Source organism: Manis javanica, chromosome 11 (assembly GCF_040802235.1).
Source record: "Manis javanica isolate MJ-LG chromosome 11, MJ_LKY, whole genome shotgun sequence".
Classification (NCBI taxonomy): Eukaryota; Metazoa; Chordata; class Mammalia; order Pholidota; family Manidae; genus Manis; species Manis javanica.
Genome location: NC_133166.1, coordinates 3,378,167 through 3,450,255, shown reverse-complemented (window position 1 = coordinate 3,450,255; position 72,089 = coordinate 3,378,167). Strand labels below are relative to the sequence as shown.

At 35.7% G+C, this 72,089-nt stretch overlaps 4 protein-coding genes across 4 annotated transcripts; 2 read left to right on the top strand and 2 right to left on the bottom strand.

The window, feature by feature from the left end:
• Positions 1 to 8,761: 8,761 nt before the first annotated feature.
• Positions 8,762 to 9,718, bottom strand: LOC108401856 (olfactory receptor 10AG1-like). The gene has a single exon (XM_017668050.3). It carries the CDS (start codon positions 9,701 to 9,703, stop codon positions 8,762 to 8,764), a length of 942 nt encoding a protein of 313 aa, XP_017523539.3. The 5' UTR covers positions 9,704 to 9,718.
• Positions 9,719 to 23,061: 13,343 nt separating this feature from the next.
• Positions 23,062 to 24,054, top strand: LOC118971095 (olfactory receptor 5T17-like). Its single transcript, XM_037011066.2, has one exon. It carries the CDS (start codon positions 23,062 to 23,064, stop codon positions 24,052 to 24,054), a length of 993 nt encoding a protein of 330 aa, XP_036866961.2.
• Positions 24,055 to 51,176: 27,122 nt separating this feature from the next.
• Positions 51,177 to 52,121, bottom strand: LOC140844156 (olfactory receptor 5F1-like). Its single transcript, XM_073215639.1, has one exon. The coding sequence runs from the start codon at positions 52,119 to 52,121 to the stop codon at positions 51,177 to 51,179; it is 945 nt and encodes a 314-aa protein (XP_073071740.1).
• A 15,688-nt stretch (positions 52,122 to 67,809) lies between these two features.
• Positions 67,810 to 68,748, top strand: LOC108398651 (olfactory receptor 5AS1-like). The gene has a single exon (XM_017662789.3). The coding sequence runs from the start codon at positions 67,810 to 67,812 to the stop codon at positions 68,746 to 68,748; it is 939 nt and encodes a 312-aa protein (XP_017518278.3).
• Positions 68,749 to 72,089: the final 3,341 nt, after the last annotated feature.

Genomic DNA, 72,089 nt, shown 5'->3' with positions numbered 1-72,089 from the left:
CATTTGTCTTTCTCTGCCTGGCTTTTTTCAGTTAGCCTAATACCCTCTAGCTCCATCCATATTGTCACAAATAGCAGGATTTCTTTCTTTTTGTGGCTGAATAATACTACATTGTGTATATATATCATATCTTCATTATCCATTCATCTATTGATGGACACTTTGGTTGCTATTACAATAGCATCGTATCTTGACTATTGTAAGTAATACAGCAATAAACATAGGGGTACATATATCTTTTGGAATCAGGTATTTTGTTTTCTTTGGGTAAATTCCTAGAAGTGGAATTACTGGGTCATATGGTATTTCTATTTTTAGAGTTTTGAGTAACCTCCATACCACTTTCCGCAGTGGCTCCACCAATTTACGTTCCCACCAACAGTGTAGGAGGGTGATAGTGTGTTTCTAAGACTGCATTTCTTCTTTTTTTTGTGTTTTAAGCCTGCTTCTCTTTACTACAGTGTGTCTCTCACACATTGGCCCACTGTACTCACTACTGATTTGGTATTTGTGTCACCTTTCTACATGTTTCTGTACAAATAAGAAATGCACTCATGATTTGCATCAAATGAGTGTGTCAGTCACTTACAGGTGGGGACAAACTGAATGTCCATCCCCCACTGGAGTAGACTGTTCTAATCCATATTCTATCATCATCAAGGGGGTGAATTGGATATTTCTTTATTCAATTAAGTAACACCTGAAATGAAATCTAAAAACTGAACAGCTAGGATAGATCAATGGCTAACTAAAATAAAGTAGCAATTTACACTCGTATCATACATAGTATACAGTCCTGCGGTCAGTCATTCTGATACTCTAGTTCCTTTTGCCTAAGAATCCCACTGTTCTCCAGTTTGCTCTTCTCCGTAGTTCCCCATTGAACCTTCAGCATTAGAGAGCTGAGAATAAAATACAGGCAGGAAATATGGGAACAAATACAGTTGACTCTTGGACAAAGTGTGGGTTAGTGGCACCAACCCCGCTGAGTCAAGAATCCGTGTACAACTTATGGCTCCCCAAAACTTCACTAACAGCCTACTGTTGACCAGAAGCCTTATTGGGAGTCTACATGATTGATCAGAACATATTTTATATGTGATATGTATTGTATACTGTATTCTTGTAAGAAAGTAAGCTAGAGAAAAAAAGCTTTTCAAATTGTCATGACTTCAAAAATTTTTCTAATATATTTATTGAAAAAAATCCTCACATTAAAGGACCCTCATCTAAGAGGACTTAGGACGTTCAAACCCGTGTTGTTTATGGGTCAACTGTCTAGTCTTAAGAGCCTCAACACAGAATAGACACATCATTCTCGTGTACCATTGTAGAAACTAGTCACACTGTCTTGTACAGATAAGAGAGGGCTAGGGGAAGGTTGCTTACTGTACGTCATAGAAACAGAAATATATCTGGAGAGCATCAAGCCAGACTGCCAGAGAGCTCTGTTGTGGTCATTGTGTTCAGCATGCTGTAGCATATAGACCTTTAGATTTCAATTTTAGCAAGACATTTACATAATATAAATTATGTGTGGTATTTATCTACATATTTCAGGTGTTTTTAAAGATATATTTGTGCCTAATGCAATGTCATTCTTATTTTTAATCTCAAATTAGCAACATTATTAAGGCCTAATTTGCATGCAATAAAGCACAACCTTTAAAATACATTCTCTGAGATTTAAGATTCTATATGAAATCTGACAAATATATAGACTTGAGAAGCCATCACCACAATCACGGTATAGAATATTCACACTATCCACAAAAATTTCCTCGCTCAGCTTCATAGTCCATCCTCCCTCCACTACCAGCCCCAGGGAATCACTGATCAAATTTCTGTAGCTACAGGTCATTCATAACCTATTAGAATGGTTTCTCTCTTTTATCCTGGAGTTTTTGATCAGCGTAAGAATTTTAAGATTCATGTGTGTTGTATACATCCATATTTCATTCATTATAATTTCTTTTTATTCATTTTTGAAGATAGGAATATTCTTCTGGTATGTTATTTTGTTTTCCTTTGGTATTGCACATCTTCTATTAACAGATTCTCTTGGCTTACACTGAGTTATTTTCTATCTTTTTTTAATAATTGAAATTATCTTCATTGATGTAAACATAAAAAAGAACACCTATTTAAACTTTGTAACTTGATACATTTTTCATATGTACATACCAGTGAAGCCATCACAAAATCAGGATTGAGAACTAGTCCATCACACCCAGAAATAATCTCATACACAACACACATACCAAACACAACTGCAACACACATGCCAAAACACCAGCCGCAACACACATGCCAAAAAAACCAAAATAAAGAAACTGAAATCTAATTGCATTGCAGTCAGAAAACATATCCTGTATTTGTTTCCTAAGTACCAAAACCTTTCATGATTCAGCTGTTAGTCTCCTGTGGTGAATATTTTCCTTAAAAAAGATGCACATTCTATCTTTGTGTATCACAGTTCAAAAAAAATGTTAGGTTATGCATTTTTATTCACAATTTCAGTATCTTCTTTTTTTAAAATTGAGATATAATTGACATACATTCTGTTAGTTTCAGGTTTAACATAATGATTTGGTATTTGTGTATATTGCAAAACAATCACTACAATAAATCTAGTTAATATCCATGGCCATAGAGTTATCCAATTTTTTCCTGTTGCTAAAACTTTAAAGATCTTTCTGAGTAACTTTCAAATATATGATACAGTATTATTAACTATAGCCAGCCACTCTGCTTTGCATTAATCAGATTGCTATGTACTTTTCATTTTGTTATATACTTTTAATAGTATAATTATAAATATGGTTGGTTTTAAATTTACTGCTTCACTATTTGTGCTTTATTTCTCTGCTATATGTTTTTTTGTTTGTTGTTTTCCCTTCATTTTCTGCCTTTTGGTGGCTTGCATATGCTTTTAGTATTTACATATGTCTACCTTTTTAAATCTGATCTTCCTTGTTAAGTTTTTTAGCTGTGGCTGTAGACTTAGCAATATGAATATCTGCCTACTGCAGTATACCATTAAATAAATTATACCATATTATGTAAAATGTGAGACCCTGACAAGAAAATACTTGTCAAGTACCTTCTTTTGTTCTGTATTGTTGCTACAATACACTGATATTTTTTTGTTTCCAATTGCTATATATCTTTTAAAGAACACTCAAAAATATGAAAAATGTGCATATTTTCAATTTTGAGATCTATTCATTTTTTGGTAGATCCAAATGTCCATCTTATTATTTTTCTTCCCTTTAAAGAACTTCTTTTAATATTTCTCATTTGTAAATCTGCTGGTGATGCATTTTTCCCTTTTGTTTGAATTAAAAATACTTTAAAATTTCACTTTCTGGTTTGCAGAATAATTTCACTACTTAAATCATTCTAATCTGACAGTTGTTTTTTAGCCCTTTAAAGATGGAATACCATTCTTACTGTCCTCAACAGCTTCCACCCTGAAATCTTCATTTTCCTCTTGTAAAGTTAGTGTTTTAAGTTTCTTGTCAATTTTTTTTCTGAGTTTTCTCTTTTTTATTTAGAGCACATTAATATCCTGTGTATATAAATATTTCTTGTTGAAAACTTTCACTCTGAATGGCTTTTTTTGGGTGGTGAGTACTTCCCAATCAATATAGTCCAACTATCAGTGTTTTCCACTATAGCTAATAATTTATTAAAAAATACTTTCTTATACTAAGGTGAGGAAGATAATCTATATTATCCCTTAAAGCTCTGTTATATTGCATTTCATATTTAGGTTTACAAACTATGTAGAATTTTATTCATAAATAATGTGAAGTATGATTTAACTTTTTAACAGTCACTTCTAATTCAATTGATATGATTTACTAGATCACTTTTCCACACTCTTCTGAGATGCTACCTTTTATATATTCAGCTGTGTCCATGGGCCGAGTGTGTGTTGGACTCTCTATTATGTGTCATTGGTCTTTGTATCTGTTGTGGAATGATTTCCCACTGTCTGAATTCTATAGTTTATAGTGAGGCATCATGTCCAAAAGAGTTGGTTCTCCCATTTTACTCTTCTTATGAGTGACTTGGCTATTATCAACTGTCTTCATTTCCATAATTTTGGAATTAGCCTGGTTAGCTATACACACACACACCTCACAAACACACAGATGAGATTTTATTCTGTTTCCTTGAATTTGTGGTTCATATGGTGTAAAATTGACATCTTTTCGATACTAAATTTTCTAATCCGTGAACATGTCACAGCAACCCATTTACTTACTTTTCTTAAGTTTTCCTCAATCATCTAAAGTTTACTGGCTGGACCTCCTGAATGTATCTTAGTAGAATTACCCTTAAGCATTTGACATATTTGATCTTATTTACATAGTGTATTTTTAATGTTAATGTATGTTTGCTTCTTTTATAAGGAAATAAATTGATTTTTGTTTACTGACTGAATTCAGTAAACGTGTTAAAGTCATTTATACAGTCTAATAATTTCCTTGTACATTCTGGAATATTGTCTGTGTATACATTTATATCATCTAATAATAATAGTCAGTGGAGGAATTTTCATTCTCTCCCTCCCTTCCTACCTCTCGCTTCAGTCTAATTATCCTTATTTTTTCATTCTTTTCTTTCAGTTTAATCATATCTGAACTTCTGTTCTTTGGCTAAGAACCTTACTGGTGAGATAAATGAGGTGTATGTAGTGCTAGTTATGATAGAAAAATATCTTTTAATCCCTGATTACCCAAACTAAATTGAACACCACCCAAATTGTGAAAATACAATCTCATTCATGTGGTTCTATTTGATTCTTTATTTTATATTAAATTATCATAGTAATGTATTTTTCTAGCTCTAACCATTTTCCCCAACAGAATAAAAGTTACACAAAACTGGGTTTTACTCTTGCTAACACACCGTTGTAACCGCATTATATAGAAATATTAAGATATTTTATACATTCCAAATTAAACCAGTCACCATCTGAATACCCCTGAGTGACCAGTCAAAGCCACGTGAAGCAGGATAATCACCCCGCATCCCTTCCTGAATTCCTGACCTTTTCATTTATGAGATACAACGAAGGGATGTTATTCTAAGATGAACAGTTGTGGTGTACTTTTTACTCAGTAATGGAAAACTGGACAGAGGCATTCCATGATTGTTAGGAAACCAACTTTCTTCATAGCTTTTCTTCCATATTCCTCTAGATCAGCACCATGTATAGTCATTGGATCATCAGTTACTATCATTTAACATTCTGTCCTTTGAAATTATTGTCTCCATTAATTTTTCTATTTGTTTTTTAGATGACCTTACTGATGTCATGATATCTACTTAGATAACAAAATAATTACCTGGATAAACTAAGGCAATATCGGAAGTAAATAGTTGTTAACAAGTATGATCTTAAAGGAGAGAGATTTAAAAAACATAATAATAATAAAGGCTTACTCATTGTCTATCAATCTAGTTTGATAGAAAATGGATCCAAATGAGTTACCAGTATTTTAATGTGAAACATTTGAAGGAAAATAAACCTTGATTTTCTTTATGTTAACTTTTTTCTATTTGCTTGTTTAGACACTAGACTGATTCTTTTCAGATGTTAACTCTCTCACCCAGGAAGTCTAGGAAAAATAAAACAATGAATATCTGTAGCAATTTGGTTTTAATTTCTACTAGTATTCTGGATCAAAATAATTAATAATTAAGTCAAGAAACCTGGGAGAATAGGTGATTCCATCTTAGGGCCATATAGTTAAGTCCACATATTATTTCTTTGAAATAGGATGCAGTCATATTTTTTACATTAGTAAAGAACCAGGTATAAGAAATGTGATGTCACTATTACGATTCTGCCATATAGTCAAAGGATTTCTGCAAACAGACTAAGAGGTAAAGAAGAACAGAGAGATGACAAAAAAAAATCCTCAACTTGTTCAAATAACTGGTTCCAATTTCTCCTAAGTGCCATCTCCATCTCTGCTAGTTTGAATTTTAGTGGGTGGAAACACTTAAAAGACTCAATACCACACCCAAGAGGTTCTGTTGTTAATCTGTTCTTAGATTAATCATAGGTTAATTTTTAAACCAGAATGAGGCAACATCAATGTGCTGGATAAACTTCTAAAAATATAAACCAGAATTATTCAGAAGTTATTTTCCATAGGTTTACCATACAGTCCTCTTACATAGCTGTCTTTTGGGAAAGAAAACAGGACACAATAGCTAATTAAATGGGGAAGGGAACAAGGATATTCACAGTGATTTTTATGGAAATACTATGGGGACATCAATTATTAAAAAAGAGAGACTTCATTTTTCAGTAAAACAGTCCCTAATCACCAGTGAATTGGTTGAGGGTAGTCTGTTGAATATGAACTTTGAAGAAAAATGTGTTTCTTATTGGCAGTGCAAACATTGTGGATGTATCAGAGTGTCCAGCATTAAACAACAAGCTCAGGAATGAGTAAAATTAATGTACTTACGTACAGTTAGTTTATCGATTCACTACCTTTTGGCTGCTTGGGGTATTTCCAGTATTGAAATACAATAAGTAAAGATGTTGTAAATATGGCCATAAGGATTTGTGTTTTTTCCATATCTTGGATGAATAACAAAGGGTGAGAATTCTGGGTCACAGAGTAAGTGTATGTTTCACTTCACTGGAAACTATCGGATTGTTTTCTGAAGTGGCTTCATCATTTTGCTTCTTACTGACCATGGATGAGAGCTTCAGTTCTCTGTATCGTTGTGAGCACTTTGCATTGTCATTTATTGTTTTGCTTGTAAAATTCTAGTCATTCTGATGTTTGGGGACATTGTAGTTCAAAATTGTATTTCCCTAATTGCAAATGGCATTGGCCTTTTTTTTTTATGTGCTTAGTTGTCATCTGTGATGGTTATTCAAGTTATGCCTAATTTTTATAGTTTATTTTTTCCTTTTTATGTCGTATTATTGTCTTTGGAGTTCTTTACATATTCTGGATATGTGTTCTTTATTGGACAGTGGTTTAGGGAAGATTTTGTACAAGTCTGTGACTGATTCGTACATTCCCTCAGCAGTGATTTTCATAAGGCAGAAGATTTAATTGTGTTCAAGAACAATTTATCATTTTTTCTCCTATGTTTCATGTATTTTACATTTTATATAAAAATTTCTGACTAATCCAGTCATATAGAAGTTGTCCTTCTATAAAAAGAGTTAGATTAGTTCTTATGTATTGACATTATTAATATTTTTAAAATGTTTTCCCCTTGTTAGTTATCTCTTTTATATCACTGTTTGTTTTTTTCTATGTTAGGCAGGAGGGACAGTGAACATGAAAGTCTTCTCAATATCTGTCTCATTCCATTCCACCTCTAATCAGTTCAGGTGTTACCTGAGTTCTGCTTGAAAATGTTCCCAGAATTTTTATTGCTGTTATTATGTTTCCCTTTCTTTAATCCCTTTCCTATATCCAATCATTTCAGCTATAATTTCATGGTTTCCGATAGGCATGTTCATACAAATGTGAGTAGATGACTTTTTCATGTACGGGTTAAGCCTTTAAAACAGATGCCTCACCACATTCTTTTTTCACCTTAAGAACTGATGACAGGTCCTAGTTCCTTGAAGATCTTCTATTTGCGTGCACTAATAATTTATTAGGAAAGCAGAAATATTAAAAATAAGGTTAATTGTATCAATATAAATAGAGAACACAAACAACTGATCCTAATTGTTTTGATACACCATGAATACAGATTTATTGTTTGCTTTTCATGATTACATGGATAGCAAAGACATTGCGAAGACATAAATATCAGTAAAATGAAAGGGAAAATAACTGAAAGTTTTACTCTCAGATATTCACAATTAACATGGATTAACATTTTTATTGATCATTTTCAAAGTGTATATATATGGTGTACATGGGTGATATCTGTGTCTTTATACCAGATGTGTTTTATAAAACTTTGTTTCCTTTGCCCTAATTTTTCAATCACTACTATTATCTCCAGGAAAATGTATGAAAAATATGCCCATGACTTTCTCCTCTCTTTTTATTACATGCAAATGTTTTAATGCTATTCATTTTTATCAAAGCATTGGACTCTGTGTGACTCATAGAAATATTAATATAAATCATGCTTTGTATTTACTGATACTGATGTATCAAAACCATTTATGAAACTACATTCCCAAGAAGGTTTTTTTTTTTAAATTTTGTTATCATTAATCTACAATTACATGAAGAACATTATGTTTACTAGGGTCCCCCCTTCACTAAGTCCCCAGAGAGGGTGCTTTTTTATCTAAGAAATTATTTCTTACAGAATCAATATTAGACCAAAACAAATTATATACATATTTTAAATATACACTAAAACTTAAGATATTTAAAATTCATTGCTAATATGTTTCCTAAAATGACAGTTAAAATTCTATAAAAATATAAAGACATACTTTCCAATAAGTGATAGAGTATTTATTGCAATTAAGTTCATTACCCCAATCCTTATCAAAAGTTCTCACTGAGAGAAAATATTGCATGCTAAAATTATAAAATTACCATTAAAATGATTTGTTATTTGATGGAATGCCCATAAATGTAAATATTAAGATATTACAACATTACAGAAATAAATAATTTGGAAAAATCTACAAGTGTATAGGCAGAAAAAGAGAGTTTAAAGTAAATATTGATTGAAATTTTATTTTCAGTAGGAAGGAATCAATTCCTGCAAGTAATTCATTTTGTAAAGAAGTTAATTATTTCCATAACAATTTTCTCAGAGCCATGGTGACATCCTTGTTCCTTAGACTGTGTATCATGGGGTTAAACATGGGAGTCACAATGGTATAGAAGAGAGAAAGCACTTTACCAGTTCCGGCTGAGTGGCTGGTCTTGGGTCGTAAATAGGTAATAGTGGCTGATCCATAGAACAACGCTACAACCATGAGATGAGATGAACAGGTGGAGAAGGCTTTGGCCCGACTTGTGGCTGATGGCAGTTTAAGGATTGTGGAGATGATTTTGGTATAGGAGATAAGGATCAACAGAAATGGAACCATAACAAATAATACAGCAACTATGTATACCATCATTTCATTCAAAAAGATGTCCCCACAGGCCAGGCTGAGTACTGGGGGGATGTCACAGAAAAAGTGGTTGATTAAATGAGACCCACAAAAGGGAAGAGAGAAAATCTGGCATGTCTGCCCTATCTGGACTGGGATTAAACTGGTCCAGGAGCCAACCACCAACTGGACACACATTTTGTGGTTCATGACTAGAGAATAGTGCAAAGGGTTACAAATGGCCGCATAGTGGTCATAGGCCATCACAGTCAGGAGGAGACACTCTGTGGCTCCCAGCATATGCATAAAGCACATTTGGGTAGCACAGACAACTAAAGAAATTGTTCTCCTCTGGGTCCAAAGATTCATGAGCATTCTGGGGAGAGTAACTGATACATAGCAGATTCCCAAAAAAGAAAAATTTCCCAGGAAAAAGTACATGGGGGTGTGGAGAGCAGGGTCTAGGTTTGTTACTAGGAGTATGATGCCATTGCTCATCAAGGTAATGATATAGATGACTAAAAACAAGCCAAACAGAAATGACTGGAGATAGGGAACATCCGCAAAGCCCAACAGAACAAATCCCATCAATTCAGTTAGATTTCCTTCTGCTGGTTTTTCTTGGTGTTTCATCTATGGAAATGGGAAATTGAGCGTGTGATTTTCATTTTTCCCCCATGGATCAGTGCTGTTGCCTTAACTGTATCAGGATATCAAGACTAGTTTTCATAAACACTGAAATTGTTTCTAATTTAATAATGTCACTAGTTACATGTTTCCCACTCTCTCAGGTTATACCTTAAAGATTATCACACTACACATTCTTCTGAAATTTCTTTTAAGATATTATTTTTGAACACAATGCAGTATAAAACCAAACTATGCTTAACTAAGCCCAGACTCTGGAAAAAATTGGCAGTCACTGAAAATAGACCCACAGCTTTGCCATGTCATCTCACTTTGAATTAATTGCACTTATTAACAATGCTATTGTACTTTCCAATTTTTCTCTATCACACTTCAGTAGAATAATAGGAGACAGTACTTTGCTCATTCATTTTCAACTGTCTTGTTTAAACCCTTCATTTCCTTCCCATCACTTGATGATCTTGATCATCAATGTCATTATTATACAGTTCGTATTACTCGGCACTTTACCAAATGAAATGAGAGAATTTTTTATTCCACATAGGGAAATGAAACAAGTATTTTTTGTAGGGTGTACTAAGTGGGGAATATTAGAGGGCTTTAATCAGGAAAAATTGCCTGGAAACATGGATACAGATAAATAAGATCAATAAAGAGGGTTACCCTGTGTAAACAGGAACAGCCTGCAGTGTGTCCCTTCCCCCTGTGCATGTGTGAGAGCAGGGGGACAGATGTACTGACTGCCGTGTCCCTTTGTGCTGTTTGCACCTCCACCAGCTTTGTTGTGCCTTGAAAGCACACTTCAGGTAAGTTTCTAAACTCACTTTTCTTCAGGTAATGATATTGAGACTTACCAGTGATAGGTAATTTGATCATATGTACACAGATTTTGTGATTGAATGTTGTGTCTGTATTTTTATTGGAACTGAGTTCGAATCTTGACTCCATAACTTATTACCTGAGTGGTATTAAACCGTTGTTTAGATTTTCTGATCGTGTATTCCATATTCCTGATAATTAAATGAGATAATAAGAGTAAAATTACCTATTCATTTTAATTGATTAAATATGGTATGTACTTGATAAAAATACGATATTACATTCTTAAACTTAAAATCTTAAGGTTGTGACATATTTTCTAGCAGAATTTCATTTAATAGAATTCTTGACTGGATTCTTGGTCATTACTTTTTTCCATTCTCTCCTTTCACTAGGGCCAGGATTGGTGAAGGTGAATGAGAACCCCATAGGTACCAAACTTAAAAGGCACTCTTTTCAGAGCTGATTCTGCATTGCACACTCCTGAAAGGCAGAGCCTCCTTAAATGTTGTTCCCTGGGCACCTGGACCCAAGATCTGTCTCAGCCCTGCCTTTCATTTCTCTATTCTGTGGGTTTGCACTTTGTCCACCAAGCACAGCATAAATACAGTGTCAGGAAGAAGGAATACAGTTCTACCGAGATGGACTGGGTTTGAATTATGACTCCACCACCTCTTAGCTGTGTGGCCTCCTGCAAGTTCTTAATCTTCTTGTGCCAAGGCTCACTTGACTATAAAACTGGCCAACAGTTGTACCAACCCCGAGGATTATTATAAGAGTAAATCCATTTGATATATGCAAAACAACTTGAAGAAGTCCTGGCATTTATAAAAGTCTCTATAAAGGTAGTTGTTATTGTTGCTATTAAAAAGGAAACTATTATTCTATATTTTACCCTCCATTCTAAGCAGTAGGAAACACATACACACTCATTTACTTTTCTTTGTATCACATGGTTGACGTGGAAATGGAGAGAGATCTTAAAGCTGTCATCAGTGTTATAAAAATACTTTACACTTAAGCTAAGAGTTCTTCATGACTTCTCTGGCAATTTTTTTTTTATCTTTGTAACTACTCTGCAATCCAAGAGCACACAGCACTATTTCAGGCCGTCATGTTTCAATGTGGGCAATTCTGTTTGTATGTCCTTCCTGTCACTCACATTAAGGGATCTGGGAGGTAAGGACTGTGACTATCTTCCTACTTGAGATCAATATAGATCTTAGAAAATGCTGTACATCTAATATGGTGCTGAGTAATTGATTCTGAATTTACCTAAAACAAAAGATATGTTTTGAATGAAATCAACATTCTTAAAAGGGAGAAAATGATGAATATGCAAGAAAATAAAATTCTAATCATTAAGCATCACTTTAATGAATGGCAATTTTTAAAATAAATGATTTCACCTTATTACTTGAATAAAATTACTTTCAGTACTAAAGAAAATTTCTAATATACAAATTCAACTTTCTGGTGATGACATCATCAATGTGTAACATGATAGAGAGAAGATTTGTATATTTTCCATGAGCAGAATAAGGTAGAGCAGAGAACTACTCTATTTACTCTCATAAAATTACATGTCTTTTTTTTTAAATGTTTGAGTTCTTATCAATCAAATCAAGTAAAATTTTGTTTTCTAATCATTTAATGCCAATCCTTCATTCCTGGAGAAACCCAAATAATGAAGCAATGTTTAACAATATTCTCAGTTTGAAATGTTGCAAGCTACCCATCTCTCAGCTGTATTTTTTATATCTGATATAAATTCGCAACTAAAACTTAAAAACAATATTGAATTTAACATTGTTTTTCATTATTTTGTAAGTCCTTAGATCTATCATTTTGTTTTCTAAAATTAATTTTCTTTGGATTCCCCAATGTTTGTAATCTTATTTAATGGATCGTTTTTATTATAAATCTCCCATTGCAATATCCAGAAGGATACATAAATATAACATTTGTTTATTACATTATGTTGGCTCAAAATGAAGTTCCCTATAATATCTATGCCTAGAAAACATATTTGTTATTAGTTTTCAGGATTTTGAAGAGATTCAATATCACTACATATTATTACTATTTCATTGTAAATTTTAATAGCTTCAGAAATAATAGGAGTTACTTTAAGAAGGTGACACATTGCTACTTATGTTAAATGCTAATTTTAAATTTAACAATAAGATCTTCTGCCTACTGTCAGTTTAAAGAGGTTCGTATTTACCTTATTTGGGATGTTGCTGATGTTTCTCACATACTGGATTTAATACTTAAATCTCTGTATGTGAAATCACTTGTTTTGTCAAAGGTATTCAAGCCAGCTTTAAAATATTGTTCCTTCTAAACATAAAGTGCTCTTTAAATGAAATTAGTTCTCTCTACCCAGGGATCTCCTCCACGTGACGCATTTAGGTTTTTAATTAAAAGCCTGTTTTTGGCACTCTCCTCTTTTTTGTTCCTTAAATTTTTTACTACCTGGAATACTTTCTCTTCATGCTCTCCATGGAATAGAATGCACAGCACATCTCATTTCTTGAGTCACGGATAAGGGGCTGAACAACATCATTTCAGACCATCCAAAATTAAAACACAGCCCAATTCTCACCTTATCTATTGTGAGTACTCCATGAAGAGCCTCTGTTCCTAGTGGACTGAGATCTTGGACTTGTTTCTGTGATACTCTCCTCTCCCCTAATAGGTTCCTTGATAACTAGTTAAAAACCATCATGTGAAACAGTTGAATAAATGTTCAGATGACAAATGTTTTATTTTTATATACAAATTGATATGTTGCTTTCTTTGTGCCCACCTCAGCAATCTGAGATGTGGCTGTTGAATGTATTAAAATAGTTTCCCAAATTAAAATTTTCATAAAAGTTAAAAAGAACATTTTAATAGGGAGAAAGTTTTCCTGCCCTTTGCAGCGTATCACCATCTTTTCCCATTTTACATCTTTTTAAGATTTGAATGTTTTCAGGCTTTACTTATGATAAGATGAGAATCTGAAATACATCCAGCAGAGATCATGGGAAGGACACAAACCAAACCTGTGTGGATTCCAGGCTTCAATTCTAGGAAAGACCATTTTTTTCCTACATTTGGATTACTTAAGAATCCTGGCTTGGAATCAATTTCTCACGAAAAAAAAATAGGATGTTGATTCCTGTTATTTAGAAAGTAATGGTCTCTAAAGTTTTATGAATATGAAGATAAAAATATTTATGTGAGAGGGAGCTCCTGTGGTCATGTGGTGACAGAGTGACTGGGGAAGTTACCTGCACAGGAGCAGGACCCCTGCGTCAGAGATTGGGGACGCCAGCGAGGAGCGCGTGGTGACAGAGGCCTCGCGGGATACAGGGGTGACAGAGCACAGCAGGGGGATGAGCGGCCGGCCGGGCCTGAGCTGCTGGGGCGCACATCCCAGAAACAGCTGTGCCGGAAGGGGCTCTGGCGCCTGGTGACAGCACCTTGCGGTGCTGGGCATGGATGGGTATCTCCAGGCTCCTCCGCGGAGTAGGAGTAGAGTATATGTGCGTATACACACATACAGAGAGAGAGAGAGAGTAGAAAAATGAGTAGAAATTTGTATTTACGACAAAAAAATGGTCCAGTACCAATGAGAATTTGTCATGTAATATAAGTAGCCTACCTAACTGGTGAAATATGGACATATAAATAAATGTTTTGGAGACAATTGGACAGCCTTAATAGTAAAAATGATAAGCTATTCTTAATACCTTATATTCTAGCAAGAAAAACTTAAATGAGACAGAGATTTAAATATTTTAGAGAGTGAAATGATGAAAGCATTTTAAGAACAGGTGTTTTCCAATTTTGGAGTAAGGAAAGTCTAATTATGATTCAAAATACAGAGTGTGCGATGCAATAATTGAAAAGAAAACTGTAAAAATTAATAATTCTGCATGATAAAAAATAATTCCCCAAATTAGAGTCAAATAAAATTGATATAATGGGAAAAATAATTTCAAATGATATCTCAAATAAAATTCTCTTGGCTTGTTCTTATGTATTGTAGAAAGTCCAACATATAAATAGAAAAATGGACTGTACAGATATGACATTTCACAGAAATGAGAGAAAAATGATTCCTGAAACAGGGACAGATATTCAGCTTCATTTATAAAACAAAAATTAAATTTTAATCTGAAAATGATTTAGTTTAGAAGAAATCCTGATATTAATCCATCCACCACTGACCAAGCACAACTGGGTTTACTCTTTGAATCAATCAGTAAAACGTGCACAGATAAGAAGTTATGTAGTAACATAATAATGAAAAAAATGTGTACGTAGAACACACTGTGCACCAAGTAAGGGTGAATAATCGTGTGGGCTAACTCTCTCTGACTTAATGAGCCTTAATTTGGATATTGTCATCTATTCTTTTATTCCACAACTATATGGTGCCTCTAAAACATGAGTTTTATAATTTATCCAGTTATAAAGTGTTTACAAAAGAAGCTGTGACCAAGTGCATCTTAAACAAATTGAAGTTATTTTTTATTTGTTTTAAGTGTTGGAAATGATATTCTTATTTACAAGTATATCCATTTATAGACGGTTCCATCATTTATCCAAAATGATTCAGTAGTACCACCAGTCTTGAATCATTTTTTGTTGTCAATGATTATTTTCTTTGACATAAAAGGCAGTTCAGTTCTCTGAATTAGATTCAGGAAGAAATAGAAGCATGGCAAAAAAATAACAAATAATATTGCATTTTTCTTTTCATTGTAAACATATGTTCATTTAAAAAATGTAGGTATACATATTACATCCTAAATGCTACATATTGTATATATTATATGATGTATATAACATATATATATATATATATATATATATATAAAATTAATAGGCATTCAAATACTATCTTTTAACGTTAATTTAGAGGATATATACATTGTGATTTTGGCTTGTTTTCTTAACAATATGCTCCATTCTTGTACATACATCTGTTTTATTCATTTTTATCACTGTTTAGTTTTCCTCTTTCTCAAATTGTCATCATCATTTTCCATTCTAATTGGAGAAGGATTTGCTGTTATGAAAGATGCACATGAAACCTTCTTGGACATGTCCCCTGACAGACGTATGCACTCATGTCTGCTGGTACATGCCTAGGGGTAAGATTCGCTAGATAAGGGCCCCCTGACTGCTGAAGTGATCCATGCTGGCAGTGAGAGCTCCCATTGTGCCACACCCTTTACACAAGTGTTTTTTTTTTTTTTTTTTGGTGTTTCAGATGAATCATAGAAACCTTCTGGTTCTAATTTGCATTTTACTAATAGCTAATGCATTACTTCTTTTTTTTCCTCATCATTTGGATTATCTTCTTTTGTAAATGACTTTTTAGTTCCTTGTCAATTTCTGTTTTTGATTTGGAAGACTTCTTTATATATGCTATATTTCAACTCTTTCAAAATTGTCACTTTAAATAAAATTGACATCTTTTCAATATTGAATTTTCTAATCCACGAACATGTCACAGAACTCCGTTTACTTACTATTCTTCAATTTCCCTCAATCAGCTAGAATTTACTGGGTGGATTTCTGAATGTTTCTTATTAGAATTACCCTTAAGTATTTGATATATTTGATCCTATCTACATAGCATACATTTTTAGTGTTAATTTATGTTTGCTTCTTTTATAAGGAAATAAATTGATTTTTGTTTACTGACTGAATTCAGTAAATATGTTAAAGTCATTTATAAAGTCTAATAATTTGACATCAATTACTATATAAGATGGACTTCATTTGTCAGTACAACAGTTGTCCCTAATCATCAGTGAATTGGTTGGGGTGGTAGACTAGTCTGATAAATATGAGATTTGAGGAAAAATAAATTTCTTATTGGTAATACAAAATGTTGTGGATTTATCAGAAAGTCCAGCATAAAACAAGCTCAAGAATGAGTAAAGATAATGTACTCGTGTACAGTTTATCCATTTACTGATGGCCGCTGGGGTTTTCCAGTATTGAAACAGAGTAAGTAAAGATGCTGTAAATATTGCCCTCAGGATTTGTATTTATAGGTTTTCTGTTGTCTTGAGTGAATAACAAAGGGTGAGAATCCTGGGTCACAGGGTACATGTATGTTTCACTTCACTGGAAACTGTCGGATTGTTTTCTGAAGTGGCTGCATCGTTTTGTTTCTTACCAACATGGATGAGAGCTCCGAGGCCCTGTATCCTCGTGAGCACTTTGTATTGTCATTTATTGTTACACTTGTAATATTCTAGTCATTCTGATGTTTGGGGTCACATTGTGGTTTAAAATTATATTTCTCTAATTGCAAATGGCATTGGTCTTTTTTTTTATGTGCTTAGTTGTCATCTGTGGTGGTTATTCAAGTTTATATCCAATTTTTATTGTTTTTTTTTTCCTTTTGATTTCATATTATTGCCTTTGGAGCTCTTTACATATTTTGGATGTGTGTTCTTTGTCGGACAGTTGTTTAGAAAAGATTTTGTACAAGTCTGTGACTGGTTTGTACATTCCCTCAACAGTGTCTTTCATAAGGCAGAAGATTTAATTATGTTAAAGAACAATTTATCATTTTTTTTCTCCTATGTTTCATGCATTTTATGTTTTATATAAAAATTTCTGACTAGCCCAGTGCACAGATGTTGTGCATTTTTTTTCACTAGAAATATTATAGTATTTATTAGGTTTTATATTGAGGTTTAAGGTCCATTATGAGGCAAGGTTTATAAATGTGCAAAGAATGAGTCAATGGCTACATTTTTTGCCGCATAAGACTATTGTATATATTCAGCATCATTTTTTTTAAGACTGCCCTTTCTCCATGGATTTTCCTTAGAAGCTTTGCCAGAAATCAGTTGGCTCTGTTGTAAATTTATTTCTTAAATTGCATTTTGTTCCATAGATGTCTGATTTCACCAATGCCACATTTTTTGCTATTTTAGCTTTATGCTAAATCTTGATCAAATTTTGTTAAACTTCTAGCACTATTTTCTTTTTCAAAATTGTCAAGACTACCTTATTTCTTCTGCCTTTTAATATGATTGGATAATTATCTTGTCAATTTCTGCAAAAACACTTTTGTAATTTTAATTAGATTGACATTGAACACATAGATAGTTTGGGATCACATTTAATTAGTAGATCCCTTTTCTCACAATTGGGGGGTCTCCAAATATCACTTTTTTTCTCCCTGCCTCCCTCTCTCCCTTCCTCCCTCCCTCCCTCCCTCCCTCCTTCCTTTCTTCCTTCCTTTCTTCACTCAGATTCCATAGCCAACTTTCCTTAACTACTAATTTAGAATCTCTGGGTATAGAGTACAGGCATCTATGTATATTTCACAATTTTTTGGAAAAAATGTTAAGTGCATAGCCAGTACAAATATACAGATTAGTATGTAGGATCCCTAAGACAACACAAGATCTTATATAACTCAAAAATGTTGACCTTTACCTTTGCCAGATCTCTAATACTCTAATGTTCCACTAGTTAAAATATTAGTTATCTGCATATTGCACCATCTTTCCTGTCAATAATTTCTATTCATGTATTTATATCTTATCTCTTCTGTTAAACTCTTAGTGAGCTTAAATGTATCTCTCCTACCACTTAGAAGTATAGCACTTTAACATTAAATAAGCATAATAGACTTTATTAACTGATAAAGAGGTCTCTCATAGATTATGCTGTCATATTATTTGATTATGTACAAGTTTACTGTATTTTGTGAGAAGTGAACAGGTTATATTCCCAGGAAGAGGAATCTGGATTTCAGAGAATTTAAGTCATCAACTCAATAACACACAACTGTTTAGAATCAGAGCTGGACTCTGGCCTGTTTTCATTAGATTTCTTTTCCAGTCCCGTGTACATTCTTTTTCCATTGTGGGATCATTTTATATCAGAAGCCAAAATGCACTCATGTAAATACTTTTTATCATGTAATTCATTGCTCCAGACTGTTCACTTGTTAACAATGGAGAAAGATGAAATCATTTTATTACTTTTATGTCCCAGAAGAGAATTAGTGAGCTTTGTCCTTGGAACATCCCTGTGGACATCAACAAGAGCTCGGAAACCAGGTTTAAAAGTCCAAACACTTAATATTCATAGCACACCTTAATGAGTAAGCGGTTCATTCCCACAGGTAAGAGGAACAGTTTTCCATCACTTACAGAATATTTCAGAAGCTCTAACTTTCAATCTCAAACTAGGTTTTGCTTTAATATTTAAATCTGAGATAAAAATTTCTAGTGAACTCATAGTTGCATTACAATTTTAATGAGGGAATTCCATGGAATATAATACAGAAAATAGGAAAGACTCTGTACATGTCTAGTTCAATAAAGCTTTAAATAAGAAAAGTGCTTTAATTAATTTAAAGAAATTTGGTGGAAGAAAACAGAATAATGGTAGAAGAAATAAATGACTATTTAAAATTTAGGAAAATTATTAAATGGAGAGAAAATTAATGATCAACCAGCCATCAGGGCATATGCTATTTTGGGATCATAATTTCTTTTTCTTATGGAGGGGTGTAAATGAATTTTAAAGTGATTTGACTACTGAGCTAATTGATTTGGAAGCAACTTCTTTTTGTTCTATGTTTTTTTTTACTATAATAGTCTACTTAAGCTTGATGGCTTTAAAACAATTCCAATGCAAGAAGATATTATTTTGTACTGTTCTAGGGGATCACAGTTCCAGGATTACAACATGTCACAAGGAGTCTACAATATAGGCAAGTGGAAAGAGCTTAAGGGGTGTGACAGAGACGCCTGGACTTTAATCCTGGCTCTGTCCGCAATCTGCTGTGTCAGTTTAGTCAATATGTAGGTCTAGCTGGTCCTCAGTATTCCCATCTATGAAAGGATCCTGAATTCATTAGCTTTTAGGTTGCTACGTAGATTACACAACATAAAGTACGCAAAGTTCCTCACGCTGTAGCCACTTTATGGTTTGTGGTAGCTGCTGTCCTGTGTCCATTCTTCTCAAGCTTAATGCTTGTAAACTGTTCCCGTGGGTGTCTAGCCTGGATGCTTTCTGACTGTATGGGGGTTGGGGAACTGATTTGGTTGTAGTTTTCCAGAATGACTGTGGTTTGTTAAAAATTTGGGATCTATACTTTTGTCATTCTAGCCTTTTTTTCAAAGTTTAGATGTAAACACAATCTATTCTAATTTCCTTAAATATTTGTTGACAGAAATGCCTATTTAAAGGGCTTCTTGGATGAGGTACTTGAACTTCAGACTTTTGTCTGTTGTTCCTTTAGTTCCCTACAGTGGAGAAGACAATTGCTCAAATGGGACATGATTTTCAATAAAATATATCTTCATTCATAAACCACTTTCTGGTCCTACATATACGATCAGAGGTATCAAGGGCTGTGAGAAAATTAGTAGGGACAAATTATCAACGGGATTTAAGTAAACACACTATAATTTCACTGACATGCCCCAAATCAGAAAGCAATAATACAGATGTATATTTTAAGGTGCTTGATATCATAGAATATTGTGATATACTGTGTTTAATTTCATGGAAATAAAAATTTAATATAAAGTGTCATGTAACACATATGTATGACTAAAAGCAGAAAGAGTTTCTGTTTGGGCCCATTGCTCACTGCTTTGATGAAAATTTGATTTTATAATTCCTTAATTATTCTGTATTTATAGTTTTATTGGTTAAAACAAATTTGTAGTAAATATAATTTGGAAGTCATATGCATCCTTCACATATAACTAACACTTCAATTTAATAAAACACATTTTAGTGTATCTCACAAATAAACACTCTGCAATCACACCATGTTCCCATGTTCACGTAGTTGAATAAAATATGCACAACAATTTTGGTCAATCTGAGTTATCAATTTAATAAAACACATTTTAGTGTATGTCACAAATAAACACTCTGCAATCACATCATGTTCACATAGTTGAATAAAACATGCACAACAATTTGGTCAATCTTAGTTATTATCCACACCCAGAACCCCTGGTCTGGCCAGTACACCAACCATGCCAGGCTCCATGGCTCTGTTCTTGTAGCCCCCTTGGCCGGGCAGCCCTCCTTCTCCTGCACCAGGTCCAGCATCATCCCCCTCCTTTCCTGACATCCCTTGCCTACAAAGGACCCCTCTGTCCCTGGTGGACGTCAGGATTCCACACTGACATCGATCCCAGAACCCACTTACACATCAATTCCCAGCTGTGGCTCCCAGCTGTCCCCCTGAGGTTGACACGTTTGTCTCATTCATTGCTGGGCATCTCTTTTTTGGTGCCCAAGTCTGTGCCTGACAGAAACAGGTGGACTTGTTGCAATAATGCTAAAGAGCAGTCTTGTACAAATACAAGTAGATTTTTTCAAAAAACAAAAAACAACAAAAAACTTATTCTTTGGTTTGAAGCATTAAGTTACTTTGGTTTGATCATACTAGGTCTTCAATCTGAGATTTAATACAAGGTTTTAGAGCCCAAATAAAATGCTTTTTTAAAAACTCTTCCACAACTGTGCTACTTGAGCTTAATCAGTTAAATAAAGGTTAAAATTGTAATGAAGCCCACATTTCCACTATGTGTCTCAGTCAACAAATATTTTTTAATGAATTCTGTAGTAGACCACTTACTCATTAATTTTGCATAATTTGCATATTTTTATTTCTTTTCATTGTGCTTCTTTCTATCTGCCTAATTCTTGTTTTGCATCTAATTCTCTTCACTAAATACTTCTGTAGTTAATACATAGATTCTGAGAGGCAAGGAATTTTTAAAACATAAATGTATATTTTGATTCTCAAGCAATACATTAATATTATTTAATTTTGTTAATTTATGTTTTTATATGTTATTTTATTAAAATAAGCATTCAAATTAAGCTGGAGGTTTTTTTTTTAACACATCTGTGTATGTGTATTCTCAGGAAAAATGTGTGAGTTGTCTGTATTAACACAGAAATCAATATGAAGCTTAATTATATTTTTTTACTGTATAATTCTCTAAGGACTAAATAAACATTTTTTTTTTGGCTTGGTAGCCTCACAATTAAAAAGCTATTCTATGTATTAAAACAATTTTCCACATGAATCTGGGAGGAACTTTCTGGGAAAATATGGTCACCTGACTTTCTTTTCTTTCTAATGATAGCTTAAGCTGATTTGCTCATTCTCCCTGATTCATGGTTGTTTTAATATAACAAAAATATAGTGCGGTTCATGTTAGGAAAAGAAATCGTTTGTAGGTCATTGAATTTAGCCCAGTCCTATGCATGGCAGGTTTTTCACTCCTTAAAATGACATGATGAGAAAAAAACAAGGGTCATCATGCTGAAATCTTGCTTGTAAATATGGTAAATGCAATATTTAATTACGTTTCAATGACTGAGGCTTTCTGTCCAGATGCTGGTGACAATTTAACATTCTGGTTGTTTGTTATGCACTTTCTTTTCTTCATACTCCACTGAATGAGAAACAGTCTGGCAGCCTGGGGAAATATAGCAATAATAAAATACTCCATTGTGGCTTATATCATGATTATATTCTTTTAGCAGTCATTTTGATAAATAATTTTATCTAGTATCATGTGATGTTTTACATAACTGTAGAAACTTCATTGTTACCTATACAATTTTAAAGAAATGGCCATGAATTAATTTTGATTTGCAAGGGTAGTGAGTACATGTGTGGAGAAAAATCTTGAATTGGTAGTAAGATAAAATTTGAAAAACAGTATTAAAATAAACTACAGAAGCCAAATGTGGGACAACTTACTATTATCTGTTTCAGGAAACAAAACTGTAAAACAAAAAAGCAATAGTTTGTTTATGTTTACATACAAGGTGCATCTACTTCCAGAATAACATCTATTTACTATTTCTGGAAGCACTAATGAAATGAAGTAGCCAGAACAGAAGACACAAAAATAATTTGGTTGGAAAAGTCTGCCTTATATGACTGGTTGACAGGTAAATCTAACATACCCCAATTCTGGGTAACTTGGGAACATTTTAAAATTAAATAATTTTCACACTGATTTTTATCATTTATGCACTACCCAGTCACCTGCATAAGTGTATTTGTTCCCATTTTAACAAAAGTGAACATTAAGTAAAGACATTTCATGCACATTCTAGAAAATGTAGGGTTAGTACTCAAGTGTGTATTTTGTAGTATCATATTTAGGGACCTAAAAATTCCTATATTCATTTGTCTCTCTGAACCTTAAAATGATGTATTATGAAAATAAGAAGTAGTAAACTTAACAGAAAATAAATTGTCAATTAAGCCACATAACTTGGCACTGTTTTTAACATGACAAATTTAGCCAACAAATGAATGAAATAATTTCTTATTTATTTATTCAGGGTAATGCATCCACTTGGACCCAGTTCACCACTGTCTTTTCCTTCACTGCCAGGGATTTTAATATGTTCTTCTAAGAAACAAACACAACGATGTGATTGGATGAATTGTATTTTTATTCTGTTTTTAAAACCTGTAAATAAAAACTGAAATGTCAGGGTCAACATCAGATTTACACTCACACGGGACTCAGTTGAAAAATGTGACTGAAGTCACCACATTTATACTGATGGGCTTCACAGATGACTTTGAGGTACAAGTCTTCTTATTTTTACTATTCCTAGCAATCTATATTTTTACTCTGCTAGGAAATTTGGGGATGGTTATTTTAGTCATTGGAGATTCCCATCTCCACAACCCGATGTACTATTTTTTGAGTGTGTTATCATTCTTGGACGCCTGCTATTCTTCAGTTATCACTCCAAAAATGTTGGTCAATTTCTTATCAGAGAATAAATCCATTTCATTCCTTGGATGTGCAGCACAAATGTGTCTCTTTATTACTTTTGGAACCACAGAGTCCTTTCTCTTGGCGGCAATGGCCTATGATCGCTATGTGGCAATCTACAACCCTCTCCTGTATTCAGTGAGCATGTCACCCAGAGTCTATGTGCCACTCATCATTTTCTGCTATGTTGGTGGCATCCTGCATGGTATTTTGCACACAGTGGCCACATTTAATCTCTCCTTCTGTGCATCCAATGAAGTCAGACATGTCTTCTGTGACATCCCTCCTCTCCTGGCTCTTTCTTGCTCTGACACTCACATAAACCAGCTTTTAGTCTTCTACTTTACAGGTGCTATTGAGATATCCACTATCCTGATAGTCCTGGTCTCCTATGGTTTCATTCTGTTGGCCATTCTGAGGATGCATTCTGCTGAAGGGAGGCGAAAAGTCTTTTCTACGTGTGGCTCTCACTTAACTGGAGTGTCCATTTTTCATGGAACAGTTCTCTTCATGTATGTGAGACCAACTTCCAGCTACTCTTTGGACCAGGACATGGTAGTGTCTGTATTTTACACCATTGTGATTCCGATGCTGAATCCCATCATCTATAGTTTGAGGAACAAAGATGTAAAAGATGCAATGAAAAGAGTGTTTGGAAAGAATTCGGTTGTTGATAAAGTGCACTTTTCACATTAAATATTAAATTAAGACTGATGTTCATTATCTTCCTATCATAAAGTTGATTCAAGTGCCCTTAGTTTATTAGTGTTTTTCTATTTCTCTTGCATATTTTAAAATAAAGATCGTAGTAAATCCAACATGTATGCAGTTTTTACACATGCATAAACCATGTCATCCATTTGCCTCTTAGATATGTATGTCTCCACAAATACAGACATAATTACACATACACACATCTCTGTGTATATATATATATATATATATATATATGATGATACTGCTTGTATTAGTTTACTGAAACTGCTTTTACAAAATAGACTTGCTGCTTAAATAACAAGAAACTTATTTTCTCACTGTTCTGGAATCTGGAAGTCTGAGATCAAGGTGATGGCACTTCTGATTTCTCCTGAGGCTTCTCTCCTTCACTTGTAGATGGCGATCTTCACTCTCTTGTCTTCAAATGATTTTTTTTTCCTCAGTGTCAGTGTCCTAATCTCTTCTTCTTATAAAGTCAATATCCATACTGGATAAGGCCCACCCTGAAGGCCTCATTTTAAACTAATTACTTCCTCAAAGATCCTATCTCCAAATACAGCTACCTTCTGGGGTACTGGGAGTTGATACTTTACCATACAATTTTGGGTTTATTTGTGCACACACACACACACACACAGGCATATACACATGTAACCTTACATTAAAATGAATAATTTTATATTTCATCTCCATGTAACAAAAATTGGATAAGCTCCCAGAGTTGCAATTGTAACTTGGTAATTATATCTGATTAGCTTGTGCAAACAGCACCTCATCCACAACAAAACCACAGTTCACACAATCCCAGCCCACTCTCCATGGAGTCAGTAGCAACTGACGCAGGCCGAAGCTCTCTGCTCCTGGAACTATGCATTTGCAGAAACCTCATTCCAGCCTGTGATCCAGAGACCAGAGATAACGTGTTCCTGGTGTCATCGCCCTGCTGTTTGTGAGGCTGCCTTTCTCCCCACTTATTATTTCACCCGAAGCACAGACATTCAACACATTTTATTTCCTCACAGAATACAGAGAGTAGGCATAAACATTTATCAAGTTTATATTTAAACTCATGACAAAAGACGAGCACAATCGAGAGAGTGACAGATGGTGGCTGGAAGATTGGGCCCTTCCCACAACACTCCCCAGCCCATCTTTCTGGGTGTCCCCACAGGCCTGGTCCTGACCCCGCTCTGCCTCCACTTTCCTTTGACACCAACCCCTCTTTCATGCCCAATGTATCAATAGTTTTATTTACCTTTTCCAATTTTGCTGAGGTTGCTTCCTTCTTCTTGATTCAGTTTTCATATTTTTAAATGTTAAATTGTTAGGACCATACATGGATGCCCTATAAGAGCAGAAACACTCTTAATTGTCCGATATTACCTGTAGGAAAATTTTCACATTCTTTATTGATTTTTTTTGTCATTTCATTTTTTATAATTCCTCTGAAAAGTTTTTCAACATATGCATTGTTGACATCATCTGGACATGTCCTACCTGCTTTCTTGTTTTTAAGGGGCACTAGTTTGCTACGTAGAGGTAGACATTTATGGTTGGGGATTCAACCTTAAGAAGCCAATGGCAGTTCTGTATTATAAAAAGTAAGATTACTTGAATTATAATATCTCTTAGACACTATAGGAGCCCCTGAATGGATAAACCTTGGTTGTTAATGAATCCTATAAACAAGGATTAGGAACAACTATGAAACATTTTTTAAATTAAAAATCCCTCTTATTGCAGCATTATTAATTCAACATATCTTCATTTCAACCTCCTCCATGTACTTTATGGGGAGAACCACTTCAAGCATGAACCGAGTGTTTCCAGCCCCATATGACTGCTTTACATTTGACTAAGTTTTGTTTCTATATCAGTTTGCTCTTGTTTCTGAAAGAGTCATTTTCCATGCCTGGAGTTCCAGGCACCTTCACGAGGTCAGGAGAAAATTGCTTCCTCAGCATTTTTCCTTAGTCAGGACATAGAAGTAGACACAATCTGGCACAACCATGACTTTGTGTTTTCTAATCCGAAATGATGTGCCCCTGCCATGCCCACTGGTTTCAGAGCTAATACTTATCAGATAGCACGTGCCAGTGGGAACCTTATGACCAAATGATGATGTGTTCTCCGAGTATTGACCAGTGAGATTGTGACTCAATTGCATGTTTTCATAGAAAAAAATACCTAAATCTACTGAAATCAGTAGATTTCAGATTCAATGATACTCTGTTTGGTAGCTTACAGTTCACCTTCTGTTTGTTGATCTTTGCTCATGATTCTACTCCGCAGAAGGGCAGAGAGAAGATCCGGTAGGGGAACCCTATGTAAATCCGGGTTACAGTGACCCAACAGCCTGCTACCCGTTGGACACATAGCCTATTGCTAATGAGGACAGGGTAGACAAATGGTCTGCAAAGGGCAACGCACCTGTCATAAGCCATCACAGTCAGAATAAAACAGTGGCTCCAAAGACCAGAAATAAATACATTTGAGTGCCACAGGCCAGAAAATAAATAGTTCTATTTTGTCTACAAAGATCTATTAGTAATCTGCGGATAGTGACTGATACATGATTCCAAGGAAGAAAAGTTCCCAAGGAAAAAATATATGGGAATCTAAGGGAGGGATCAACCTTGGTTATTATGATAATGAAGCTATTTGCTATCAGAATAATCACATAGATTATAAAAAACGCCCCCAAAAGAAATCCTTGGAGGTCAGGAATATCAGAAAAGCTAAAGTGGATGAAATCCATCAATGTAGAGTGATTTCACTGTGGATGTTTTTGTCCCGTGGTTTCCATCTGTAAACGCTGATTTCAGGGTCTAGAAGTCACTTCAATCCACAGGGCCCAGTCGCGGAATGGGACATATTAATGGGATGATTTCAAATCCACAGATGCAGGGCACATGTCCAGCTTTTTAGCTTGTTTGTTTTGTGTTTTTGGTCATGTATTTTAAATCTAATATCCTCTAATCCCGGTATGTAAAAACACATATTAATTTTAAACTCTATTCTGCTTGCTCATATTAACAAAAGGATAAATGGATGATGTGGCAAAACAGACAACACTTAGAAGAACAAAACACATCAGATAGATTATGTACCGATAAGATCCCTGTAATGTGGGACATTTTCTAAAAAGAAGCATTTCTCCTTTTCAGTCTTGTCTCTTTTTGCTTTTTATTGGTATTTTTTATGCCTAGAACCTTCTAATTTACAATCCATATATGTGATTCCTTCATGTGTGAATTGATGATTCCCATTTGAACTTCATCTCAGAATCCTAAAGGGCAAGGTGGGCAGTGAGACTCTCCTGCCAGACCCAATTCAGGCCAGTCTGGGAAAGAAATTTAGACACTCATCAGAAAAATGAGGAATGTTGTCTTGACACCAAAATACAAAACTATTCCACTGAATATATCATATAAATTTGTATTAGACATATTGCCTCACAGTGAGTCATATGTTCAGTTGAAACTTAGATTTGAAATAAAGTAAATAAGATTGTGCTGTAATATGTCCTCAACCCTAGCCTGGCCCCAACAATCTTAACAACTCTACTTATATTCCAAATCTGAGGTCTTTAGTAGTAATTAGGTAAGTTTAGAGCCTTTGTGGGATAATTATACGAGGAAAAAGGAAAACAAAATATGGCAGAGAATTTGATCATAGGGATCACACACCTGACACCAGACAAAATATAAAATCTGCCCCTGCCCACCTTTCTCTTACCTCTAAACATGAGTTTTTGAATATATATATATATATATATATATATAAAATGAACTTATCAATTATATATCATGAGTCTATATTATGATTATACCAATCAATGTATGTATTATGAACATATATTATAAATGTATAACATATTATGAACACATCAATCAACATATTTTGCAGTATATATTATAGTTTATTATGGACAAATTTTAAGTGTGCATTATAAACATAACATATATTACATAATATGTATTCTAAATATATCAGAAAGCACAGTGCTAAATGCAGTGTAGACTTAATATAAACAGCTTCTTAAAAAATTAAGCAGTTTTTAGACCAAATCACTTCAGTCTCTCCTCCACTGTACTGGATCCCAGACATCACTGTTTTTTATTTTTTTTTGAGAGGACATCTCTCGTATTATTGATCAAATGGTTGTTAACAACAATAAAATTCTGTATAGGGGACTCAATGCACAGTCATTAATCAACCCCAAGCCTATATCTCAACAGTCTCCAATCTTCTGAAGCATAACAAACAAGTTCTTACATGGTGAACAAGGTCTTACATAGTGAATAAGTTCTTACATGGTGAACAGTGCAAGGGCAGTCATATCACAGGAACTTTCGGTTTTGATCACGCATCATGAACTAAAAACAATCAAGTCAGATATGATTATTCGTTTGATTTTTATACATGATTTATAGGTGAATCCCACATTTCTCCCTTATTGTTATTATTATTATTTTTTTAAATAAAATGCTGAAGTGGTAGGTAGATGCAAGATAAAGGTAGAAAACATAGTTTAGTGCTGTAAGAGGGCAAATGTAGATGATCAGGTGTGTGCCTATGGACTAAGTATTAATCCAAGCTAGAGAAGGGCAACAAAACATCCACGGATGCAGAAGATTTCTCTCAAAACAGGGGGGTTGAGGTTCTAAGCCTCCCCTCTGTTGGTCCCCAATTTCTCTTCTGATGGCCCCCCTGAGACTGTGCCTGTCTTAGGTTGTTCCTCCCTTGAGGAATCTTACCTGTCTCTGGCTAACCAGTCATCTTCCAGGGCCATACAGGGAGATGTAAAGTTGGTAAGTGAAAGAGAAGCGATATTCGTTGAAAAGGTTAGCTTTTTACTTCTTTGCAGATTTATGCCCCATGGCTTCTATGCCTAGCATTTGTCTTGAGGTATCTTTACCACTTGGAAGAATTACGATACTCAGTAATTTTTTATATGAGGCACAAATTCTACTTAAGGGTTGTAATTAGGAAAAAGCTATAGAAGTAGCAGATGGAAGAAAACATGGGAAGATTGATTATTTCTTTGACATATCTTCTTGTAGAGTAACTTCAGCATGTATAGGTTTTAAACTAGTAATTAAATTGCACACACACATTAACATAATAGGAGTACAGTTACATAGCCAAAGCAGACCTATAATTACCAGCCATATCCAGTGAAACCAAGAAAACCAGTTAGGTACCCTAGGCATTTGTGAAAACTTATCAGTGATATAATGGATATTGTCTACCTGAATTTGAATAGTTTAAGAAAAATCAGACAAATTAAAACAACATATTCCTGGGAACTGTTCACATCCCATGTGTTCTTTTAACAGTAGATAGTCTATAGTTGCACGATTTTGGAGCACTGCAACTTGCACTTCTCCTAATTCTTGGTTGAGTTTCGACAGTACAGATCCAGTCAAATTTGTTGTTTTACTGTATGCACAGGCCAACTTAGATATCTCCTTCTTCATTCCAATGGCAAGTCCAGGAACCGGTGGGATGAATGCAGCTACAACTGGAGCAGCGCCAGGATCTTTGTTGAAGTTATTGATGTTCATCTTCTGGAATGACTCTTCCAGAGGATGGTGATGTTGGAAGTTCTTCTTCATATCGTATCTTAATTCATTTTCTGTGTAGCCAAATTAGGCTTTGATCCTCTGTATAAACACAAACAAACCCTTTGCCCATACTTTGATATGACCTTTATACCATTGTGAAGAACCTATTGGAGATCACCACACAGGAACTGCTTTTTTTTTTTTTAAGAAAAAGGAATATTATCAGAAAAATGTACTTCCATAGCTGATCATCTGACACCCTTTGAAAGATCAAAATTAAGGATATGAAAAGCATTCATTAATAGTTGATTTGCAGTTAGTTTTATCCTATCAGGGAGTAATCCCCCTTTTCTTCTTTTTTTTTTGGTATCATTAATGTACCATTACATGAAGAATATTATGTTTACAAGGATCTCCCCTATACCAAGTCCCCCCACAAACCCCATTACAGTCACTGTCCATCACCATAACAAAATGTGGTAGAGTCATTACTTGTTTTCTCTGTGTTATACAGCCTCCCCTTTCTCCCACCCCCCATATTATGCATGCTAATCATAATACCCCCTTTCTTCTTCCCCCACCCCTTATCCCTCCCTACCCACCCATCCTGCCTAGTCCCCTACCCTAAGGTACCTGTTAGTCCATTCTTGGGTTCTGTAATTCTGCTGCTATTTTGTTCCTTCAGTTTTTCCTTTGTTCTTATACTCCAGAGATGAGTGAAATCATTTGGTATTTCTCTTTCACCACTTGGCTTATTTCACGGAGCATAATACCCTCAAGCTCCATCCATGTTGCTGCAAATGGTAGGATCTGTTTTTTTCCTATGGCTGTGTAATATTCCATTGTGTTTATGTACCACCTCTTCTTTATCCATTCATCTACTGATGGACATTTAGGTTGCTTCCTTATCTTGGCTATTGTAAATGGTGCTGCGATAAACATAGGGGTGCATCTGTCTTTTTCAAACTGGAGTGCTGCATTCTTAGGGTAAATTCCTAGAGGTGGAATTCCTGGGTCAAATGGTATTTCTATTTTGAGCATTCTGAGGAACCTCCATACTGCTTTCCACAATGGTTGAACTAGTTTACATTCCCACCAGCAGTGTAGGAGGGTTCCCCTTTCTCCACAACCTCGCCAACATTTGTTGTTGTTGGTCTTTTGGATGGTAGCCATCCTTACTGGTCTGAGGTGATACCTCATTGTGGTTTTAATTTGTATTTCTCTGATAATTAGTGATGTGGAGCATATTTTCATGTGTCTGTTGGCCATCTGAATTTATATTTTGGAGAACTGTCTGTTCAGTTCCTCTGCCCATTTTTTAATTGGATTATTTGTTTTTTGTTTGTTGAGGTGGGTGAGCTCTTTATATATTTTGGATGTCAAGCCTTTATTGGATCTGTCATTTACAAATATATTTTGTAATCCCATACTGTAGGGTACCCTTTTGTTCTATTGATGGTGTCTTTTGCTGTACAGAAGCTTTTCAGCTTAATATAGTCCCACTTGTTCATTTTTGCTTTTGTTTTCCTTGCCCGGGGAGATATGTTCAAAAATAGGTCACTCATGTTTATGTCTAAGAGATTTTTGCCTATGTTTTTTTCTAAGAGTTTTATGGTTTCATGACTTACATTCAAGTCTTTGATCCATTTAGAATTTACTTTTGTGTATGGGGTTAGACAATGGTCCAGTTTCAGTCTCCTACATGTAGCTGTCCATTTTTGCCAGCACCATCTGTTGAACAGACTGTTATTTCCCCATTGTATGTCCATGGCTCCTTTATCAAAAATTAATTGACCATATATGTTTGGGTTAATGTCTGGAGTCTCTAATCTGTTCCACTGGTCTGTGACTCTGTTCTTGTGCCAGTACCAAACTGTCTTGGTTACTATGGCTTTGTAGTAGAGCTTGAAGTTGGGGAGTGAGATCCCCCCCACTTTATTCTTCCTTCTCAGGATTGCTTTGGCTATTCAGGGTCTTTGGTGTTTCCATATGAATTTTTGAACTATTTTTTCCAGTTAGTTGAAGAATGTTGCTGGTAATTTGATAAGGATTGCATCAAATCTGTATATTGCTTTCAGCAGGATGGCCATTTTGACGATATTAATTCTTCCTAGCCAGGAGCATGGGATGAGTTTCCATTTGTTAGTGTCCCCTTTAATTTCTCTTAAGCGTGTCTTGTAGTTTTCAAGGTATAGGTCTTTCACTTCTTTGGTTAGGTTTATTCCTAGGTATTTTATTCTTTTTGATGCAATTGTGAATGGAACTGTTTTCCTGATTTCTCTTTCTATTGGCTCATTGTTAGTGTATAGGAAAGCCACAGATTTCTGTGTGTTAATTTTGTATCCTGCAACTTTGCTGAATTCCAATATTATGTCTAGTAGGTTCGGAGTGGAGTCTTTAGGGTTTTTTATGTACAATATCATGTAATCTGCAAATAGTGACAGTTTAACTTCTTCTTTACCAATCTAGATTCCTTGTATTTCTTTGTTTTGTCTGACTGCCATGGCTAGGACCTCCAGTACTATGTTAAATAAAAGTGGGGAGAGTGGGCAACCCTGTCTTGTTGACTATCTCAGAGGAAAAGCTTTCAGTTTCTGGCTGTTCAGTATGATGTTGGCTGTGGGTTGATCATATATTGCCTTTATTATGTTGAGGTACTTGCCCTCTATACCCATTTTGCAGAGAGTTTTTATCATGAATGGATGTTGAATTTTGTCAAATGCTTTTTCAGAATCTATGGAGATGATCATGTGGTTTTTGTCCTTCTTTTTGTTGATGTGGTGGATGATGTTGATGGATTTTTAAAGTACCATCCTTGCATCCCTGGGATGAATCCCACTTGGTCATGATCCCACTTGGTGTATGATCCTTTTGATGCATTTTTGAATTTGGTTTGCTAATATCTTACTGAGTATTTTTGCATCTACATTCATCAGGGATATTGGTCTGTAATTTTCGTTTTTGGTGGTGTCTTTGCCTGGTTTTGGTATTAGGGTGATGTTGGCTTCATAGAATGAGTTTGGGAGTATTTCCTCTTCTTCTATTTTGTGGAACACTTTAAGGAGAATGGGTATTATGTCTTCTCTGTGTGTCTGATAAAATTCCGAGGTAAATCCGTCCGGCCCCGGGGTTTTGTTCTTGGGTAGTTTTTTGATTACCGTTTCAATTTCTTTGCAAATAATTGGTTTGTTTAACTTTTGTGTTTCTTCCTCGGTTGGTCTTGGGAGGTTGTATTTTTCGAGGAAGTTGTCCATTTCTTCTAGGTTTTCCAGCTTGTTGGCATATAGGTTTTCATTGCAGTCTTTAATAATTCTTTGTGTTTCTGTGGGGTCTGTCATGATTTTTCCATTCTTATTTCTGATTATGCTGATTTGTGTTGATTATCTTTTTCTCTTAATAAGTTTGGCTAGAGGCTTATCTATTTTGTTTATTTTCTCAAAGAACCAGCTCTTGGTTTCATTGATTTTTGCTATTGTTTTATTCTTCTCAATTTTGTTTATTTCTTCTCTGATCTTTATTATGTCCCTCCTTCTGCTCACTTTAGGCCTCATTTGTTCTTCTTTTTCCAGTTTCAATAGTTGTGATGTTAGACTATTCATTTGGGATTGTTCTTCCTTCTTCAAGTGTGCCTGGATCGCTATATACTTTCCTGTTAAGACTGCTTTCGCTGCGTCCCACAGAAGTTGGGGCTTTCTTTTGTTGTTGTCATTTGTTTCTATATATTCCTTGATCTCTATTTTGATTTGTTCATTGATCCATTGATTATTTAGAAGCATGTTGTTAAGCCTCCATGTGTTTGTGAGCCTTTTTCCTTTCTTTGTAGAATTTATTTCTAGTTTTATACCTTTGTGGTCTGAAAAATTGGTTGGTAGAATTTCAATATTTTGGAATTTACTGAGGATCTTTTTATGAGCTAGTATGTGGTCTATTCTGGAGAATGTTCCATGTGCACTTGAGAAGAATGTGTATCCTGTTTCTTTTGGATGTAGAGTTCTGTAGATGTTTATTAGGTCCATCTATTCTAGTGTGTTGTTCAGTGCCTCAGTGTCCTTACTGATTTTCTGCTCAGCAGATCTATCCTTTGGGGTGAGTGATGTGTTGAAGTCTCCTAAAATGAATGCATTGCAGTCGATTTCCTCCTTTAGTTCTGTTAGTATTTGTTTCTCATATGCTGGTGCTCCTATGTTGGGTGCATATATATTTAGAATGGTTATATCCTCTTGTTGGACTGAGCCCTTTATCATTATGTAACGTCCTTCTTTATCTCTTGTTACTTTCTTTGTTTTGAAGTCTATTTTGTCTGATACTAGTAGTGCAACTCCTGCTTTCTTCTCTCTGTTGTTTGCCTGAAATACGTTTTTCCATCCCTTGACTTTTAGTCTGTGCATGTTTTTGGGTTTGAAGTGAGTTTCTTATAAGCAGCATATAGATGGGTCTTGTTTTTTCATCCATTCTGTCACTCTGTGTATTTTGATTGGTGCATTCAGTCCATTTACATTTAGGGTGACTATTGAGAGATATGTACTTATTGCTATTGCAGGCTTTAGATTCATCGTTACTATAGGTTCAAAGTTAGCTTTTAGTATCTTACTGCCTACCTTAGCTCACTTATTGAGCTGTTATATACACTGTCTGGAGAGTCTTTTCTTCTCTCCCTTCTCATTTCTCCTCCTCCATTCTTTATATGTTGGTTCTTTTATTCTGTGCTCTTTCGTGTTTCCTTTAACTGCTTTTAGTGGGTCGTTGATTTTATTTTTTTCCTTTAGTTAGTATTTGGTTGGTATGCTTTCATTGCTGTGATTTTATTTTCTCTGGTGACATCTGTTTAGTCTTAGGAGTGCTCCCATTTAGAACATTCCCTCTAAAATACCCTGTAGAGGTGGTATTCCCTCAACTTTTGCTTGTCTGGGAATTGTTTAATCCCACCATCATATTTAAATGATAGTCGTGCTGGATACAGTATCCTTGGTTCAAGGCCCTTCTGTTTCATTGCATTAAGTATATCATGCCATTCTCTTCTGGCCTGTAAGGTTTCTGTTGAGAAGTCTGATGATAGCCTGATGGGTTTTCCTTTATAGGTGACCTTTTTCTCTCTAGCTGCCTTTAAAACTCTTTCCTTGTCCTTGATCCTTGCCATTTTAATTATTATGTGTCTTGGTGTTGTCCTCCTTGGGTCCTTTCTGTTGGGAGTTCTGTGTATTTCTGTGGTCTGTTCAATTATTTCCTCCCCAAGTTTGGGGAAGTTTTCAGCAATTATTTCTTCAAAGACACTTTCTATCCCTTTTATTCTCTCTTCTTCTTCTGGTACCCCTATAATACAGATATTGTTCCTTTTGGATTGGTCACACAGTTCTCTTAATATTGTTTCATTTCTGGAGACCCTTTTATCTCTCTCTGTGTCAGCTTCTATGCGTTCCTGTTCTCTGGTTTCTATTCTGTCAATGGCCTCTTGCATCTTATCCATTCTGCATATAAATCCTTCCAGGATTTGTTTCATTTCTGTAGTCTCCTTCATGGCATCTGTAATATCCCCCCAGACTTCATCCCTTAGCTCTTGTATATTTCTCTGCATCTCTGTCAGCATGTTTATGGTTATCTTTTTTGAATTCTTTTTCAGGAAGACTGGTTAGATCTGTCTCCTTCTCTGGTGTTGACTCTGTGAACTTGGTCTGCCTGTAATTTTGCCTTTTCATGGTGATAGAGATAGTTTGCAGAGCTGGTATCAGTGACGGCTGGAAGAACTTCCCTTCTTGTTGGTTTGTGGCCTTCCTCTCCTGGGAGAACAGTGACCTCTAGTGGCTTGTGCTGGACAGCTGCACGCAGAAAGGGCTTCTGATTCCTTCCTGGCTGCTATGGAGTTTGTCTTTGCTGTCGCTGTGGGCTTGGCCTGCCTCAGGCCACGGCTCTGATATGGTGGAACTGTGTTGGAGGGGGAATGGCTGGGAGGCTATTTATCTCCATGAGGGGCCTCCATGCTCCCTGCTGCCCAGGGGGTTAGAGTGCCCATAGATCACCAGATTCCCTGCTGCTGGACTAAGTGTCCCAGGACTCTTCTGTCTGACCATGTGGTCCCTGTCCCTTTAAGACTTCCAAAAAGCAGTTGCTTTTCTTTGTCCTGGGTGCAACATCTGCAGGGACCTGCTCACAGGTCTTACTGTCCTTTTTCCCTAGTTTCCAGCACCTCATGCATGCACTGTGTCTGTGCTCTGATGCGGATGGCTAGAGCTGGGTATTTATCAGTCTTGGGCTCCCTCTCCCTCCCCGATATGACTCCTCTCCTCCTGCTGGGAGATGGGGTGTGGGGTGCTTGGGTCCTGCCAGGCCAGGGCTTGTATCTTACCCTATTCACGAGGCACTGAGTTTTCCCAGGTGTGGATGTGGTCAGGCTGTTGTCCTGTGTCTTCTGGTCTCTCTTTTAGGAAGAGTTTTCTTTGTTGTATTTTCAAAAATATATGTGGTTTTGGGAGGAGATTTCTGCTACGTTACTCACGCCACCATCTTGGCTCTGCCCAGACATCACTATTTTTGATTTTCTATCCAGCCTTTATTAACGCTGAACTGTGATCTTTTTCAAAAATTGTCACATACTCCCGGAACCACTTCTCATGATTTTTGAAGTTTCTCCTCTGCTTCCCAGACCCCAAATCCATCTTCATCTCCTGTGAGAGGAGAGTGAAACTTCCCACAGCCCCTCTTCCCTCTCACAAACCCCAAACAACCGAAACAACTCACAATTTCTACGTTTTGTTTATTTCTCCCTAATCCTAAACTCCTCCCTTCTTAGTTCAGCAAATCCTCTGTTTGACTTTAATTTCTCACAGCATACCCTAACATGAAAGCTCCTTCCTCACTCAAATCTGCTTATGGCTTAGAAATGTCAAGAGTTGAAATCAAGGACCTCAGATTCAAATGATACCTATGTTCTATAAGCTGAGAGTGACGGCAGACTCCAAAATCTTTTCTTGACATTTCTGTCTGTTTTACTGGTCTCCCCCCTTTATTCTCCTGTTTTCACATTTTAATAGTTATTTTGCCATTTTATATCTTCTCAGAGCTCCCTCTCCATGTATTTTTTTCTTCTGATAAATCTTATGCAAAACAACTATACCAAAAAAAATTGAATTTCAAGTGATCCCAGTATGATGAACATAGCAGTCAGTGTATATATGTATATTTTAAGTATCTATTATAGTTTATATGGATAAATGCTAAGGGTGTACTAAATACAAAGTGTTTTAAGTACTAAAGACCCCAGTGGTACATTACATGCTAGGTTTCTGTCTTTACAGAGTGTACAGACCAGTGGTGAAATCAGACAGGTAAGTCAGTATTACTCTAGAATGTGTAGAGTCTAGGCAGAGAGAATTACAAGGTGATATGTGAGTTTCAGGGAATTTCTTAAGAAGGTAACATCTTATCTGGGACTTTGGTCAGATCTTAGGGTATCACAGAATCATTTTGTTATTTTTACTTTTAAGAAAAGAAAACAACACACATTCAAAGAAAAAAAAATTTCCCTCATTACTCTATTCAGTTTTGTCTTCCAGTAGCTAGTCTGGTGCTTACACCAGAAGTGGTTGATAAGTGTTCCCTGATGGAATTTCCACTGATCTCAGCAATCATGCTCTGTTTAACTAGATGCAAGTACTTGCTGACCAAATACATTGACATTAAATGACTTCACATGGAAATTAGATATATTCTGGCAATACACCTTGATTTAAATGATCAGAACTTAATTTTCCTTGTTTGAGAATAGAGATGCCATAATAATAACAGGTAACTGAGGGAACTGTTTTGAGAAGTTAGTAGCATAATTTACGTTAATTGCTTGACTTAAAACAAGTTGTAGCTCTACTGGATATTGTTATCATGACCATTATCATACCGTATTTATCACTATTATGTTAACTTACATCCTTTCCTTTCTTCTTGAACTTTACTTGCCTTTCTCCTGTTTTGGAGTACCCTTTTCTTAATCTAGGAGAGGAGAGATTGTGTGGTATTTTGGCAGGATTACAGAGCTTCCAGTCAGTAGGCTCTTCTATGCTGGGAGATATGAACCATCAGCACTACCTGGGGAAATGCTGCTCTAACTCACTGGGTATTTATTTTTGTTTTTTTTTCCTCTTATCTGTGCCAGCCTCCTGTACTTTGATCACATAAGAGAAGTAAACTTTATTTTTATAGAAATATAAGCAAAATAAATTTAAAAATTCAACCCAAATTCTATTTAATATCTGAAAGTATCCCCAGAGATAACCTTTGATTATTTTCTTTCCTGCAATGGATCTATTCTCACCACTAACAATTAATGGGTATTTTGTAGTTCTAGCATGGGAAATTCAGTTCTTCCTTTACCAGTTTTCCTATTTTGGCAGGGGCTAGCCTTGCTATGGAGAGGCATGCTTATTTGAAACTAGTTTTTCTTTTAAACTGTTGACCATTTTTGAACATTTATTATGTGCTAACCACTCATTAGTAACTTTACCTGTATTATCTCATTTACTGCATCTTGAATGAGGTAAATATTGTTATTGTTCACATTTTGCATAAAAAGCCAGAGTTATAGAGAGGTTAGGTTGTTTACCAATATCAGGAAATTGGCATATGACTTAACTGACTTTAAACCCAGCAGTTAAATGCCAATCTGTACTCTTAATCAAAGCTCAGTGGGCTTCATAGAACATTCAGTAGAAAATATTATTTTGAATTTAATATTCTGAGTAATATCAACAAAAGTAAGCAATATAAAACTCCTCACAATGACAAGATGATTTCATAAGATTGATTACTTATAGTCTCTATATTTCAAGTTCAGAAGATTTATCTCAAAAATGTATCTGATGGGAAGAAAGTGTTTTCTTTGATGACTCTTGATTCTTGACTGTAAAAAAACACACCACGATAAAATAAGCAGGGTAAAATAAATACTGCTTACCTTTTTATATCATGGAGAAATCACTGTATGTTGCTTTTTTATAATGAATGTGGTCTTATGTAATGTAAATTTCTGGTTTGACTTATTCAAGTCATCCATTCAGCCATTCTGAGTTTTTCTTGAAGCTCATACTTGAATAAATCAGTGCAACTTAGGTAGGAAATTTTTCACTGTGGGGGATCTTCTGTCCATGACATGTTACATTTTCAAACTCAATAATCTGCTTATCAAGTGGTAATTTAGAAACTAGCCAACACTGCCCCTGGTTGGATCCGCACTGCACCAAAAACTGTCCCTGTGGGATACGGTCTGAGGAGCACTAGCTTTCTGGCCAGGCCCCCTATGTTCCTCCCTATCCTCTCTATCCTTAGGGAGCAGCGTGGTTCCCCTACTGGGAAAGGCTGTAAGACATGCATAGTCTAAGAGTTGGTCTATATGTATAAATTTAAGGGTTGTGCATTTGAAATTATTAAAACTCCATTGCATAACCTCAAAGAACATAATTTGGAAATTACCTAGATTTCATGCATCATATAGGTTATGAGTTAAGGATAAAATTTCTACACCATGAATAAAATTTATCTTTAGTTATATGTACTTAGATAAGAAAAAAATGAGTTCAGACAAGGGGATATAGTACACTGAGTTTCAAGTTGTCTATACTGAGAAGCTGAGGATGAGAAAATGACATTTTGAATGTTTTAAAACTAAAAGGAGAAAGGAGGGGTATATTTTTATTGTTGCCATAAATAAAACACCTGTTCATCTTTTAGACTGAGTTGGTATGTCATATCCTATGAAAACTGACCTATTATTCCTGCAGGAAAAAAATATTTCTACTGTAATGTCCTCATGTTCCTCCAATATAACTTCAAGTTTGACCCTATGTTACCGTGTTTTCATTTTTATTTCATAATTTGATAGTCTCTCCTTTCATAAACTCCTTGATTCCAGAGCGTTTGTCTTGTTTACTGGTACTCATCTACCCTGGAAACCACTATTTCTACTCTCTGTTCCTATGAGTTTGGCTTCTTTAGATTCTACATATAAGTGATATGCACAGTATTTCTCTTTCTTTGTCTAGCTCATGAATCTTAGCATAATGCTTTCCAAGCTTATGCATGCTATCCTCCATGGCAGGGTTTCCTTTTTCTGAAACTGAATAATATTCCATTTTATCCATTCCCCTGCTGATGGACAACTAGGATGTTTCCATATTTTGGTTGTGAATAATGCTGCAATAAATATGGAAGTTTAAATATATTTTTGAGATAGTAATTTCATTTCTTTTGGGTATCTACCCAGAAGTGGGACTGCTGCATCATATGATAGTTCTATTTTCAATTTTTTGAGGAAACTCCATTCTGTTTTCCATAGTGGCTGCCACAGTTTACATTCCCATGAAAAATGTGCAAGGGTTCTTTCCTCTACATCCTTGCCAACACATGTTATCTCCTGTCTTTTAGATAATATTCATCCCAACAGTCGTAAGATAGCTCATTGTGGTTTGCATTTTCTTGTTCCTGATAATTGGTGATATTGAGCATCTTTTAATATACCTGTTGACAATTTGTATGAATTCTTTGGATAAATATGGACTCAGGTCCTTTGTTGACTTTTTAATCAAAATATTTGGGTCTTCTTGTTATTGAGTTGTAAGAATTCCTTATATATTTTTACATTAACTCTTAACCAGATGCATGGTTTGCAAACATACATCTTTCATTCTATAGGTTGACTCTCATTTTGTTGATTGTTTCCTTTGTTGTGCAGAATATTTTCAGTTTCATGTAGTTACATATGTCTATTTGTATTTTTATTGTCAGTGTTTTGGTGTCAGATCCAAAAATTCATTTCTAAGACCAATGTTATAGAGCTTAATGTTGTGTATGGTATAGGGTAGAGGTCCAGTTTCATTCTTTTACATATGGTTATCCAATCTCCCCATCATGATTTATTGAAGAAATCAGCCCTTCACCATTGAGGGTTGTTAACTCCCGTGTCAAATATCAATGGACCAAAGATGGTGGCGTGAGAGGAGAGACAGAGGCTTCCTCTTAAAATGGGATACAATTAGAAAATTTAATTGGTGCAACTAATCCTCAGAGAGCAACAGGAAAGAGGATGGCATCAGACTGCACACATCTGGAGAAAAGAGCAGACCTCACCGAATGGGGTATCGTACCAGAGCTGTGGCTCTGCAGGACCCGAACCCCTCCCCCACCACAGCTCACCGGCAGGAGGAAGACAAGCGGAGCAGGGAGGGAGTGGAAGGCTTGGGACTGCTGAATATCTAGCTCCAGAGATCTGCACTGGGAGCACAAACCTACATTTCATGGTGCTTTCATGAGACTCGCATGACTACTAGGTTGGAAAGTTAATACAGACAGATTTCCTTGGGACACTGGGATTCCGGCCACTTGTGGAAAGCAGGATCCATATCTGGCTACTCTGGGACAAAAACTTATACCTATGTGATCGGTTCACTGGCGCAGGCAGTGGAGACAGGCACAGCAACCAGGAGGAGGGGGAACAGCTCTTTCCTATCCCAAGGCACCAGTACCACTCCCCTGCAACCCCCAACATTGCTTCAGGGTCTCAGCAGCTCCAGAAGAGAGCTTCCGGACACTAGAGGGCACCATATACAAACATGAAAGGCAAAAGGAACCTTGTCCAGAGTAAAATTGTTAATACAACTCCCGAGAAAGATTTAAATGATATGGACCTAGTGACTCTTCCTGAAAGGGAGTTCAAAATAAAAATCATCAACATTCTAATGGAGGTACGGAAAGACATCCAAGAACTCAGGAATGAATTCAGGTCAGAGATCCAATTGTTAAAGAACATGATGGAGGGTATTAAAAGCAGGTTGGATATGGTGGAGGAGACAATAAATGAAATAGAAACTAGAGAAGAGGAATACAAAGAAGCTGAGGCACAGAGAGGAAAAAAGATCTCTAAAACTGAAAGAATATTGAGAGAACTGTGTGACCAATCCAAGCGCAACAATATTCGCATTATAGGGTTACCAGAAGAAGAAGAGAGAGAAAAAGGGATAGAAAGTGTCTTTGAGGAGGTAGTTGCTGAAAACTTCCCCAATCTGGGAAAGGACATAGTCTGTCAGACCATGGAGATCCACAGATCCCCCAACACAAGGGACACAAGGAAGAAAACAGCAAGACACATGGTAATTAAAATGGGAAAGATCAAGGATAAGGACAGACTGTTAAAAGTAGCCAGAGGCAGAAATAAGATCACATACAAAGGAATGCCCATCAGACTAACATCAGACTTCTCAGCAGAAACCCTACAGGCCAGAAGGGAGTGGCTTGATGTATTAAATGCCATGAAGCAGAAGAGCCTGGAACCAAGATTACTTTATCTGGCAAGATTATCATTTAGATTTGAAGGCGGGATTAAACAATTTCCAGATAAGCAAAAGCTGAGAGAGTTTACCTCCCACAAAACATCTCTGCAGTCTATTTTGGAGGGACTGCTATAGATGGAAGTGTTCCTAGGGGTGAATAGCTGTCACCAGAGGTAGGAAAATTATTGTAGGGAGGGTGGAGCAGTTGATTGCGAAGCAAATGCAAAATTAAATTGACTATCCCCAAAGCCAATCAAGGGATAGAGAAAAAGTATAGAAACTGATACCTAATATATAAAGAATGAAGGAGGAAGAAAAAGGAGTAGAAATAGAAAAGAACCTTTAGATTGTGTTTGTAACAGCATACTAAGTGAGTTAAGTTAGACTCTTAGATAGTAAGGAAAATAATCTGGAACCTTTGGTAACCACGAATCTAAAGCCTGAAATGGCAATAAGTACATGCCTATCGATAATCACCCTAAATGTAAATTGACTGAATGCACCAATCAAAAGACATAGAGTCAGTGAATGGATAAAAAAACAAAGACCCATCTATATGCTGCTTACAAGAGACTCACCTAAAACCTAAAGACATGCACAGACTAAAAGTCAAGGGGTGGAAAAAGATATTTCATGCAAACAATAGGGAGAAAAAAGCAGGTGTTGCAGTACTAGTATCTGACAAAATACACTTCAAAACAAATAAAGTAACAAGAGATAAAGAAGGATATTACATAATGATATAGGGTTCAGTCCAACAAGAGGATATAACCATTATAAATATATATGCACCCAACACAGGAGCAATGTATGTGAAACAAATACTAATAGAACTAAAGGAGGAAATAGACTGCAATGCATTCATTTTAGGAGACTTCAACACATTCACTCCAAAGGACAGATCCACCAGAAAGAAAATAAGTAAGGAAACAGAGGCACTGAACAGCACACTAGAACAGATGGACCTAATAGACATCTATAGAACTCTACACCCAAAAGCAACAGGATACACATTCTTCTCAAGTGCACATGGAACATTCTCCAGAATAGACCACATACTAGGCCACAAAAAGAGCCTCAGTAAATTCAAAAGATTGAAATCCTACCAACCAACTTTTCAGACCACAAAGGAATAAAACTAGAAATAAATTGTACCAAGAAAGCAAAAAGGCTCACAAATACATAGAGGCTTAACAACACGATTCTAAATAGTCAATGGATCAATGACCAAATTAAAATGGGGATCCATCAATATATGGAAATAAATGACAACAACAACACAAAGCCCCAACTTCTGTGGGATGCAGCGAAAGCGTCTTAAGAGGAAAGTATATAGCGATCCAGGCACATTTAAAGAAGGAAGAACAATCCCAAATGAGTAGTCTAACATCACAACTATCGAAACTGGAAAAAGAAGAACAAATGAGGCCTAAAGTCAGCAGAAGGATGGATATAATAAAGATCAGAGAAGAAATAAACAAAATTGAGAAGAATAAAACAATAGAAAAAAATAAATGAAACCAAGAACTGGTTCTTTGAGAAAATAAACAAAATAGATAAGCCTCTAGCCAGACTTATTAAGAGAAAAAGAGAATCAACACACATCAATAGAATCAGAAATGAGAAAGGAAACATCATGACGGACCCCACAGAAATACAAAGAATTATTAGATAATACTATGAAAACCTATATGCTAAGAAGCTGGAAAACCTAGAATAAATGGACAACTTCCTCGAAAAATACAACCTTCCAAGACTGACCAAGGAAGAAACACAAAATCTAAACAAACCATTACCAGCAAAGAAATTGAAGCAGTATTCAAAAAACTACCAAAGAACAAAACCCCCAAGCTAGATGGATTTACCACGGAATTTTATCAGACATACAGAGAAGATATAATACCCATTCTCCTTAAAGTTTTCAAAAAAATAGAAGAGGAGGGAATACTCCCAAACTCATTCTATGAAGCCAACATCGGCCTAATACCAAAACCAGGCAAAGACACCACCAAAAAAGAAAATTACAGACCAATATCCCTGATGAATGTGCAAAAATACTCAATAAGATATTAGCAAACTGAATTCAAAAATGCATCAAAAGGATCATACACCATGACCAAGTGGGATTCATCCCAGGGATGCAAGGATGGTACAACACTTGAAAATCCATCAACATAATCCACCACATCAACAAAAAGAAGGACAAAAACCACATGATCATCTCCATAGATGATGAAAAAGCATTTGACAAAAGATAAAATTCAACATCCATTCATGATAAAAACTCTCAGCAAAATGGGAATAGAGGGCAAGTACCTCAACATAACAAAGGCCATATATGATAAACCCACAGCCAACATCATACTGAACAGCGAGAAGCTGAAAGCTTTTCCTCTGAGATCGGAAACAAGACAGGGATGCCCACTATCCCCACTGTTATTTAACATAGTACTGGAGGTCCAAGCCACAGCAATCAGACAAAACAAAGAAATACAAGGAATCCAGATTGGTAAAGAAGAAGTTAAACTGTCACTATTTGCAGATGATATGATACTGTACATAAAAATCCCTAAAGACTCCACTCCAAAATTGCTAGATCTGATATCAGAATACAGCAAAGTTGCAGGATATAAAATTAACACACAGAAATCTGTAGCTTTCCTATACACTAACAATGAGCCAATAGAAAGAGAAATCAGGAAAACAGTTCCATTCACGATTGCATCATAAAGAATAAAATACCTAGGAATAAACCTAACCAAAGAAGTGAAAGACCTATACCCTGAAAACTACAAAACACTCTTAAGAGTAATGAAAGAGAACACTAACAAATGGAAACTCATCCCATGCTCATGGCTAGGAAGAATTAATATCGTCAAAATGGCCATCCTTCCCAAAGCAGTACACAGATTTGATGCAATCCCTATCAAATTACCAACAACATTCTTCAACGAACTGGAACAAATAGTTCAAAAATTCACATGGAAACACCAAAGACCCAGAATAGCCAAAGCAATCCTGAGAAGGAAGAATAAAGTGAGGGGGATCTCACTCCCCAACTTCAAGTTCTATTACAAAGCCATAGTAATCAACACAATTTGGTACTGGCAAAAGAACAGAGCCACAGACCAGTGGAACAGACTAGACACTCCAGAAATTAACCCAAACATATATGGTCAATTAATATTTGATAAAGGAGCCATGGACATACAATGGGGAAATGACAGTCTCTTCAACAGATGGTGCTGGCAAAACTGGACAGCTACATGTAAGAGAATGAAACTGGACCATTGTCTAACTCCATACACAAAAGTAAACTCAAAATGGATCAAAGACCTTAATGTAAGGTATGAAACCATAAAACTCTTAGAAAAAAACATAGGCAAAAATCTCTTAGACATAAACATGAGTGACCTCTTCTTGAACGTATCTCCCCGTGCAAGGGAAACAAAAGCAAAAATGAACAAATGGGACTATATCAAGCTGAAAATCTTCTGTACAGCAAAGGACACCATCAATATAACAAAACGGTACCCTACAGTATGGGAGAATATTTTCATAAATGACAGATCTGATAAAGGCTTGACATCCAAAATATATAAAGAGCTCACACACCTCAACATAGAAAAAGCAAATAATCCAATTAAAAAATGGTCAGAGGAGCTGAACAGACAGTTCTCCAAAGAAGAAATTCAGATGGCCAACAGACACATGAAAAGATGCTCCACATCGCTAGTTAACAGAGAAATGCAAATTAAAACCACAATGAGCTATCACCTTACACCAGTAAGGATGGCTACCATCCAAAAGACCAACAACAACAAATGTTGGCGAGGTTGTGGAGAAAGGGGAACCCTCCTACACTGCTGGTGGGAATGTAAATTAGTTCAACCATTATGGAAAGCAGTGTGGAGGTTCCTCAAAATGTTCAAAATAGACTTACCATTTGACCCAGGAATTCCACTTCTAGGAATTTACCCTAAGAATGCAGCACTCCAATTTGAAAAAGACAGATGCACCCCTATGTTTATGGCAGCACTATTTACAATAGCCAAGAAATGGAAGCAGCCTAAGTGTCCATCAGTAGATGAATGGATAAAGAAGATGTGGTACATATACACAATGGAATATTATTCAGCCATAAGAAGAAAACAAATCCTACCATTTGCAGCAACATGGATGGAGCTAGAGGGTATTATGCTCAGTGAAATTAGCCAAGTGGAGAAAGACAAATACCAAATGATTTCCCTCATCTGTGGAGTATAAGGACAAAAGAAAAACTGAAGGAACAAAATAGCAGCAGAATCACAGAAGCCAAGAATGGACTAACAGTTACCAAAGGGAAAAAGACTGGGGAGAATGGGAAGGTAGGGAGGGATAAGGACTGGGAAGAAGAAAGGGGGTATTATGATTAGCATGTATAATGTGGGGGATTGTGGAAAGGGGAGGGCTTTGCAACACAGAGAAGACAAGTAGTGATTCTACAACATCTTACTGTGCTGCTGGACAGTGACTGTAATGGGTCTGTGGGGGGGACGGGGTAGGGGAGATCCTAGTAAACATAATGTTCTTCATGTAATTGTACATTAATGATAACAAAATAAAAAAAAATAAATGAATTCACATTTCAGTAAAAAAATATTAATGGACCATATAAGCACGGGTTTATTTCTGGGATCTTGATTCTGTCCAATTGGTCTCTGTGTCTGTATTTCTGTGAGTACCCTACTGATTGATTACTATAGCACTGTAATATAGTTTGAAATCAAGAAGTATGATGCTTCCATATTTACTCTTCTTGTTTTGAGATTGCTTAACTATAATGGTGCTTTATTCTGCCTTGTGCATACATAAGCCCACTATAGTTGGACACAAATTAACATACAGTTTCTTTTAATATATTTTAGCAAAGTAGAGCTCTCAAAATAAGTACCAAAATGCAAATGCATGGTGGCTGGTACCACCACATTCTTTTTTCTTTTCTTTACAAATTCACTGATGCAACACCAGAATCAATTTGTACCCAGGCAAGGAGTTGACTGTGCCATGCTGTTAAGGTGCCTGACTTAGACAATGCTGTCATTAACAAAGATAAAAAGAGTGGAATCACAGCCTGTGGTTTGATAAGAGAAATCAATTTGAGAAAGAGACAGACCACAAGGTGTTTATGAAATGTATAGTGGAAACAACATTTTGGACAAAGTCTGGTTTCAATGACTCAAACTTTAGTATTAAGGTTCTCAGTAGCATTCCAGTGTCTTTAAAATCCAGTGTGTGTGTGTGTGTGCTTCACATCGAATATATCATGTTTGTCTTAATAAATCCATAGTAAATAGCTGCTTACATGAGTCTCACATAAAGTTATTAAACTTTTCCTCAGGGGAAAATGTAATTATGCATTTTTAAGGGCAAAAATAAAAATTAGGAAACAGGGTAACCGTGGCATTTTGAAATTTTGTTTACATTTTGGGCAAACACCCACCGCTAATGGCTCATTGAAAGATAGAACATGTTTTTTGTGACTCTGCTTTTGCTCTCTGTTGGCACAATTCTGTGAGTCCATGTCAGTGTCTCTATCGGGCACTGCTATTGAAGGATAAAGCTATGTCATTACTATCAGGCATGGATACACCTTTATCATTTGCTTTTCAAATGTGTTTTGTTCCTTCTACCAACTCTCACTGACTCTAGCTTTTCAAATGATTCTGATACACAGTCTCCTTCAGTAGCACATGATTTGGGCATGATAATTTTATGATTTGTAAAACAAAGCCTCACTCTTCATATCAATTTAATGCTGCTTATTCTGCTTGCCAGCTAAATAAAACTTCTATTTACATAGCCTCTCCAAATCTGTACCCTCTTTACCTATTTCTTTGTCTCTTCCCAGCATATTAATGACTCTGACATACTCTCAAAGCAAACCAAGCAAATTAATTATATTTTAGTAATTTTATTTGTCTTACAATACAAGGTTAGAACTATCATACAATTTCAGGAGTATGAGAGCATGGAGTCCAATTCAGAAACTCAGAGTTCTTCACGCACACACACACACACACTGGATTTTAAAGACTCTGGCACACTATTGAGAACCTTAATACTAAAGTTTGAGTCATTGAAACCAGACTCTGTCCAAAATGTTGTTTCCAGTACACATTTCATAAACATCTTGTGGCCTGTCTCTTCCTCAATTTGATTTCTCTTATCAAAACCATTGGCTGTGATTCCATTCTTTTCGTCTTTGTTAATGACAGCATTGTCTATGTCATGCATCTTAACAGCATGCCACAGTCAACTCCTTGCCTGGATACAAATTGATTCTGGTGTTGCAAAACCTATTAGGTTTATCTGTTTGTAAAATCTTGAAATTCCTTGGTCAATGTCCATCACCTGGTTTAGTAACAAATCTGGGGATAATAATTTTGGTTAAGTGCCTGGTATATCCCAAGGATTCTTCTGAGACTTAGGGATGGTACATGAATATATGCAATGTTCCATAGTAGGATTAAAATCACAAAATTTAAAGAGAATCTTAAAGACAGTACATACCAATTTCCTAGTGAAAGCGGTAAATAGTACCTAATTTAACAACAAATGACCACATTTTTGTTATTTGACATCCAACATTCTATTTGACATACATTCCATGTATTTCCAATAAAGCTATTTGTTTTACAATTGTACCTGTAGACCTATATATTTCAATAAAGCTATAGATTTGCAATACAGTTCTTTGTACATTCCTCTTCTACAGATTATGTGTTTTTACATCAACTACTTTGAATTTTTTTCCCCATATGCCCAATCTGTGGATATTAACTTCTTGACATAATACAACTTATCTTTCTCTTTTGAAATGTGCTGATTATGAATGAACTCTATCTTTTATTTTATTCTAACAGTGTGAAGTTAAACGAGGTTATTACTTCATTTAATTCTGGCAGTGCCATTATCTAATTATTCCTAACAAAATGTATAACTTCCTATTTTTAATAGACCAGTGAAAATTATGTTTTACATGTTAGCTTATGTTAAACAAACTCAGTGCAAAATTATTTTTCTATATTAATATCAAACAGTATATATTTTTTCTACCTTTTTATACAGGATTCCATCTATGATTAACTCTTCTTTTTTGGTTGTTTATTTGGCTCTATGTGACTCTTGAGTATTTATTCTTTAATTTATCCCAATTTATTTGCTTGCTTGTCTGACATTATGACATTCACAGGTTTTATAAATTAGTGTCTCTTAGTCCATACCTAATTACTGATGAAAATATGAACCAAAACAAACCTTAAAAGCACAAAATTCAAACTTATTCTATTAATTTTAATTAATAAATTACTCAAAACCATTGGATTAAGCAAAACATTTGTTGATATCTGTGTATTTGGGGAATGTGGGAACATTAAACATTCAAGGGAATTAAAAGACTGGGAAAATTAGGAAAACAGCAAGCAATAGAGATATTATTAAAAAAAGCAATGAACACTATATTCATTAAGAAGGGTTTACTAAATATTCAAGTTCTAAAGAAAGAAAAAATACTAAAATCACACTCAATATAAAACGATAAAAATTTACATGAGCATATATTCAACAGCTAAAAATGCATCATTAGTTCTTTAAAAAAAAAAAGCACCATTAGTGACAAAAGATCTCCCCAATTTGGAAATATCTGTAGACTTTGTAATTGAAATTAATTAAATATAGGAGAACATAATTAGAGAGAAGACATCATCGCCTAAAATCCGTCTAAAAATACAAATCTCAGAGTAACAGAATTTCATCTGCCAAACATTATTCTTATTTCTTAATTTTACCAGATATTAATTAATTTAATGACAGGAGTGTAATATTAGTATTTATCTGTGAAATACCTTGGTCCCATATGTGACCCCACCAAACACAGGTGACAGGTGACAGGGAAAGCAGAAGAATCCAACCAAAGCACCTCTAGCTGAGAACAGCCTGATCCTCTGCTGCAGGGCCACCATGGCCAGGCCCCAGTGTGGATTGTGGGGGGAGAACAAGGCCCATAGGTGCACGTGCACCACGGCCGTCATGAACATCTTCAGGCCGAGGTCAGCCATGTGGACCTTCGAGAGGCACTGGATAGTCAAGCTGGATGACCTCTTCGTGACAGGCCAAGGTCGGCTATGCCGCATCCCAGATGCCTGGGATAGCACAGCTTCCATCAGGTGCAACCCCAATGGCACCGGCAAGGAAGGGCAAGCCCCGGGGAGCTTCCCTCCAGACCGTAAGAGTGGCCACCTCCTCAGTAAGCCCGGGCTCCCACCTATTGTCCTCAAGTTTTACTAGCCAAAGCCTTGTCTACCTCCATATTAATAATGCTTAGTTTTAATATTGACATTAATTTCAATTGATTTGCAGTGGAAATTGATATAAGGTTTCTGTAAACAGGAAATATGCAAGTTTATTTTAAAGAATATTTGTCAGATTCACCCGCTGGACTCCTTTGAAACTATGGGCTGATTAAACTCTTGGAAGCAGCTGGAAATGCGTGCCTATGGCTTTGTGTGTATGAGTCCATCTGGGAGACAGAAGTGGGGAAAGCACTGGAGAAGGAAGGGAGAGCTGTGGTAATTGGTCCTATTTAACCACACAGCAGTTTTGTTGATATGCTTACACAAAGTCACACATATTCTCTAATGAATAAATATATGTATGGAGGATACAGGAAATAAGTTTGGGATTTTACAGTTGCAATTAAAATAATAGTCCTAAAACTTAACGTATGCATCTCCCAGCATAAATTTTAGTTGAATAAATTAAAATGAAAATAAATAATAAATTTAGGGAATTTTTGACATATGTGATGCATAACAATCTCTTATAAGTCATAAATGGTGAAAAAGAAAGTGTAAGGAAAAAAATAACTGGTGGATTACAAATATTGTTTATGGCTATTTTCATATGATATTATGATTTTTATGTCTAAATACTTAATTGCTTTCTTTCCCTGATGAAGATTCCATTACAAATCAGCCACATATTTGAGGACCCAGGGAATATAGAGAATGATTTGACAAGAGTTCCATGATGCTATATAAATTTGGTTATTTGGCTATACCTCATACCTTCTTCGATACATATGCTTAAATGTTAACATGAAGTGATTACTGAGAAAATTTTCCAATGAAAGCTTAAACCAAGCTTTGAAAGCTTATTTAGTTCAGAAAATTAACCAAACAAATCACAGAACTGAAGGGATCCGTTTCCTGGTAATTGCATTCCATAAAGCCTTCTTTACCTCCTTATTCCTGAGGCTGTAGATGAGAGGATTCAACATGGGGATCACCACCGTGTAGAACACGGAGACCACTTTGTCCTGATCCAGGGAGTAGCTGGAACTAGGTCTCAGGTAAGTGTAGATGGAGGTGGCATAGAACAGGATCACAGCGGTCAGGTGGGAGGCACAGGTTGACAACGCTTTGCGCCTGCCCTCCCCTGAACGCAGGCGGAAGATGGAGGAGAGAATGTAGGAGTAGGAGGCGAGGATGACCAGCAGAGCCCCGACCATGTTCACACCAGCAAATGCGGAAAAGATGCTCTCATTCAGGTGTGTGTCAGAACATGAGAGCTTAAAAAGTGGAGGGCTGTCACAGAAGAAGTGATGGATGACATTGGAACCGCAGAACGGCAATCTGCTGACGTAGCTCGTGTTCACCATGGAGTTCAGCAGTCCTGCTGCGAAAGCCCCTGCTGCCATCTGAAGACAGACTGTTCTGGACATGATCAGGGAGTAACGGAGTGGGTTGCAAATGGCCACGTAACGGTCGTAGGCCATTAGCCCAAAGAGGATGCACTCAGTGGTGGCCAACGTGATAAAGAAGTACATCTGCACAAAGCAGCCAGCAAAGGAGATGGTTTTCTGCTCTGATAATAAACCTACCAGCATCTTTGGGGTGATGGTTGATGAATAGCAAACATCCACAAAGGACAGGTTAGCCAGGAAGAAATACATGGGAGTGTGAAGTCGGGCATCGGTCCTGATTAGGAGGATCATCCCCACATTCCCCCAAACTGTAAGCATGTAAATCACCAAGAAGAGCAGAAAGAGAATAATTTGCAGCTGCATTGTGTCTGCTAATCCCAACAGGACGAACTCAGTCAGCGAAGTGTAGTTTTCTCTGGTCATTTGTGACAAATGCAGTTTGTTTAAACTTGCAAATATTTTCCTCTCCCGTGTTTATAAGAAATTATAGAATCGTTAATGAAGTTATTCAGACATGGGGAAAGAAACCAGTTTAGGATATTATAACACCAAATACAGTACATAGTAAGAGGAAAGTCAGTGGACAAGTGGAAAACCCTTAAGTTGATTAATCAATTCTCTGTATCAAATCTGGATTGTAGGCTCTCAAATCACTGGTATAAGTCTACAGATTCTACTTCTGTTTCTGCAAATGCACCATATTCTGTTCTATTCTTTCTCTACTGGCTCATATCCAAATTGCAAAGGATACAAATACCCTGGCTGAAGTCTCTCCCATTCTCTGAACAGTGTGTGAGTTTAACTCAACTGTACTCGGTTTTCTTCCTAATGACCATTCTGTATATCCTTCAGCTCCAAAATTCATACACTTTCTCCCAGTAATCAGTCTTGTGCCCCCCAAGCAGCAAAAATAGTGAGAAAAAATTTGACATCACATTTTTAAGAATGATTTTACAGTATTTTAAAAGTGAACCATTCAGTTGTTCTCCTTACAAAGTACACTATTAAATTCATGTCATGTAGTAGCACAGATGCCATCTGTCCACCTCAGTGAGGAACAGCTCCAAATCCTTAAATTGTCTTTCCTAGTGTCTTACCTGTGTCATCTACTCTTTTCTTTTGTTTGTCTTAGGGGTTCTAAGTTGGAGCTTAAAAATAAGGAAAAGAAATTCATTTTTTAGATGAAAATAATACAGTGGGAACTTGAGTGACTTAGTGATAAAATATCCGAGACACCTTCTGAGTACATGCAGGTTGCTGCTCTTTTATTTAGTCTTTCTTAAAGAAGATGGGGTAACCATAGTGACTAGATACATGTTTTAATTGGGAGTCAAATCTCCAAAGGCAGAAACTCCAGTCTCAAAAGACAGTAAAATGTGATTACATGCAGAAATATAGAATCAAACATTATGTGCAGCTTGCATCATAAAGTCATTCCTGATCTCTATGTTACTTTCAAGTCTTCAGACAAAGTGAAAAAAATTAAGTGGCTGTTATTACCTGACTCTGTATTTTTAGCTTATTCCAACTTGGTTTATAGCCCAATACCAAATTATTATTTTTCTCATTGCTAGTGGGCATGCATGTATGTGTGTGTGGGGGAGTCTTCTAGTAACCCCAATGTTCCCTTTATCGAGCAGGTAGATTATTTCTGCACCTGAAGAATAATCTGTAGCATTGTGCATGATACCGCTTAGAAACTTGACCCATACAGATCCCATCATCATGCAATGAAAAACTACCCCCATTTGACACCTACCAAATATACATTTAGTTACTAATGTATGAAATTCAATGAACAATTCAGGAAATGGAAGAACTTAAAACAATTTGTAGCTAAGCGACCAGAAATGTGAGGTAAGAGAGACAGCGGGAGAATCAGCGTTGTCCTTTTTGGGAGCAGTCTTGCCCACTGCTGCAGTTCACTGTCCGTTGATTTAATGCATTTGCACATTTGGCTACATGAGCACAATCATTTATTATTTCTTTCCTGTTTTGCACTTTCTCTGCCTGAAACTGGGTGGGAAAGTCAGGTCATGCCAGTTCCAAAAGCTAGTTCTACAAAGAGATCTGACTTAGGTTCATGCAAGAAGATGGTTCCGTGATGGAATGGGCCATTCTACAAGGCTTCCTTTCATGGCACGTGTTCTATCATGGTTTTCTGTAAATACTTAGGAATGAATAAATTTTCAAAAGTCAATTCCTATTAGTTAACAAATTGTGTGTTTGTTTGCCCAGTTATCTAGAGGAACATCTAATATGCTTTTGGAAGGGTAAAGGATTCAGTAAATTGAATAAAAAACTTAAAACATTTTTGTATTAACCAAACACTAACTTAAATTTTTAAATATTGAGTTATTTTTATAAGGTGTTTTCCTTTACAACATTCTCTTTATGGAGAAATGTTATTCTTTTCTCTTGTTTGCTTACTCAAAAAAAGTAATAAACTGCTCTTTCATCTGCTAATTAGGAAGCTTTCCCAATTGTCACAAAAATAGGGATCAGTTATCAGACTATAATATGGATGAAAGTTGATTGAGGACTGGTATCACATATTTATTCAAGGATAAAATATTCTTAGGTGAGTAACTAATATGTAGCTTATACATTTATCTCTTGCATATGTGTGATATAGTCCAATAGTTGGGAATCCCCATTGTTTCTTCTAATTCAGATCCTTAGCTGTTAGTTTTCTTGTCTACAAGCACTTCAGATGTTTCTTCTAATTCTGAAGCTATTGCTAGTAGAGTCTATATTGAAATTTGTTGTCATTTTCACTCCTGCTAAAAGTCTCAAGTGTAATCATAGTATCTGTGAAAGTCACCAACAGTGAATATAAATGTACATTTCAAAAGGCACCTTGTGGTTCACCAGGAACTACAAAGCAAGATTTATAGCATTTCTTCAGGAATCAGAACAGTGAGGACAATTATTAATATGAGAATTTTTTACACCCTTGAGAGTAGTGTCTGCACAAAGTTCTATTAAATATCTATCTTATTACTAAGACTATAAATTTTAAAACCTTAAAACTCCTAAGTTCATGTTTAAAAATCTCATTTTCTTTTATATCTGATAGATGACAGAAATAATTTCTGATTAGTTCATATATAATGATTGTCTCATTTACATAATTAGTTAACTAAAGAGCTTCAATTACAGAAGGTATAAATTTTATAGTTTTCTTGTTTCATTTTCAGTTATAAACTCTGACTTGACAAGAACTAATAAAAAACAAATAATTCATATGAATTTAATAAGCTAAGCTTATAAAGACAGGATAAGAAGTCTTAAATGCTTCAATACTAATAACAGATACCAACTTAAAGTTTCAAGGTCAAAATCAATTCATCACCTATATACAGAGGAGTATCAAGGTTTTTACTATATTATATTAAATTCTGTTAAACCACACAATAACAAATAATACCATATATATTTCCTTGTTAACAACCACACTAACCTAGTAATATGGTCATGATTTTTTCCTAAAATTTTTACACCCCACTATAGCTGAATGATGCATCCACCTATAATAACATCATTATCCCAGTTAAGCAATATTATTTCTAGCCAGATAACTGAAAAAGGGGGTTGATTGAAATTTCTTTGACCCAAATCTTGAATACAATCATATTCATATCTATTCATTTACTATTTTCTAGGAAACTCTTGAATAAATTGAACATTTCCATTATTTTTACTTTGTCAGTGTATAATCTTTGAACATGATATAATAGAATCATGTGTAAGTAATTTTCCCAGTGAAGGACAAAGGCTTGTGAGATTGATGGGAATCTTAAAATTTACAAATGAACCTTCTGTTAAACATTAAAAACTTTTAATTTAATAGAAGTCTGTATTATTTTATATTCTCTGTATCATTAAACTCTTACACATATCTACAATAACTATAAGAAGGCAGAATTTTGTGACTCTGACCCTAGGAGACATTTCAGAGTTGTCCATGATACCAGTAATTTTTTTTATCCCATCTATTCCTCGTTCCACCGGAGGGCTGAATCTTTCCCTGGGTTTCCAGGTATTCAGTTTCTGCGTAATGGGCATTTCTTAGCACTCCCCTAAATAGCCCACCCAATTCCAAACTTGGCATCTGAGTTCATAATATTTGTCACTGAATGATAAGGTTCACACACATAAAAAGCAACGGGGAGAGGGCTGTCTTTTGGAATGCAACCTCACCTCTTATTTAGCAGTTTTTCCATGTCTCTGTAGAATAATGAGGAGCTGAGGGGGGCATTTCTTCTCTTTTGAAAACTACTGGCTTCTAAATTGGGATCCTTAATCCCAAAAAATTGATGTGGTGTTTGCCCTCAGCCTCTTCACCACAGTAATTAATTAAAGTTGTCTTGACTTTAATGATTTGGTCAGACTTAAAGGAATATCTGTGGGAACATCTTTTTAATGGGGGTAAAATACTTGTGGGTCCAAACATTTCTGCCCTGACCCTGGTGACTCCTCTTGCGATAATACAGGAAAAACAGAAAATGACACTGGCTGCTACAGCTGTAGCTTACTAAAAAAAAATGCTCGGGCAGATTTAGAAGCAGCTGGAAAATCTACCTTGACAATAACTGTTATTCTTGGTATTTTATAATATATTCATTTCCATTATGTAAAAATGAGTATTTTAAGACTTACTTTCCCCAGAGGGAAGGACTAGGAAATACATCTTTGGGCGGAGACGTCATAAAGTGTGAGGCCTCACACTCCGTATAGTGGGATTTGCTGCTGATAGCCTTCTCTTCAATGCCTGGATTTTTGTTAAATGCAATGGGCTTATTTTATTCTTTAACTTAATGATGTCTCTGAAGACGTTACACATCTGTGCATGCTTCTTTCTATACTTTCATGTAAGTACTTACATTTGGCTCCTTCTGATTGTCGTATGAACTTTCATGGGAGTTGCGTAAGAGATGAATCCAGTGGACTGTGAACTGTAGTCTGGCTGGCTATAAACTGGGTACTCATCAAAGGGACTTTAGAGTTGATGGATGTAGGGTCAGTTCTATGTACTCACATGTCACTTGTTCTACTATTACTAGAAGAATCCTACGCAAGAAGTTTTAAAGGATACTTTTGAATGAAATAAATATATTTGTTAATCTTTGAGTTGAATGATGAGGATACTCATTTATTTGCTCACTCAGATTTCCACACATCTTAGTTTACTATAGAAGATTATTGTTTACTCTATACTTAAACATTTGAAAAATACTTCAACATCAAAGGTAGAATGAAACCCTTAATTTTTAAAAGCTTGTTCAATTGCGTTCACAAGACATATCAGTAACTTAATTTATAATTTTTAGTTACTTATATATATTTTTCCCTGTATTATTTTGATAATAAACTTTTAGAGTACCGATCTTTACAATTATAGAGTGGGTTAATAGAACAGTGTTTGTCATATAGGAGACATTCAATAAATATTTGTGGCTAAATGAAAAAAATGAATGAATAGACTTGATTATACTAAAAAATACATATGTAAAAGTCTTTAATTAAGTCATTTATATAATAATGAGTTCATGATTCATCACTTCGTAGATGGTGAACATTTTTATTTGTTTAATTTCTCTGAGGATTAACCTCAAAAAAACTAATATTTTACTCCAATATGTTTATGTAAATTAAGAAGACATATGCCTGTAATAAGTTATAAATTAAGAACATGGGAAAAATAGATCTTTTATTTAGTCTTTGTGATGCTGAAATGCATGTGTAGATTTTTTTTTATATTTAGAAGAATGAAAACTATGTTATTTTTAAGTCACTGTAATGTCTATTGATTTCTCTTGAGATTCAATAAGAAATAACATGATTAGGAAACATTCTAGTGCTGAGCCCTATATTTTCCCCAATGCAAATGGTAGCAATTCACAAGGGATTCATTACACTAAAGGAAAAGCAGGAAGGAGTCTTCATATCTTTATTCATGAAATGAAAAAGAAATTTATGAATTTTCTCTCATTATAATCTTTGCTTATGATACTTATCCTTTCAGTAATAATCGCTATATATACTATGAATTTAAGCCAATAATTGCAAAATGAGACTCAATGGGCATTCACTTTGAACGGTTGATCTGTCTCAAAAGGTGGCAGCATCAGGCTGGAAATGTGTGTATTAAAAGTGATATGACAATGCTTTCAAAAACAGTAGACAAACACCTTCAATGGCACATCTTCTTTTGCAATTTAATGGTTAAAGTTTTATGATTTAGTTGCCTGAATTCTTGTTCCTAAAGATTCAGCATTGACAATGGCTTTTTTCTATCTTCCATTATATCAATAATGGTGCAAGGCAAGTTAGTAAACTGTACTCAGAGGCTCAAGCTTAATTGCTATTTCAATGTGTATTTAAGATTGAATTGATATCCCATAATCAAAGCTGTATACAAGTTTAGTGATATTCACTTTAAAGTCATATAAAAAACAATGATGTTCAGTGTTCTCAGTTCTAGGTAACAAGTCAATGGAGGGTGCAGCTAGCAGAGGGAAACAAAATAAAAAACAAAACACAATTTGTGAATGTATAAGGAATAGACTCATGTAAAGGAGTAAAATGACAAATTGTAAGAATTAATAGAAAGTTTGTCTGCATTGCTGAATTAGGATAAATGTGTACTGTGGCTTTAAATACAACCTTCCTGCTGCTGGGCTTACTGTGCCCTGTCTCTGCATCCTTCCTATGATAAAGGCAAGAGCCTCGTACTTTAATCAGGCTCAGGAGAGCTCCTCTTTTGTCACATATTCTTAAAACTCTATTTTTAATATGTCTCTTTTATAAACTTTTGAATACTATAAATGTGAGGTCATCCATTTTAAACTCTATATTGCTTGTGTTTTTTCAGTATTCTCTTTCTAACATTCCCCCATGTTCATATATATTCCTGAACTCTTTAATTCACTGTAGTATTTAATTTTGTTGTAGTATTGATTTTCCTTAATGTGTCATAATTAAATCACCCTTCACCTTTATCATGACCAGTGTTACTACGGATGTTACTTCCCCTGTCACTTGATGCACAGATACAAGACATTGTCTAGGAACATCCATAGATACAGCAATGATTGAATATAGGGTACATCCAATGATATATGTTTAACATATATTCAATTTCAAAATATAACAAAATGTTTTCTAAATTTCTTGTTCATATTTACACTCTCAACAACAGCACCCAATACCCCACGTCTCTCTTCACTAATATTTGTTATCGTTAGACATTTAACATTGTTTCACCAACATAGGTGGAGCGACAGATAATTAAATCCTTAGCATATCTGAAAGTATTTTTTGGCCTTTGTATTAAATATGGAATTTTTTTCTTTGAATGCAAACAACATATTTTCCCAAGTGTTTTTTTTTTTTAATGTATGTTCTTCATTTACCCTTAGTGACACTGTGTGATGCATTAAATTTTCATTTGTGTGTGGATCTATTTCTGGACTCTCTATTCTGATCATCAGTCTATATTAAACTTTCTTCATTGGTAGGCTTCCCATTGTATGATGGCAGTGATAGCTGCTAGATACTCTTCAGAAATGTCTAGGTCCTTGTGTTCTGGGTTATTCCACAAACATAACAGTTAGCTTGTCACTTGGAAAATACACTTTTGAAATTTTATTTGGAATGGTGCTGTATTTAATAACCAATTTTGTAAAACTTATATCTTTAAAATATTGAGTCATCTTCATTAACATGGTGTCACTGTTTATTCATATTTACTTAAAATCCTTAGTGTTGTTTTATAATTTCCTCATTAGTGTCTTGAGAATCTAGTGTCAGATCTATTTTCCTAAGGACCTAACATATTATATATGTTATCCTTTAAAAAATCCCTTCTAAATGTTTTCTGCAGTGATGAGGAAATGCAGTTATTGTTCAGATCAGACAGGAGTGTGGCAACCTTAGAGGAGAGAGGCGAGACACCCTTAAAGGGTTTAGGGCTTGTGTTGTTATAGAGGTTTATGAATATGGGTTGGTATAAGACGTGTATACAGGCGACTAATATTTGCCTTGACGTTTGTATTAAGAATAGGGTTGTCCAGGTGACTGTGTTGATTTGTATCTTGTCATTCTTTATCCATCAACATTGACGTGTATCATGCCAATGCAATGACATGTAGGTACATAGTTTTTTTTATGCTCCTGAGGTCTGTTTTGTGTCCTGAATACAATATTACTTAACTAAGTAATGTGACCAGAAGAAGGAAGAACAACATGTTAAAGGTTATCTTAAAGAATAAACTAGGCCTTTGTAGGAAGAAAAAACTTAATTCATAGTAGCGTGACAACCTGTCCCATGTCCCTGACTCTAACTCATATGGATAGGTTTATATTTAAAACTGAAAGCTAGGGAATAAAAAATACAAAAGAGTTCCCTTTCCAGGCATCTTGGCCAAACTCCATGTATCTGCCAAGCTAGGAGCTGTTCAAACCCCATACTTCGGGTTTTTATGGGAGCTTCATTGCATCAGCATGGTTAGAACATCCGCAGTTAGCATTTGCTTTCTCTTCCAGCCCCTCTCCTGTATCTCCTCTCCAGAGGTCTGACTAAAAGTTTGGTTCTCTAGTCACGGGCTTGGTTTCCTTGGCAACCAGCAACACCCTTAGGTGACCTGGCGGTGTGCCAAAGAGTACCTTATTAACATAACAGAAGACATCCTTATCTTTCCCACCACTTAAAAATTCCAAGGGTTTTAGAAGCTCTGTACTAGAAATTAAGACAAAGACCAAATACGCATTTCTTAATATAAGTCACAATTCCAAATTCTCCCTCAGTCAAAGCACACTTTTCTAAACATTGTGCTTCCTATCATATAAGAGATTATAATATAATGATTTATAAGAAATATGCATTTGGTTAATCAGATGACCAGAACACACTTCTCAGATATACTTGGTCTCCACCCACAGTTACTAAAAACACTTCAGAGTCATAAAGGTGAAATAGGTGTCCTGTTATTAAATGAAAGTGACCTTTGCCCCCACCCACGAGCTGGGGCTGCTTGTCAGAGGACCAGTCATGCCATTAGATGATTGAATCTTTCAGTCCCCCACCCCTGATCTCTGGGGGAGGGAGAGGGGGCTGGAGGTGGAATCAGTAACCAACGGAATGACTTAGTCAATCATGATTACGTAGTGAAGCCTTCTTAAAAACCCAAGAAAACAGCTTTTTTTCTTTCTCTTTTCAGAGAGCTTCCACACTTGGGGATCCAGAATGCTTCCATCAGCCACCAAGCCAGGCATCAAGCACCGTGAGAACAGATGCTCATCTGTTCAGAACCTTGTCCTATATACCTGTTTATCTGGCTTATTGAATCATATCCTTTATTATATCCTTTAATAAACGTGGTAAATAGGTTTCCCTGAGTTCTGTGAACTGTTCTAGTAGATTAAACTTGAGGAGGAGGTTGTTGGAACCCCCAATTTGTAGCCATTTGGTCAGAAGTCTGTGGCTTTCCTCTGGCCCTGAGGGGGGAAATCTTGTAGGACTGAACCATTAACCTGTGGAATCTGCTATTATCTCTGCATATGTAGTATCAGAATTGACAGTGGAATTGGTTCTGGGAACCCTATTCAAAGATCCAACATATTGCTAAACTGCTTTCAGTTCTAGAGACTACATCTTCTCTATGGGTGAGTCCACTTTTTGACCCAATCAGCAGATTTTTTAAAAAAGGCTGACAACTTTTTGTGCTTGCATAGCAGTAAAAGGCTCTTGAGATTGCAATGCAATCAATGCTATACCTCAGTCTTTCATATGCTGGTCCCAAAATTGAGATTGGCATATCAAGTTGTTACGTGTAGTACAGAAGCTGTTAGAGATTTTCAATAGATCAAATTATTGCCTCGGCAATTTACGTTTCTCATTTCAATGAGAAATAAGCATTATGTTGCTACTGGGTTCTAGTTGAGATGGAACATCTGACCATTGGACCATAGGTTATCATAAGTCCTAAATTTTCTATTATGAACGTAGAGTTGTAATATCTCATTGATGAAGTCAGGCAATGAAGAGCATTATTATTTCATGGCATTTGTAGATGTAGACCTGGGCCTGAGCAAATCCTGAAGGTCCAAGTAGTTTTTAGGAGACCCTCACTTACTTTTCCAACACCGTGTGTCACCAAGGGACCTCTCTATGAACAATTAACAGAAAAGTTAAAACAAAAAAAAACCAAAAAATGCAAAACAGCCTGAGTTTTGGCTGGCTCTACATGCTTTAGTGGTTATTATAACAAATGGATTGCTGCAAGTAATATACCTCAAACTAAAGAATTTCCAAAGACTATTAGAAAGTATAGAATTTATCCAATAAATAGAGATCCAGAAATAAACATTTGTATCTACACTACTTGGTAGATCTGTTTTGTTTGGCCAGGTGATCAGGAACTTGAAGGCATGCAATGGGTATTGAAGGGGAGCCTCAAGGAAGTTGCACGTGGATCGACTTCTTGGTATGCATGAATTCAATTGATAACACACATAAAAATATTCCTTCTCTACTTTGTACCTCTTGGCTCAACTGCATTACAGGCTTTAGCCTGCAGAAGGACAGTGTTTTAACTAAAGTACACAACAGCAATTACACTCAGGTGGAGAATGTCACGGCCTTTCAGCCCACATCTGAGGCTAAGGAGACAGATGCTGCTGCTTCTAGCTCCCTAGAAACTAAGGCTTGTACTTTGTGTTTGGCTAATCAGAAACTACTCTCAGCTCATCAAAAAATCCCATTCCTGACTTTTGAATCTTTTGAAAGTAAGCAAAATGAGAGATTATTTACAACATCTGGCAACACAAGTGGCGGGCGGTTGCCGTGTGTAAAGCAAACTCCTCCTACGCTAAGATCCCCGCTCTTGTCTTATTTCTGTGGTTCCTGCCAGTTTTGTGCACCAGGTCTCTGAGTTCCTTATAATTTCAGTGAGTTATCCAGTTTCAATAAGCAGCAAATTAATTTTCTGTTTCAAAGGACAAAGCTGTTTCACTGCTGTCTATGCCAGCATCACTGTTCACAAATACAATAGTGCCCTTAAAGTGAAGGATAATTCTTGCTTTTTAATAACACACAGACATTCCTTATAGAAAGGGATTTTTTTTCTAAATATACAAAAGGATCATTATCCTGTGAAATAAGAAAGTCTTCTAGTAGCAACAATACTGATTTTAATACTCCCACCAGATATAGGAAAGGAGTGAGTTATTTGCTGTAAGTGTGGCATTGGGTACCATTCTCCACCTCAGAAATGTCTGCCTTAAGAGTCTTAAGGTGTAGACTCTATACCATTGTTGATAAATTAGGAATGTTAAAAACTAGAACTGCATTCTAAAGCATTAAGGAATACTCCTGTCAATACTGCTATAATCACTAAGGAAAGCAAGCAGTCATTAAGTGAATACAATCTGCTGAAGCAAAGACTGAGTATTTGCATGTGTTATCCCAGTCCTCATGAGGAATTGATGTGGTGAGCAATTATTCACGATTTAAAAAATGATAAAAATAAGATTAAGTAAGTAGCTCAACATCTCACAGTTACGAAACAGCAAAACTAACTCTCAAATCCAAGTTGCCTGAGTCATTAGCTCTTACTCTTATATCTTTTCATTCAAGGCTTGTTTCCCTCTAGTCATGCAGATTATTAAAAAACAAATAGATATTAGGTTTCCAAGGCACTACACTTGTATTTTGTATTTTAGGATTCCCTCGTATAACTAAATGCTTTAAAGTGTCTTTAAGTATGTGATAAAAATCATAGAATTTGCAGGACAGATCATTCTTTTTTTATTATTTTATTTGCTGGTATAATTAAAGGATTTTTGTTGCTTTTTTTTTTAAATCAAAGTTCTCCCAGTGATGGAGACATATATTATGTCTTAATGAGCTACATTATAGTCAATTATGTTACTGTTCTTCATCTTTCTCATTTAAAATTAATGAAGCCACATTACTGGAAAGAAAATAATTGCTTATCCAAAGTCCTCCTGGGGTTGGGGATTGGTTATCTTGGTATACTGTCCCACGTGTTACAGACTAGAAGATAAATACACGTCCCTTATAGGACCCATTTGTAAAATCTGGAGAGAAGTCTTGACAACCTCTTATACAAAACAAATTCTACGATACAAAATTTTAAATGGTACTAAGGTAGGTGAGTGGTTCCCTAAAACATCAACAAAATGTCTGGTGTGAATGTAACAAAAACAATGTGGCCTTAGATAAAATGTATTTTCACTGACTCTCTGTGGAGTTTCTCTGTTTGTTGACTGTGTATATGTGTATATGTGGGTTGGGGGAGAAGGTTTGAGCTGATGGGGGCATAAATATGACCTTACCTCATCCATGGCACTTTCCAAAAAAAAAAAAAACTAACAAACAAACCTGTCTGATCCATTGTACTCCTTATTGCCATGAGTTGGGGGTGGTAGAGGAAACTGACTGCACTTGTTTTGGAATTTAGGGAAATCCAGTGGTCTAATGCATTGAGTAAGCTGAAGTAAGTAAATTAAACTGTATCGCTAAGCCAAACCTCAGTCTCTATGAGCGCATACAGATAGACACATACAGTATGACTGTTCTGTGCTTGTTCCTATAATTATCAGTTCAGGGAACTTATGACTTTTGAAATCAAGTATTAAATGTTTTAATAATTATAATGGCATCATTGCTAATAAGAAATGATAATGGATACATTTTTATGCATCTATAATACTATGAGCCCCAAAATGGTGCTATAAATAATCTAGTTGAATCCTGTGTTTAGTCTTATGGAATGCTATTATACTGAGAAATAAAATTTTTAAGATTTAGGCATATAGAAGTCCAACAACTTGTATAACATCAGATGCCGCATTTGAAGTTAAACTCAATTTTGCCTAACTCTAAATACTGTAGGTTTACCCACAGCAGGGCAATGTCATGTGAAAAGGAGAGAGAGCGAGTGTGGGCAGCTCCACTTTCCCTCTCCTCTGAGTTGTGCATTCATACTTTGAGTAGCAGATGAAAATCCACTCATGGATACCTCTTAGAAACAACAGCTTTGTCTGATAAACTTTTGCTGAGAATCGGTGAAACTGCACTTACTTGAGGAGCTTATTCTGACCTCCATTCAAAGTAGTGTGAAAGTAATCTTTCAAGAGAAGTGAAATTGTTCTGGGATTCTGTCCCTCATTCAACACTTGACTATAGAAACCCTCTAGACAGTGTTTCAGGTTTCTTGGGGATCCAAGGCAGAAAAGTCAGACTTTGACCTCATAACCTGTTTGTGTATACAAGATACATGCTCATTAAGTCATCAGGGACACACACGGCACCTGTTGGGTGATCTTGTGAACGTGACTTAGTCACCCCACTGAAAAACAAGGGTGTGGATTAGATCATTCCTGAGTTTCTTTACAGCACTAACATTTTCTATTTAAGGAATCTATCATAAAATTCTATAGCAGTAGAAAAGGTTTCAACATTTGAGGCACCATAGCATTTTGGTTAAGAAGTGAGAACTGGAATCTGTCTCAGGCAATTTAATTACATCTCTAGGCTTCGGTTTCACCATCTGTAAAGACAGAAATAATGTATCCATCTCATAAGATAATGGGATATAACAAAATGATGCATGTCAAGTGCTAAGAATACGTCCTGCCCACTCTGCATAATTGTAGCCATCATTGATTGCTTCCCTCATCCTGGCCACCATCAGGGTTACTAATGCATTTAACTAGGTTAACGTTATGGTGGAAGATACCAGGGCTCTAGTTCATAGATAACCCAAATAAAAACTGTTCAAGGAAAAGAAAAGTCACAGTTTGCCTTTAATAAGGTAGTTGTCCTGGTGATCATACCTCATTTTTGTTTGGTGAGAGTTTGTGTAGTTGATTCTTACATATCTGTTCATTTGTTATTTCCGGTGAGGAAATAAAACTTGTTTGATAAACTTGCCTGGTTTTAACAGTTGCTATGAATAATATTCAAACATAAAAGTCTGCTAAGCAATTATGAAGCTCTTAAATGTGCACACTCTTATTTGACTTACATAACAATTCTACATAATAAGTAGGGCAGGTCTTATTTTACAAAGATACAATCACATGAAAATGAAACGATTTGTAGCAGAACCATAATCAGATCTCCAGACACTTATATTTCTCCTTCTCTCATTGCTGTTGCCTCGTCTGTACCAGTGATACCAAACGAAGCCTAATATGCAAGCAAATGGAATGACCTGGAGGTCTCATTGTAGAGCATTGTTACTCTTTTAATCAAAAGACTGACAGTGATAGTGATATATCACCAGCTATAATCTTTGGAAACCAATGACACAAAATTTCCTAAATTTGATACACTTTTGGTATATATTGATTCTTTCATGTGACTTCTTTAGTTAGAAGTTTGACAAAAATTACTCAGATGAACTATATTTATGATTATTGAATTGATTCTTTAACCACTGAATCTGTGCAAACAAAGTTCAATATAGAGTGTATTACAAAGTAATGAACTGCTGTCTTTAACCACTTTAACTACTAAATTGCTTTTTAATACTACTTCAGAAAGTAAGAATAAAGAGAAGATTCAAGAGTGAGAATTTGAATGTTAGATAAAACTTAGAAATGACTTTTGCATAGCATAGCCACATACACTTTTTTTTGTTGTTTATTTGAAAAGTTCAGATTCCTTCACTATAGTTTCAGACATCCACCCTCCATCTTTTCTCAGTTAAGTTCTTTCTTTTTAAGGTTTGGTTTCCAAAGAAGACTGACCTCTCAGTGCATCTAGAAAAATGCAGGTCATTTTGTGGAGGGAGGGGAAGTTCTAAGGTTACCAGGCAAGGCAGAGAGAATAGATCTCCTTTTTAAATTTACCTTACTACTCACTACAGTGTTATGTAAGACACGCATCTTTAACTTCTTGCTGAATATTCCATCCCACTGTAATTCACTTTTTATTTGCCACAATCCTGTTTTTTTTCCCCTTGATTACTTCTCCTTATGGCTTTATAATATATATTTTCCCATAAAGCTCCAGTTTAGAAGTCCATTAATAAGTGCAAAAACACAGTTGTTATTCAAACACTTAATGTTTCTGAGACTTCACACCAGACACTGTCATACCTTAGAGAAGAGGAAGATATAAACCTAGGGAGAGAAAAAGTAATTACAGGGCATGTGTGAAAGATTTATGTACAATTCATTTGCATAGAACACACACACTCACACAAACACACAAAGGCTTTTCCTTGTAAAAGCATAGCTTATGTATTCATGATGCCAAAGATAAGATGCATTTTGAGATGACAATCTGGGTATTTCAAGCTCTTGAGTAAGCAATTCAAAAAACCAAAAGGGTCAATTAATTTGTTTTAATGAGTTCTATTTAATAAATAGTCATAATAGTATTTATTATGTACTAGTTATATTAATTCTTTATAAATATTGTCTTATGTATTCCTCTAATCATCAGAGTTGTTAAATAACATTATCAAGGTCACATAAACAGTAAGTAACAAAGCTAAGATTTGAACCCAGTCAGTCATCTCTTACGTAACTGCTGCGCTCTTAACTGTTATGTTTAACTACCTCCCAAGATCACAGATATTTTTCCATAGAATTATCTAGTTTACCTGTGGGCACTTTTTTCCTAGAATTTTTTCCACTTTACATGGAAGGATGTGTGAAAATAGGGTTGGAAAAATAGAGCTTTTCTTCCAAGGGTTTTGCCAATCCTCATAATTCTACCAAGGTCCTATAAACTCAGCCACATTCATCCCCTTTCAGCTTGAAAGGAACTAATATAATCTCTTAAGGGGCACAGCTCTTAAAGGACTACTGGATCCTAAAACACCACCTCTGAAAAACATTCTCTGGTATCAATGATGATTTCTAATTACCTCCTTTAAAGAATATTACAAGAATGAAAATGAACACATTTCCAAATATTCTTTAAGTAAAATATTAACTATGATTTTAATATTCTATTTGCCTCCTTTGAAGAGAAAATAAAGATAGTCTTCATTCATCAATCACCCACGTCAGTTCTCCTATTCTGATGCCATCTATTGTGAATGAGAAAAACTAGAAAACCAAGAAGATGTTGGAGAGCAATTATACGACACCAACTGAGTTCCTGCTTGTAGGATTCACAGATTATCTACCCCTCAGAATCACACTATTCTTGTTATTTCTCATAGTATATACATTAACTGTGGTGGGAAATATGGGTTTAATACTCCTGGTTAATATCAATTCAAGCCTTCAAACCCCCATGTATTTTTTTCTCAGCCATCTGTCTTTCTTAGACATCAGCTATTCTACAACAATAGCTCCTAAAATGCTGGAAAATTTCTTAGCATCCAGGAATAGCATCTCTCTCAGTGGCTGTGCACTACAAATGTTTTTCTTCGCCTGTTTTGCTGACGCTGAGTGCCTCATCCTGGCAGCAATGGCATATGACCGTTACGCAGCCATTTGTAAGCCCCTGCTCTATCCTATATGCATGTCTAGGAGAGTCTGTGTCTGCTTCATCATACTGGCGTACTTCAGTGGAATTATGACTTCGGTGGTCCATGTCTGCCTCACGTTCAGGCTGCCATTCTGTGGCTCCAATATTGTCAACCATTTTTTCTGTGATATCCCACCTCTCCTGACTTTATCATGTGCAGACACCCATATCAATGAGCTTCTGCTCTTTGCCTTGTGTGGTTTCATCCAGACCAGCACTTTCGTGCTCATATTTATCTCTTACTTCTGCATCTTCCTCACTGTTCTGAGCATCAAGTCCGCAGACGGCAGAGGCCAAACCTTCTCCACCTGTGCTTCCCACCTCACAGCAGTCACCTTGTTCTACGGAGCACTCCTGTTCACGTACCTCCGTCCCAGCACCAGCTATTCCCTAGACGCTGATAAGGTAGTTGCCATATTTTATACTGTTGTCTTTCCCATGTTTAATCCAATGATCTACAGCTTCAGAAACAAGGATGTAAAAAAAGCCCTCAAAAAGCTAGTGAAAACTGGACTTCCAAGTGAATGAGAACTTGAATCATTTAAGAATATTCCAGGTGTTCGTGCCTTCCAATCTCATCATCAGTATCTGCCATCAACACCTATGTGTCAACTCGTTTAAACATATTGCCATTTTCCAGAAATAAAGATAGCTTTTCATCCTCAATAGATTGAAATGCTTTCATTCTTTGTTGCAGAATGGTCTCCCCAAAATTATCTTACTTGGAAACAAGTGTGAATTAAAATAATAACAATAATCACTGTATAAACTGTCCCATTGGTGATCTCAAAATACTTTGAATTTAATTCATAATGCTTTTTATCAAAGGTATGTACTGACTTGTCTGTCAACCCCCCACATATTGAAAGCTCTTTGGCATAAGAGGATTTGTATCATGGTTAATTTTCCCATCACCTATATAATACTTAGTATATGGCATGTCTTTACTACATGTGTGCTTAATGGATGAATGGATTGATGGATAGAGGAGTGAGTAAATGTAGTTTTCTGCATTTGGGAAAATAAGTCTAGATTCTGCAGTTACAGACCATTTACCATCCGAGAAATTTGATATTACTGATGATGTCTGATGATTTCACTGGCTCCCAGGATAGTAGAAGGCACATGACAATAGTGTCTTTAATATCAGGAAAGAGTGAATGAGCACACACTGCTCATGTTTGGGCTGCACTGGTCACTGTAAGAGACCATAAACTCTTCCATTCGCAGCTGCGGCTACCGTGTGATAAGCAAACACATGTGTGAAGGTCATCAAGATTACAAACCACAGGCATTACTAACTATTTGCATGTATGTTATTGACATAACCTTTGAGGATCTATCTTCAGGAAGAGGTGAACCATTGTTCTGATAATTTTATTCTGTCAATTGACAAAACAAACCTATTGAAGTAGGAGCAATTCTCTGGGATCAATTCTTATGACTAAATTATCAGACATTTTCTGTGGTTGGTTTTGATCCCTTAGTTTCTGTTTCCTTTTGTTTTATCTTGACAAAATTGAAGGAATAAATTGTATACATGTGAATCTATAATACTGTGTATTTTGTTAGTAATTATGAAAATATAAAAGACTGGATTAATCGATAATGAATATAATCTTGTAAATGGGGACAATAAGATATTGCCCACCGAAATGGGTTGCTCTGAGGATTAAATGATGTAATACATGTAAAGCTTCTGGTATATGTAAATTTGAGTATTAAATGATTGAGCATGTTTAAATCTCCTAGAATATATGAAAAGATTTTAGTGCCTGTTGCAATGTAATGACATACAACTGTTCATTGTTTTATCTTATTATAAAACTATTTGATTTTAAGATAACAGTTAGGGTTTAATTCTCTGGAACAAATTAGGCAATTTTTATGTATCTGTGAAACAAACGCTCTGAGTTGTTGCCAGAAAACAAACAAAACAAAATACCTGAAATTAATACCCAACCTAGTAGTGACCTTCATCTTGCTTAAATATTTGCCCTATTATGAAGATTGGTTAGAGCATGGAATACAATGCGATTCATTGGTTCTTTTTTTTTAAGTAATTTCTAAAATTTGTGGATTATTTTGAGTTTTTGTTTTAATTTTAACATACTCTCTTTTGAAAAAAATTGACAAGAGAATCACAGAATGAGATTACTTCATCTCATCCATCCGTTCTGGTAATGGTGTAGGTTCCATAAAGAAGTATATCAGCTTCCTTAATAAGAACCTATTAAATCTAAGAAATACTTTTCATTTTCCAAGATAAGTTAGTAAAAAATAAGTAAACTACAATGCATTTATAAACTATAAAATTGTTAAGTTTATCTAGCCGAGAGTTTCTAAAAGCAGCCCTAGTGACATTTTGGACCAATGATACTTTTTTGGAGAGGCAGTGGGGAGACCTACCCTGTACATTTTAGGGTGTCTCTACTCACTAGATACCAGTAGCATTCTCCCTATTTATGGCAACTAACATGTGTCCAAACATTGTCAAACATTCCCTTGGGGGTAAAATTTTCCCTGGATGGATGAGCATTGGTAGATGAGGCAAATGAGTTTTACGGTAGGAGTTGAAAAATGCCAATTTCTCTAGTGACATTAGACAAAAAACTTGTACGATATTTAAATGATATTTTAGGATATAGTATTTGGGATGTTAAAAGATATCAGATTTAAAGGAAATTATCAAAACTTATTTTCATGAGAATATATCCATAAGTAACTTTTTTCTCAAAAGTGAATAAATATTTTCTGGAAACACAAGACAATGTTTGCCACGTTGATAGAGATTGGGAGGGAGTACTAACTGAGAGTCCATATCTTCCCTCCACCCCGTGCAAGCACTGTTATGTATAGTGCATATATTCCATAACTTATAACTGATAAATTGTTATTAGCTCTCATTAAGTATTCCTAGGCTCCATTGCCCTGTTACATACTTAGTCATCATTATTTACAAACAGCAGGTTTTTACCATAATACATCATTTTCCATATTTTAAGATGGTAAAAGCTTTATGTTTCTCAAAATCATTCTATTCAGTTAATGTGTTCTTGATCAAACTAAAGGCAAAGTACCTTTTGGCACCTTCCCATGTCACAGAGATGGAAGCAGTATCACGTGTATTGTCTTGTCCGCGTTCATCCCTCTTTGAGATAATGCACAATAATCTGGTAAATAAGTGCCACAATATGTGACCTGAGTTGCCACTTCAGCATTTGTGCTGAGTGCATACCGATCTTTAAAACTTAGTGGTTAAAAACAGCTACCATTCATTTTGCCAGGAATCTGCTGCGTGAGGAGGACTAGACTAGACTCCTGTGTGAGGAGGTCTCCCTGTTCCCCACCGCCAGGTGTCTCATTTATGATCACTTCAGCTAGAAGAGCAGGAGGTTGGCTGAGCATCTCTTTTTCAGGCAGTCTTACGGCATCTTCTCTTGGTCTTTTCAAGTGTTCTCTTCAACAAGCTTGTCTTCAGTGCTCCAAGAGTAAGTGTTCCCCAAGACCGGGGCAGATGCTGCTCGCTTCTCATAGCCTGGCCTTGGAAGTCTCACAACATCACTCCTGTTGTCTTCTACGGAAAAAGTAAGTCATTAAGGTGACCCCAGATGTAAGGGGATGTCAATGCATTTACACTCATCTTTAATCCATCACAGTGTTCTGTGATAACTGTTTTTCTTGAATTCACAACTCCATATATTTTTTGGAGGTGTGCAAGAAGGCAGTCAGCAAGGAATTAATTTTGGGCAAATTGTCCCTTAATTCTAATCCCTCTTTTCCTACGCAAAGTGGTAGCTTCCATGATTTGCACCTCTCCATGTCAGGGATCCATGCCATTTCAGCTAAAAGGGCTGTGAGTGTAACCC

Excerpts from the sequence above, each read along its gene's own strand:
- LOC108401856 (XM_017668050.3), bottom strand. The coding sequence starts at position 9,703 with ATGAAACACCAAGAAAAACCAGCAGAAGGAAATCTAACTGAATTGATG.
- LOC118971095 (XM_037011066.2), top strand. The coding sequence starts at position 23,062 with ATGTCAGGGTCAACATCAGATTTACACTCACACGGGACTCAGTTGAAA.
- LOC140844156 (XM_073215639.1), bottom strand. The coding sequence starts at position 52,121 with ATGACCAGAGAAAACTACACTTCGCTGACTGAGTTCGTCCTGTTGGGA.
- LOC108398651 (XM_017662789.3), top strand. The coding sequence starts at position 67,810 with ATGTTGGAGAGCAATTATACGACACCAACTGAGTTCCTGCTTGTAGGA.